The following is a 69,159-nucleotide window of genomic DNA, read 5'->3' as shown; positions in this document are numbered from 1 at the left end:
ACGTGGCGAACGTCACAACTGAGTGATGTTGGATCCACGGTCTACTTTGCGAGCTCCACATCACCATTGACAAAGCCATGGTAGTGTATTGCGACAATATTTCTGTCATTTACATGATGAATAATCCAATTCATCATTGGCACACAAAACATGTAGCCATTGGCCATCTCAAAGTTTTATATGTGCCAAAAGAACATCAATTCACTGACATCATGACAAAGGGGCTTCCAACGTCAGTGTTTGAAGTTTTGAGAACCAGTCTTTGCATTTATGCAGCCGATAAATTGATTTGGTCTACATGACTGTTTCTACATGAGGGGGTGTAAGATAGATTGATTTGGTTTGCATGATTGTTTCTATTTTTTGATGTACTGAGTCCTGTTCTCACGGCACTTACCCACGCTCCCCTCTCGTAGACTTTAGCTATTCTGTAGGAGTTTCGGGTGCTCTCTCTGGGCCTCTATTGATGTCCCACAAGTGCATGAGATCGATGTAGCACTTTTCCCCAGGAGTATTCTTAGGTTTATATCGAATCCATAGGGAGCTTGCTACATGGCAAATTGCGCTTTAAATCGTAGCGTAGGTGTGATTGTTATAAAATAACTAATTACAGAAAAGTAAATAAAAGCAATAAAGTAAAATAAATAATATATGTAGTGAAATTAAGATAAAAACTCAATGCAAACAATGATATGAAATAAGAGCAAAGAGATGGATCCCAGGCTTAGGTATCACTAGACTAATAAAGGAAAAAATGGCTGCTACTTTACTATCATCTAGGTGGTCTCCCTAATCCCATTGCTAGCTCCTTTCCAGTATATAGTAACACTATTATCCACCTTTCCATTCCCTTTCCGAGTAATGGTATGGGCATTAAGGCACTCCACCATATCTATGCCCACTACGTAGTAACACCAAAGGGTCTCGCACCAGACTGACACATTAGGTTCTGTGGATTAACCGTTTCCTCTTAGGTAAACATGGATTGTCTTATCCGTTGGGCTGTCACTTCTGGTGTGTCCGATTCATATGCATTGATCTATCTATTATCATGCTAGTGGAAAGACTACACAAGATCATAATGTAGAGACGTCTCCCTATACAAGCATTAAGATCACACAACAATAGACCGAAAGATAAAGAAATTATGCAACCAAACCCTATATCATACTAGATCACCATATGCCCAAGACCATGATCAATCACTCATGGATAATCTGGACAACCATGTAAAAGGGAAATAAAATGCAACACATGAACATATAGATCACAAAAAGAGTTATACAATATATATATCGACACAAGACATAAATGTATGAGTAAACAAAAGATGCAAACACAAATGGCCTTATCCAGGACTCCCTAGTTACAATGGAAGACTTGCTCGCAGTGGAAATGGTGATGGAGAACGACGTCGAGGTGGAGATATGGTGGAGATGGTGACCGGAGGAGGCGGCGACACCTAAGGCATAGCCCTAGAGCATGGAGATGGTGTGGAGCAATGACGGCGATGTAGAGATGGATAGTGTCGGAGGGTGAACTCCTCAAGCGGGGATCCGGAGGGACCCCTTTGAGATTCGGCCGGGGGATGATTCTGAATCTGTTTTGTGAGTGAAATAAATATGCGTAAATGCGGTGCAAGTGGAGTGGAAGGATCGGATGCAGGAAGTAGTAAATGCTCAGGGGATTTTTAGACAGGTTCGGGCCGCACTGAGCGTAACACCCTACTCCAGTGTGTATGCTATAAATGCTCTGAGAATGCCTCTCTGAGTGTTTGCTGGGTTACAAGAATATTTGTCTAGCCTAGAGCTTCGTGCTCCTAGTTCTTCGGTGCTCGTCGTCTATTGTCTTGATCTTCGGTTGGTCCGAACTGGTCTCTGGTTGAACTGAACTTGACTCCATCCCTTTCTCCGGAGAGCCCGCCCCGTCTTTATACCCGCCGGGGCGGTAGCGTGCCCGGAAAGGATGGCGCGAGTTCCGAGGCACCATAAATGGAAAGCAACCATCATGGGCTGCTGCGCGAGGTGACGGGGCGGGTTGAAAATGCTCCCCGTCCGATCTTGTTCGTCATCATGCCGTTTTTCAACGGACGTCGTAGGGAGGGCCCACCGGGCAGCGACCCCGCAGCCCGGCGTGCCCGTCCGGTCAGAGCGGGCCTGACACAGCAGGGCGGCAGGCGGGGCACCTCGGGTTCTGAGATGTTATCCCGAGGCGCGCCGGATGTCCCACAATGGGACCCGTGCATTAAATGTTCCCACGCCTCCCTGCCAGACCGTGGCAGGGACCGGTAACGAGCGTGGGGGGAGCAGTTGGAGATGACAGGCCACGCACCCTCTTAAATACAGCATCGGGCCTCTCACCAGTTGACACCTCACCGCTGGGCCTCTGTGGGGACCACCGGCGAAGGACTTCTCGGGCCCTCGGGGAACCGAGTGCTCGGGGGCCACTGTTCATAGCCCTTAGCACTCTCTCATGGACACGCCCTTTCTTGGTCCTTGGGGAGCCGGGTGCTCGCGGGCCACTGTTCACGGCCCCGAGAACTCTCTCCCGGAACTGGCTGTTCAGGTCCTCAGGGAACCGAGTACTCAGGGGCTACTGTTCACGGCCCCGAGCACTCTCTCCCGGAACTAACTTCCCTTGGGTCCTCGGGGGACTCGGGTGCTTGGGGGCCACTGTTCGCAGCCCCGAGCACCCTCTTCCCGGTACTTGGCTTTTCTTGTCGTCGGAGGACTTGAGTGCTCGGGGGCTACTGTTCATGGCCCCGAGCACTCTCTTCCCGGTATTTGGTCTTCCCGGGCCCATTGGTAGGCGATGGCCCAAAGACTGCGAATGGGGCCCTCGTCTTCATCGAGGCCGATCCCAGCACCGATACCATGTGGCCTACTTTTAGACATTGGTCTCTGGCCCAGGCCTTTGGTATGGCCCAGCAGGGAGCCGAACGGACGCACGTCCTTCCGACTTCTGAGGAGCGTGATAACGAGGTGGGCGGCGCGTGTGGCAACCGCGCAGATCGAGGATAGTGCGCCTGGCAATCGCACGGATTCGAGGGAGATTCGCCTGGCGCCCGCGCCGAACGAGGAAACTGCGCCTCGCCGAATGCGCCTCACCAAATCCTAGCCTCAGGACTCGAGGACCCCCGGTTCCTGTGTCACCGACAGATAGGGGAGGACCTTGGAGTGTCATCCCCTTGTGTGGCACGATCTAGCACCAATCGTGGCCTTTGGAGGTATTATACAGACATGATGACAACCTGTCAACCTTCCAATGTGATGCTGGTTGATCCAAGGTTTGATTGGTGGCTTCCTTCTTCCAAATACTTTCTAGATATGTTCCTTAGATTATAAAGAAGCTCTCAAAATAAGTCTCGATCGATTCAGTGAAGAAACGTGAAAGTTAAGGCTTTTTGTTCTTCACTTGACTAGTTGTATCACTGTCCGAATTTGATGCTAGTGGTGCTTCGTATTCAGCTCCATGACGAACCTCTTGGGTTTGAACCACAATATCCCTCACCTCATAGTCCACCACATCCATAAAAAAAACTTAGCCACCTTCACAATGAATTAGACTCAACTAACTCAGCTAGCTCAACATCTATGTTCAAATTTATAAATTGACCTGAACCATAAAGATGACACATATTTGCTTTATGATGTGTTCCTCATTGATAAAACAAGTCAATCTCTTTTAACAAACAACTGAGTATAAATGTTCTGCTATTAATTACCGTGTCCCATTTTTTTCCCGTTGCAATATGCCTTCAAATCCTTCCTCATATACGACTCCATCTAAATAAACACTCGATAATATGTTGCAGGATCGACCCAGTAACAACAAAATTATTTAACTATCAACCACACATATACAAGAAGGAAATGATTAGAACGTCTGACCACTTACACATCACAAGTTTCCTCCAGATCAACCATTCTTCAATTTCCTTGCGGCCTAATTGTGCATCCCCTTGATCCCACGCAAAAACCATCAAAATCCCAACCTAAGGTTTGCAGCATATTAGAAAATGAAGGGAAAGAGGGGAAGTGGCATGAAAAGGAATTTCTAGTACACTAGTTGAGTGCCCGTGCGTTGCAACGGAAGACAAATTGCACAAGGTAACATCAAGTATTACAGGTTTTACGGTAACCTATTACAATTATAGATAACCAAAGTTATGAGCAAAAACTTAGTTAAAGAGAAAAATTAAACGGTACAATAGTCATAAGCAAAAATAATAGCACAACTAATCTCCTCTCATTCCGAAATGATGCACTATCTTATGCGTTTAACAAATTCTTGTATAACTTCAGGGATGTTGTCTTTTGATTCATTCCCATTGTATTTCAGCAGGTCAACCAAGAACTTCTTTCTTAGTTCGCGCACATCCTGTAATCGCATTATATTTCATTGCAATTGTCAAAAAAAGTGCATAACCAGATGTCCAATTGCTTAATGTAAACAACAATTCCGTTGAGAACACTCACAGTGCAAATCGGTGGTTGTAGTTGTTTACCGTTCCACGCGCGCATGAAGTTAATAACAAAAAACCCCGAGTCGAACCTGCAGAAGAATAAATTGTTACATATACGTTGATAGTCTAATTGATATAACCGATGTTGTAAGAAATTTACCAATCCTTTGTCTTTGGAACACAATTTGGTAGTATACGACGCCAATCACATATGTTGTCAATTCACGGGGGGTTTGCTACTTCTAAAGCTAGATTCAATTTATTGGAAATTTTGAGAGTTCTCAATAGATAGAAGCATATGGGTTCATGTCCTTTAAAAAAATCCGGTATAGGCAGTGGGTCCAATACCGATACACTTCTAGCCTCCATGTCAAATGCAAATAGTATGAAATACCCGTGTTGACATATCGGTAATAGAATCTGTAAACAACAGTCACTATTTTTAGGAGAAACTAAACCACGACACAAATAAACAACGAAACAAAACATACCAACTTGCACTGTGAAATATTGTACATCATCCCAGGCCACGTATCAAATGTTTTTGCCAACAACTGGACATCAAGCTTCCTTTTATATTTTGGATGTCGTCCGAAGTCACACAACAACTATGATAAATAAGAGAGCTCGTAACATTATGTGATTACATGAATATATTATATCGTACCCAGAACTGAAGGTCCATGTAGTGATATTGGGTGTTCATTAACAAGTTGATCTCGTCGCAAGCGAACATCCTCACACCCATGTTGAAACAATCCTCGTCCATAGGCTTTTGCACTTCCATTATTTCCTGTATCTTTTTTAGGCTTAAGCTAATTGGTTGAGGCTCATAGCTCCGAATCCATTCTTTCCTACAAAATAATGTATTGCATTAGGCGCAATAACAAATAAAAATAATGTATATAAACAATACATATTATATGGAATTAGATAGACGTACTCCAAAGTTTCAGCATGGTCTATAGACATGATAAATTTGCAAAGCTCGCCTACTAACTTAGATGCATTTGTCAGCATGGTGAAAATGGGAAGAGCACATAGTAACGAGTGATCTTCCGTTTGATGTGATGTCTTCAAAAATTTGCCACACTTGGCAGGATTAGTTTTGCAATACTTATGCCGGTAGTGTTGGTTATGTTTCTGAGTGGTGTGCGGCCCCCGGACTTGTTCGAAGACGAAATCTGGGAGACAAACTACCAGTGATTATACACTCAGTCAACAAAGTTTCTGAAACCAAGATGCTTTGTTAAGGATAATAGACCAATATCATAAAACTAACATTGAAGCAATAAGTCAGAAATAAAGCAATAAACAAAAGAACATTCTACTCATATGTAGTGTGGTCAAGCATAGAAACAGTTTTGAGGTATCTGACGGATTACTTTTCTTCTCGTTAAGCTTTCACTAACAGGTTACTTGACAGAATTAGTACTAAGACTCAACATGTTCTATTTGTTCAGATGCACAAAAACTAAAGAGTGATGACATATTATGTACATATTACTGTTCTCTCAATACATTTTCAAATTTGAAATCATGAGGTCAGAGCATTACGGAACTCAACATTAAAACATGTGGACTTTTGAAATGATGGAATAACATGGCATCCCAGTAAGTTAGGCCAGCCTGGAACCACTAAAATCCCATGAACTAAGGTAATGAGCACTTCTTCTTTTTTCAAAGAACAAATTGCTATGACAAGGACTCTTGTAACATTGCATCCCTATTAGTCTTAGATTCGCTTTTGCTGCAAGTGGAGCTATGCTGGTTATCACTCATCTGAATGACCATCCTAGGCACAGAACCACCAACAAAGAATGATCGCATAGGCTCCAAGAGAGAAGGATCATGTCAAATTTGAAACCCACAGTTGCCTCGATTGCTCAAAGGCATGTCCTTCAGAAAATTTAGTCGTGTCCTAACACAAGCACACCTCCATTTGAGATTGATAAAGTTTACCCAACCATGTCTTTAGTTAAACAACCAGAGAGCGATCTATTGCAAGCAAATGCAATAGGCATCAATTCGGCAAGAGGAATTAATGCCAATGGACTAAATAACATTAAGGATCATCAGAAGTAAACAACACAAATAAATAAATAAAACTGTATAATGACTGGACAAGATTTAATGAAAAACTATAAACAAAATACTGGTCAACAAATAGATCTTCGGACTGCAATACAGCTGGTTTCTCGTACTGAAAATGCATTGATTTAAATCAATCTTTGGAGTGCAATACAGCTATTTATTATACCAAAAATGCATTGAGATAATGTCAACAGAGAATAAAGTAGCTGCAAAACATATCGAAACTGCAAATGCCACCAAGGCCAAGTTACAGGACTCTAATTCATTATAATAAGACAGTCTACAAAAAGTTTTCAAGATGTGAAGAAAAAAATATGAGAACGAAAAAGTTTATTGAGCAGCAAGAAAAGGTTCAAAGGTCCTCATTCGGAGCAAATGTCTTTCACAAAAGCAGGTTTTAACCATGGACCTAATGTCAGTCATCACCTAATAGTCAACACTGAACCTAATAGTCATTGTTTTAAGTTAATCATATGATCTTGGACACGTAGTCCAGGCACCATAGGGCGGATGTCAGATGGTAGATCAAGGCAAGGTAATAGTAAGTTAATTCTTGAGTTCGTTGGAACATCAATACAACAATGTGAAGACAGTCCCCTACTGTTCCTCTTTCAAATAAAATAATGTGAAGACAGATCTAGATTACCACTATTCAAATGGTAGCAGGGAAGACTGCTTTTGGTGTCATCTCACAATTTCAGCAATGACAGCACCACTAAAGGTGAAATAGCATAAAGTGGGCTTAGATTCGCTTTTGCTGCAAGTGGAGCTGTGCTGGTTATCACTCATCCGAATGACCATCCTAGGCACAGAACTACCAACAAGGAATGATCGCATAGGCTCCAAGAGAGAAGGATCATGTCAAATTTGAAACCCACAGTTGCCTCAATTGCTCAAAGGCATGCCCTTCAGAAAATTTAGCCGTGTCCTAACACAAGCACACCTCCATTTGAGATTGATAAAGTTTACCCAACCATGTCTTTAGTTAAACAACCAAAGAGCAATCTATTGCAAGCAAATGCAACAGGCATCAATTCGGCAAGAGGAATTAATGCCAATGGACTAAATAACATTAAGGATCATCAGAAGTAAATAACTCAAACAAATAAAAAAATTGTATAATGACTAGACAAGATTTAATGAAAAACTATAAACAAAAGACTGGTCAATAAATAGATCTTCGGACTGCAATACAGCTGGTTTCTCGTACTGAAAATGCATTGATTTAAATCAATCTTTGGAGTGCAATACAGCTATTTATTATACCAAAAATGCATTGAGATAATGTCAACAGAGAAGAAAGCAGCTGCAAAACATATCCAAACTGCAAATGCCACCAAGGCCAAGTTACAGGACTCTAATTCATTAAATAAGTGCACTTTGTGTATAGAAGGTCCTGGACATACATGTTTGAAGTGATGTCCCCTTCTAATTCTTGAGTTCTTTATCCTTTTTTTTCCCTAAAATTTCTTCATAACAAAAAATAATTAAGTGAAATTGTTGCAAGATAGTATATTCAGAAGCATGTCACCAATACGAGCGAAAACAAACAAAAATCTAGAAAAGAAATTAGCTACTGAAAATATAAATTGAAATTGTTAAGGTAGAAATGCAAGAAGCAGGTAGCATGCTCGATTTCATTCTTTTAAGATCTTTAACATAGTAATAATTCAAACACATATGCTTCAAAAGTACCAAGCATTTTCAAATCTGAAATCATGAGGTCAGAACATTACGAAACTCAACATTAAAACATGTGAACTTTTGAAATGATGGAATAACATGGCATCCCAGTAAGTTAGGCCAACCTGGACCCGCTAAAATTCCATGAACTAAGGTAATGAGCACTTCTTCTTTTTTCAAAGAACAAATTACTATGACAAGGTCTCTTGTAACATTGCATCCCTATTAGGCTAATATAGCAACCTTATATTTAGAGAACAGCACACTTCAGTCCTCTAATTTAAGAGAAATGGCTGTTCTATAGATCTTGAGTTATTGACACCAAAATAGACTGATGTTGCAAAAACAAATTTCATCAGACCAATGAAACTCAAAAAGGCTACAAAAATAAAATGGAAATTGAAAGCTGACAACGCATTAGATTCAGTGCATTAGGTACTCGAAAGGAGTAAGTTCAAAACAACTGAGCTGTGATGAAATCGGAGCACAAAAAATGTGGCAAGCCTCTTCTTAACATCAAATTTGGTTTCTATAGCAGCCACTAAAATGTTATGACTGTATGAGTACAACATATGACCATTTACAATACTCTTAATGCATGCAAATAAGATTAGCTTGATTGGGATCTGATTAGGTAATTTGAAAACTAAAGATCATGAAACGGAGGAAAAGGCATCAAAACCACAGAATGATAACATAGTGCATCTATCACTACAAAACATAGTAAGGATGCTGAAGATGGACCGAAAGTCCTAAACAGAATAGCTTTTAAGATCAGGCAAAGGCAAAGGTGGATCATTTTACAAAATGCGACCTAACGAAACCAACAACCTTCGCAGCGATCACCTGTGTCACGGCCCAGAGTTTCTAAAACATGTAGTTAAGTGCTAATGGGCGTCATTAGCATCATTTGTTTGGTTTTGAGCAATTTTAGGCATTTCAATTTTCAATTAAACAAATTGTAAAAATCAATATTAGTTGATGCGTTGTCAAGCAACTCACCATATTGCTATACAACATAGGGCTGGAAACAATTTTAGAAATTAATAGATGTCAGGAAGAGAATATAAATGAATTTTCCCAAATTTTTGGGATTTGTTTTAAAGGCATAAAAATCAAAACAAGTTAGAAAAGCTTGCCTCTTTAGAGAATTTTCATTTGAATTTGGTGCAAGCTTTTTGGGTCAAACAAGGTAAAATGGATTGTTCATGATTTATAGAAGCCAACAAAATTTGTTCCACAATTTTTAGACCACAGTAAGACCTCCACTTGATAACCAAAGTAGTGAAGGTATTTTTGCCTGGCGGTCACTGTTCGTCGGCCCCACCTGTCATCCCCTTCGCTCAGACAGCCTCTGCTCCCCCTTCTCCCGCTCTCACAAAGCAAGGCGGTGCCGCAATCCTTGACTTCGGTGGCCGTCTCCACGTTGCCGGCCAAAAGATCGGCCCAGGCCTTATCTCCTCCTTCGCCTCTGCTTTATATCTCTCTCTCCCTCGCTTGCTCTTCCTGTCGCCCAGCACACCACAGCGCCGAGCTGCATTGCGTCGCGCCGCTGGCCAAGTCCGACGCGCCACCGGCAAGCTCCCTCGAGCCCGAGCCCAGTGGAGCCGCAGGGAAGAGCGCCCCGAGCTCCTCCGCCGTTTCCCCTCCTTCCCCGGCCGTTTCCCGCAAGGATTGGAGCCATCTACGCCTTCTTCCCCAACGGCGACAGCCGAACTCCGCCGCCCTTCGTCGAACCGCCGTGCCCTCGCTTCTCCGGCCCAACCTGCTGCACGGTGAGCTTCCCCGTGTTCCTGTACACCTTATGCGCGCGCCGTTTTCCTCCCGTCCCGTCATCGGCGCGTGTGTCCGCGATGACCGAGCCGCCGCCGCCTCCCCGCGCGTGCCGCCAGCCGTGCCGTCGTCGAGCTCGTCGGCTGGCAAACGCGCCGTTAGGTCCACGTGCTTGCGTAGAACGCGTAGGGTGCTCGGTTAGGATTATTGCACCGCCGTTCGCCGACGGCGAGGCAAAGCCGTGCCGCCGCCATGAAGTCCCGCTGTCCGCCACCGCTGACCATCCTCCGGCCGTCGCCAGCGACCGCGTAGGCCTCAAATGGATCCGCGCGCTCGTGCTGGTGCCGCAGCTGTCCCTCCCGGCCGCCTGACCTGCGCCACTCACCGCCGGCGGGCACGAACCGAGCCCCGGCCGGCCGCACTGCGCAGTGTCCAGGGCGCGAGTCGATTTTGACTCGGGTCAAAATACGCCGGCCCCACTGTCAGTCGCAGCAGCTGGCCGAACCCGAGTGGAAAAAGGTTTAGGGTATTTAAGTATTAAAAAAATCGAAAATTGCGAAATGAATATTTATTTAGTTGATAAATCGGCTGAAAACTTGAAAAGTGCAGAGGAAATTGTGTAGAGCTCCAAATTTCCTAAAACCAATTTTGTTGGTTTTGTTGTATCATGATCTGTCCACTAAAAATACCAGTGGCCATGAAATGTGTGCTATGAATTATTGAATTAATAAAATATGTCTAAGCTTTGATAATTTATAATTAAAGTTTGGTATTTCCAAAATTGATGAATCTAATTTTGTTGGCCTTGTATCATCATACTCTGCACATGAAAAATACTAGGTGTTGTGAAATGTATAATTAAATTTGTTCAATTAATTAAATGTGTTTAATCTTCAATAATTCATAAACAATTTTTGATGAGTCCAAAATTTGTAAGTCCAACTTTGTTAATCTTGTTAAATTATGCCATGTTCAGTAAAAGTGCTAGGGTTTATGAAATGCTTACTGAGGATTGGTGAGTTGTCAAAATGGTTTCAATCTTTCAACATTTCATGTTTTGTTGGTCCATAAATAGAGTTGTGTAAATTATATTAGTGGGTTCCCTGTTTCCTTAAAAGGGTCACCCTCATGTTAAGTATAGTTAGTTTTCTTTTTAGATTTAAACTGAGAGTTAAGCTTAATCAATTTAGGAAGTTATTAAATGCTGAATAATAATTCAGATCAGGAAATCCTTAAGGCTTTTAACTCATGGCATAAGTGCATTGCATCTCCACTGTTGTCTTACAGTGAAGCATCTTTCGTTGCATGTCATTCATATTCATTACATTGCATGCGTGATTCTTTTAGGGAACTTCGACCCGGCGAGCGAGGCGAACGAGGCTGTCCCCGGAGGTTCCCGCAGTGGTGATCGTGACTCGGGTAGCTGTGAGCAGCAGCTAGGGCAGCAAGGCAAGCATCTATCATATTGCACCGTGTCTACTTGAAAATCTAATATGTTATCTACGCTTATGTATACATTGCATGTGTCGGGTTTCGAGTTGGGTAGAACCTATGCCTATGCATTCTTCTATTTCGGTCACGTGTCATGTGTTATTCCATTGGAGCCTAGTGGTGTCGTCGCGGTCTGATTTTAGTTCGCTATGCTTAGTGGTACTTAGGCTTTCCGGTAGAAGTCGACGACGGCGTCCACCGTTGTCGCGAGCCTAGGGCTTTTTACCTGTTCACATTTGTGGTTATGTTAATGATGTGTCAGTTGTTGAGTGGTGAGTTGAGACGAGGTGTGGGCGGTGTTAGGGGTGTCATCTGCTCACGAGGAGTCCTCAGGCAGTTCGGAAAGGGAACCCGGACACCGTAGACCGCTTTCACCGGTTAAGCACCGATCATCGGTGTAGTCGGCTTTAGCACTTACCTTACTCACCACATGCTGATATAATGGTAGGCGAGCCGATTACCTTCGCAGACGTGGTCATGTGGGCCTCGTCATAGACGGTGTGAGTCCGGTTTGAGTCCGGGCTTTTAGCGGTATTAGTTTGCTCGGGGAGTAGTTCTAATACCGTCGTGCCGAGCTATGGTTGATCCACATGGTTGGGCCTGGTTGGGAAAGGTTGTCACGGGTACCCCCTTGTGTGCATCTTAGTGGGTGGCACAAGCCGTATGGTCCCTGTGTCGTGTGGGTCCAGGAGTATCCCCCTGCAGGGTGTATAATCAGTTCGAACTGCCGCGCTCTCGGTGATGAGCATCGCTATCGCTTATCTCCACTGAGCGACCATGTTTGGTCGTAGAGTTTCGATGTGGGTTGTGGCATGGTTGGATTGGGGTGGTTTGGTCGGTATGTGGTCGGTGGTTTGGTGGTATTGGCTTACTTTTATACACTTGTTGTTTACATGTCTGATATGGTCAGTTGGTTGGCAAGGTTTGAGTTGGTGGTTGGTTAACTCAGTTGCTTACACCTAGAGTCTAGGTTGCTTACCGCTTAATGAATTTAAACATGTCTTAATCCTTGCTACATCTTTAAATGCATGATCCTTGGAGTCGAGAATATATATATATATACTCATACTGTGTAAGACTTGCTAGTACTTTCGTACTAAGGGTGCTGCCCTTAAGTTGCTTTCAGGTTCGCAGGTTGGCGAGGAAGAGGCTGTGTTCGGCTACTTTGTGCCTGCCGATCAGGGTGACGGGCAGGAGTAGCACCTTCTACTCCGAACTCCGGCGCTTTTGGTATGGAGACTAAGGGCATACGGCTCCATACTCTTTTGTTGTATAGGTTTATCTTCCGCTGCGTAGTTGTGGTTGTTCCTCTTTTGTTGTAAATTATGGAAGCAGTTGCTTGTTTAAGAATTGTAATCCAGTTTAATTACTTGCTCTCTATTAAACTGTGTTGTGATATTTGAGTTGGAAGGCATGTGTTCCGATCCTGGGCACAAAACACGTGCCGGGACTACCGGAATAGTATTCTGTTTAATCGTCGAGGTTGTGATTATGAATAATGATCCTCCTGATGATTAATTAGAATACTATTTGGATGGTTCCTCACAACCTGCGCATCCACTGTTGGATCAGTTGTATCAACTACAATCCTTGGCACATCTCCAAATTCATAATCTGTGCAACATTGGTACCCTTCTACAAGCCATTGTTCTTCAAGTTCATAGTGCCATATATTTGCTTGGTACCATAATAAAGCTCTAAAATGGCTAACGGAAAGAACTGTATAGTTTACATCTGAGCCAGCAGGAAAAGAAGCATACCTATATATCCTGGCAGCTTTCCAAAAGGAACTACGGATATTAGAAAATCAGGAAAAGAAGCATACCTACAAAAGGAAGAATATCAGAAAATCTGGTAATATTTTGCAATCAACATAGTAGGCATAGTATTGATCCCTTCAAAGTCCTTATCAAGGTTCATATGTTTTTCAAATATAATGAACCACAAGAGCTAATAATGTATACATACAACACTAAAGATTAAATGTGTATGATGTCAGGTATGCGTGGATTTTGCTGGTGCTGTTTCAGTTTCTTGCAAGCAACGTTTCATTTGCATGTTTGTCCCTTGTATCCTTCTTTTCCTTGTAAAGTCTCTATTGAGGGCTTGTCAATGCTAGTAAGTTGCGGCTAAATGATTTAAAGTGTCCTGGTAATACCATTCTCAATCTTCCATAGGAAAATGCTTCAATTACCGATATTTATTGTCTGAAATACTGGATGCTATTCTATTTGTGTTTGGTGGTCCTGGATTTATTCTTTGTACTGGAGGGATACATATGGACAATTGATTTCCACAAATTGACAGCATGTAATGCTAAAGCTATTTTAGTTTCAAAAAAATTCTAAAGCTACATCCAAAGAAGAGAATCGTATGTTGCCTATTTCCTTGATTGATATTGCAGTATATGGTCTTATGTAGGTTTAGAGAAACTGAATTGCATATCAACATTTAACGCACTGACTCAAATTGCATATCAACATTTCACCAGAGTAAAGGAGAGTAAGATCACCTCAAGGAGAATCAAAAGATAGAGCACCTAAGAGGAATCAAAAATGCACCTAAGTAAATTAGAAGGAAAAGAATAAGAGAGGGAAAGTCAGAATCGCATTAAAAAAATGCACGGGAATGAACCAGAAAACTTTGTAGCTCCAAAGCAGATATTGCTTGAATCAAAGTACCAAAAATGGAACGACCTTATCGACCTGACAACTCACCGATTCCCCAGACCCATGGCAGCACCGACACGCACACGAACTGCGGGAACGCGGAGGGGACAGGAGAATGAGGGCGGGGCTGCTTACTCCTTAAAGATGACGTTGACGTTGCCGACGAACTCCTTCAGCATTACCGCGGCGACCCGCAGATTAGGCCGCGCGGAGGGGAGGAGGTGGAGGCGTTGCTGTGGAGGCGGACCGGCGGGCGACGGACTGGCGACCGGTGTCACGGAGGGGAGGAGGTGCAGGCGACACCGCGGAGGGGACAAGAGAATGAGGGCGGGGCTGCTTACTCCTTAATGACAGTGTTGACGTTGCCGACGAACTCCTTCAGCATTACCGTGGCGACCCGCGATTAGGCCGCACGTATGGGAGGAGGTGGAGGTGGCGTGGTGGCGGCGGACCAGGGGCGGCGGTCGGCGTCATAGAGGGGAGGAGGTGGAGGCGACGCGTTGGAAGGTTGGCGGTGGCGGCGGGGATTGGGGGAGGAGATGGTAGAGGACGACCAACAGATTAGGCCGCGCAGAGGGGAGGAGGTGGAGGCGGCGCGGTGGCGGCGGACCAGCGGGGAGGAGGTAGAGGCGGCGCGGTGGGTGGCAGACCAGCGGTCAGCGTCACGGAGGGGAGGAGGTGGAGGCGACGCTTTGGAACGTTGGAGATGGTGGCGGGGATTGAGGGAGGAGAGATGTGGGGAAGCCGAAAACACGTAATGCGTAGACGGGGAGGGGAGGGGGACAGAGGAATCTTTCACATGGCAGAGGAATATTCTTGGCAAACCATATATGTATTACTCATTTTTTAAGTATGGGAGATATCTACAGTGAATAAGCTCTGTTTCAGCCACCAAGAGCCATCCTCAGCGTTGAGCACTGTTATCTTGTTGAAGAAGATGATTTTGTTCGTAGCGGTTTGGGTTGATGTCCAAGGGTATTTCAGGCAATACAAGAAAATAAAACGGAAAGTTACAATTGGTGGTATGAATGAAAGAATTTTGAATTCGTGATGGTATGAATGGAAGGAGAGATTTTTTATAGTATTATTGGGAGATAAATTTTATGAGACCGGGTCTCACCGTGAGACCCGGTCTGTGTTTTGACACATGTCCCTATATGTGCAGGTATGTACACGCACGTGTTGTAGGATTATATGTGAACGGCGTGGATGAGGATCTCACTGGAGTCTCACGCGTGCGGGTCGCGTAAAATTTATCTCCGTATTATTGGGTACTTAGGCCTAGTTTGATGGTGAAGATGAAATTTAAAACCAAATTCGAAATCCGCCCGCAGCTGTTGTTCCGTTAGGAGGCTCCCCCTCACCCTGCTCTGCTCTGCTTCGACTTGCCGTGCCCTCCCGTGCTTTCTTCCCTGACTCCGGCGACCGGCGGCGGCGGCGGCGGCTATGGGGGTCAAGAACCTCTGGGATATCCTCGACTCCTGCAAGAAGAAGCTCCCGCTCCAGCACCTCCAGTGAGTCTCCCCCCCCCCCCCCCCCTCTCTCCCCTTCCCAAACCCTCGCTCCCGCTTCTACCTCCGCCTCCTCCGATTCGTCCGTTGATTCCTTGCTCCTATCTGTGTTATGTACGGTACGGCGGAATCAGGAACAAGAAGGTGTGCGTGGACCTGTCCTGCTGGCTCGTGCAGCTCTGCAGCGCCCACCGCTCCCCGGCCTTCCTCAAGGACAAGGTCTACCTCAAGAACCTTTTCCACCGCATCCGCGCCCTCCTCGCCCTAAACTGCAGCCTCATCTTCGTCACAGGTCACCTGCCTCACGCTCTCTCCCCCATTGCATCCGTTTCTTTTGTGTTTTCAGGGCCTAAAGTTTGTTCTTTCTTGCTCATTATTTTCAGACGGGGCGATTCCTTCAGTCAAATTGGCTACTTACAGGCGTCGGCTGGGATCAACTGCTGAGGTCACTGCTGCTTTGTCTGATCTGACCTCCGGGCTGTCTCAAACCCAGACATCTAAATTTCAGTTTTTCAATTTACTCCAGGCTGCTCGAGAGGATGCGAACTCACAACCATTGACTTCACTGCGTCGGAACAAGAGCTCGGAATTCTCACGCATGATTAAAGAGGCGAAGCATCTCGGGATGGCCCTGGGCATCCCTTGCTTGGATGGGTACTTCTCTCTGCTCCAATCAATTTCTGTTAACTGGTTAAATGTTTACGATCAATTTGTCTTATACTGATAATGGCATGACCACATCATTGTGTATAAGGAATATAACGATAGTGACCAGTAAGAGTTACAATTGTCGATGATGGACCCTGTGTCTTTTTTTAACGGTTGTGTTCCTTAACAGAGTGGAAGAAGCGGAAGCACAGTGCGCGTTGCTAGATTTGGCCTCCTTGTGTGTAAGTACAATGTTGTGTCATGGTTCTAACAAGACGAACATTATATAATGTTTCTTATGTACCCATTGTGCTATCTCAGGATGGTTGTTTTACATCAGATTCAGATTCATTCCTTTTTGGTGCACGGACGGTTTATAGAGATGTTTTCATAGGTACAGCTGTTTGGTGAGACTTATTGCTCCATTTAATTTTAATCATGCTAACCAAGTCTTGTATTGCACTATCTGCCCCCTCTCTGTACTGGGTGATCTTATTTATGTAGCCTAAAACCCTAGTGATCTGCTTATGTTCTCTCTCAAATCAGGAGACAGTGGTTATATCATTTGCTACGAAATGGAAGACATAGAGAAAAAGCTTGGTTTCGGCAGGAACTCACTGGTATGTTGCATGATTTTTCCTGCTTGAGCTAAACTTATTGAGTCTCTTCTAAAGCATCATTGGAAAGTTACAGCCAATTTGTATCTCACAGAAGTAGAAGAAACTTAAGTAAATGTTCTCCGTAAGTTGCCAGAATTTTTGTTTGCCTTTTCTAATTACACTGTCAAAGGCACAGTACCAGTTAAGTTGTGATATCTGATAGTTAAAGAATTTCTCAGTGAACCAGCAGCTGTTGTTTCTAGTACAATCTTGCATTTGTTGATTGGTTTTAGCTGGAGGTTACTGGAAATTGCGCATCTAATGAAGATGACTCATCTCCCAATGTGCTGATCCTATTGTGCTTGACTTTACCTATTCTTTGAAAATATTCTTACTTCTGATTAATAAAGTTTTTTATTCAATGCGTCCTAATTTCTTGTACAAGAATGCATAAAGTTTGATCTGTTTCTTTGAACTGGCCCCGATCTTTTCAGATATCACTTGCAGTGCTTCTTGGTAGTGACTATTCCAATGGAGTTCATGGTTTTGGCCCGGTAAGTACTAAAAGGCACAGTATCATCCATGGCTACTCATAACTTAGTATTGTATAGTGACTGTATTGCAATTATTCTTGTTTCGTGTACTGTCCACAACTCCATTTTTTATCGCAAAATGGAAGTAATGAAGCCTATCGTTGTTTGTTACAGGAAGCAGCATGCCGGCTTGTTAAGTCTGTAGGGGATGATGCCATTCTTGATCAAATTCTGTCTGATGGAGTTAAAGCTACAAGAAAATGTAAAGGAAAAAATAGTGGCATTAATGCAGGAAAGGCAGGTGGCATATGCCCAAAAGCAAGTACCTGCGGTAAGCAATCTTTTGATGTGGTTTTCTCTAGCTAGTTAGCTACATCGTACTTCTTTCTTAACACATCATGAGCATAAAGTAGGAAAATTGCTGTTCATGTACCATCTTTTTTGTTACAGAGGTTGGAACAAGCCAGGGCTCTGGTGGTCAATTTCGTGATGTAATAAATGCATATCTGGAGCCAAAATGTCATTCACCAGATTCAGAAGCTGTGCAGAGGTAAGGAAATTGTGGATAAATCCACATTGGTCTGACAGTCTATTTGTGGATAAATCTGGTTTCTTTGGCCCAGGTTCACATCAAATGTAGAAATGATACATTGATTTCAAGTTTGGCTCCCATTTTTCCTATTCTTTTGGATGACCGGGAGGAATGCCCCCAGGTTGTCAAAATTTGGTGTGTTGGTTTACGCTTTGGCGTTGATTTTCTTGTCCAGGGCATGTAGCCAGCGTCCATTTCTTCGGTCACAGCTGCAACAAATATGTGAGCAATACTTTGAGTGGAGCCCTGAGAAGACTGGTACCCTCAAACTCCTTAATTATCATTCTTGTTTTTATCAGATATATGCAATATAAAGGTAGCATCATGTTTTAGTGCATATGAAAACTTCCTGGCTTATTTCCTTGAATATGTCTGCAGATGAATATATCCTTCCTAAGATAGCTGAGAGAGAACTTCGAAGGTTTTCCAATCTTCGCTCGACGGCTTCAGCTCTAGGAACGAAACCTTTGCTGAGTGAGGTATAAGCTTTGCTTGCTGAGTGCATTTCTGAACTAACTTCTTTTTGTTTTCAAGTCTAAGTATCTAATTCACAGATTCCAGTACCATGCCCCGTACTGGCAATTGTGAAGCAGCGAAAAGTTCATGGAAGCGAATATTATGAGGTTTCATGGAGAAGCATAGATGGGCTCCAAGTTTCAGTTGTTCCAGGGGATCTCGTTAGAAGGTAGCTATGATTTCCTTCTCCCATTGTTGGCAATAGTCATTCACCTGTTTATCTACTTATCCTGTGAGCAATCATGTTTCACTCACTGGACTCACCTTCGAAATAAAATCAGTAAAAAGTAGACACGCCACAAGTGTCTAGTGCATAGCATTATTTGTGGGCATGACATATACATATTCTAACTATGGACAGAAAGCATGGACAAGAACTATATTTTAGGTAGAGTTTAGGGACAAAAAGACATGAACAGGATCCATTGTGGCTGATTTTAGTACAGAAGTTATATGGTGATACTTACTTTAGTGCAGGAACTGTAGCGAGAGGAGAGGCAAGGGGGATGCATTTACATGATTGAAGTAGGGTTTAATTTGCTAGTTGAGATCCATGTTTCTTTTCATAATGGACATTGAGTTGCTTGATGTGATGCTTTAGCAGTCATAAACTTTTTCATTTTGATTTATATTTATTCTATGGGAAACCTTTACCCGTCTGACATATGCTCTACTTGTGCAACTGCAGTGCATGCCCAGAAAGAATTACTGAATTTTTGGAAAAGAAGGATGAGCATAAGAAGCAAAAGAGGAGAGCTAGGCCAAAGAAATCAGCTCAAGCTGCAGTAAAAGATGTCGATGCGCAGCTCCAAGAATTGCTGCTTGGCATTGAATCTGAAAGCAGTACATTTCCATCTACAACCAGTGGCCCTCAGACAGCAGATCTACGCACTGTGGCACCAATCATGGATATTGTAGATCTGTCTTCTCCATCTCCGCCTCTACGAGCTTGTAAGATTGCAAGATCCAGAAAATTTAGTGAATCGGCCACAGTAACCATGGATGGGATTAATCTGCAGTGCCAAAGTCTGGTACCTGGAACAATGGAGTCACAGGACAGTGCCCGTTTGTGTGTGGAGGCACAGAATTCGACACAGGATAACGACCTGGTCGATTTATCTTCACCCTTGCCTTGTGCTGCTCATAAACCCCAGGCGGCTCAAGGCTTGCCACACTGTGTGGATGCAGAAAGAAGAGCCCTCCCTGATATAAGCAATTTTCCCGAGAAAGGCAGCATACTGGGCGCTTCATGTTACAAGCACGAAGCTGGAGCAAGCAGCAGTGATGTGCTGCTGGAAGCATCACCCTTGTCCGGCCATGGAACCAGGACGGCAGCTACAGCTGATTGTTCATGGAGAAGCGATGCAGAGAATAATGCAGTAGCAGAAGCTGCCGCGATAGATCTGTCGTCTCCTTCACCAGTTATAGGTGTTGGGAAACTTGCGAGTTGGGATAAATGTAGAAGTAATAATGCTAAGAATGACACGGATGTTATAGAGATTTGTGAAGCTGATGCTGGCAGTGACCAGTCTCCTGAACATGAGAGGAAAGCAAGAGAGCTGAGATTGTTTCTACGCAGTATAAGAGACGAATTGTATTGAACAATGTGCGTTGAAAATGAAGGAACAAGTATTATTTCCACTGTAAATTGTTGGTCCAGTCACCGATTGGTGACAAGGGAGCATGCACAATGTGGTATGTATGTAATCCCAATTCCCAACCATAACCAAGCTGAGCAGAATCAGTCAGTGTCAAACACAACTGAGCATGGAACGGAATGGACTTGCCATGCCCTGCTGCTGATCAAGCTGATGTCCCCATCAGATCAGGCGGCCGCTCGGCCTCACCCCCATGATGCATGCCCTGAGCATCAGCAGGCCGTGCGCGATCATGCCGCAGAGGAAGCCCAGCGCGGCGCTGGACCCCACGAGCGACACGGCGGTGCACAGCAGCATGACGAACGCCTCCGCCTTGGAGGATATGTCCCTAGCCGCGATGGCCAGCTCGACGCCGGCGAAGAGCAGCAGCACGCCCAGCAGTCCCACGGGGAACTGGACGAGCACGCGCAGCATGGAGCCACCCAGCCCGAGCCCGAGCGCTAGCTTGAGCGCGCCCAGCGCAGCCACGCACCCGCCGCTGCGGCCGCCGAACTTGTACTGCCCCGCCAGCCCGCCCGCGCCGTGGCAGCAGGGCATGGCGCCGAACCAGCAGCCGACGAGGTTCATCGCGCCCATTGTCACCGACACCGACGTGGCCGACGCCGCCTTCTCCGGGAAGAGGTCGCGCGTGAGCTTGCACACCGCCACCACGGAGTTGAGCACGGACAGCGGGATCTGCGGCACGGCGCCCTTGAGGAAGCCCTGCTTCCACGCCTCCCGCGAGATGTGCACCACGAGCATCCGCGACGGCCCCGCGCGCAGCTCCCGCACCGCCGCCGGGTGCCGCGCCACGGCGAACGCCACGCCCAGCACGAACACGATCACCGCCGAAGGTATCGCCGGCCCCGCGCGCCTGATAAAGGTCCGAACTTTATTCTCTTGTCGAACGCGATCGTGTCCATCTTCTTGGCTTTCGGTTAGTTGGGTGTCTCCTCCTTGACCTTGGCTTTCGCCGGCGCCGTTGACGAGGAGGATGAAGCAGATGGCCGCGATGGCCAGTACGAGTCCGTCGAGGCCGGTCCAAGGGCGGTGTCCCATGGACTTGCCCTTGGCGAGGTCCTGCTCGTAACGGATGTACTTGACGGCGGCCATGGCGAAGTTGAGTCCCTGGGCGAGCTGGATGCCACGCACGACGGGGAGCGGGACGATCCAGTAGACGAGCTGCATGAGTCGCGTGACGCCGAGGAAGAGGACGAAGGCGGCGCTGAGGATGCCGGCGGCCATGATCTCGGGGATGGCGAAGGAGGGATCTGAGAGCGCAGTGGCGGCGATGGCCTTCATGGGCTGGACGGGCATGGGCACGCCGTAGATGAGTCCGGTGACGACGTTGTAGATGCCGGTGAAGATGAGGGTGGTGCCGAGGTCGAGGTGGCGGGAGAGCGCGAGCGAGAGCACGATGGGGATGTAGGTGCCCAGGTCGCCCATGGCGCCGTTGAGCTCCGACCACACCGACCGGAACACCAGGTTGTCGCACGCGCGCCCAAGCAGGGACCTCATAGGTGGCTTGGCGTGGGTGTCGCTGGCGAGCGACTCCAGGTCGGCTTCGGCGGGGTTGACGGTGGTGGCCATGGCTGGTAACTAATCTCTCCTGTGGGGGTCGGCGGGGTTTAGTAGTGGCAATGGAATGGAATGAAACAGCAGTGCAGTACATCGCAGTGCAGTACAGCACAGTTGACCATTGGATTTCTGCCGTCGCCGTATAAGCAATCGCTTGGAGGTCACATGTTTTGCTTTTGTTTTCTGTGCAGCTAGGCAACGGCAGCCATAAATCCCATTTAGATGAAATTAAGTAATCATGCACCGCAGACAAGTCCTTGTCTAGCTAGGATTGTGTATTCAGTCCCGTGCTATATTTTATTTTTTTGACTTTGATCTGAGCTGATTAACAGTACATATTTATTTATTTTATGCAGGCACGGCAAGGACAGATAAAGAAGAGAAGAGAAGGCCTGTAGTGCAGTGCAGTGCAGGGGAGGTGCATTCACAACAGTTGAGGCCGATTTGGTGTCTCTGCTGCTGGCCCTGTCTGTCACTCATGCCTCTCCTTCCTTCCCCACTTGCCAACACATTGAACCCTAAAGGGTTTAGGGTCATGGCTGCCAACGTCAATCGGACCCGATTTATTCATCCACCACCAACGGGGAAACATTCGATTCGATGCGAAAGCCCAACTCAACTCAACACCAGCCGTCCATCTGTTTCTTCAGACAAATGCTTTTCTGGGTGTCCTGGCCTGGCCTGACCTGACCTGACCTAACCAACTATGGGCTATTGCTATTGGTAGGTAGCCAAGGAGGAGGCATCACACATCTCAACGACCAAACTACATAATCAAAGGGGGGTTGTCCTGGACTGGAGTACCAAACAACGAAAACAACTGCCTCATCATCATTCATCCATTACATTCCTCTGCATCCACTGAGAAACACCAAGTGCTAACACTCGTCTGGATCATGGATGTGCGCACCAGCCGGCGCTCTTTCCGATTTTATCCACTTTATTTCATGACAATTTCCACAACTAGTTTCCTTTTTGTCGACAAAATGGAGGTACAGAAACATGCCATCTCCATTCAATCCATTGAAACACAAGGCACATCCTTGGCGTGCCATAGTTAAGTTAGGAGTTCCATCTGGCAGGGAAAGTGAATATAAATCCAACTAAAAGAGCAACCAGCAGTGCAAATATAGCAGCTAGTATGTTGAGATTGGTGCCTTGTCTTCTCCTTGAATCATCCGTCTGTCCACAGCGACTATCCTTCAGGCTTGATCCAGCAGGCGCACGCGACGAGGCTCCAGTCACCACATCCCAGAAAGATTCTAGCGTGGCAGAAACCGCTACACTCTCTGGCTCGATGATTGAAGACTTATCTACATCTGTTTCCAGTGATATCACTTCCTTGCAACGCTCCATTGCATCCTACAGTCACGTAAGACAAACTTGTCAATTGTCAAGGCAATCATGTTTCATATCGTGTGTTCTAGTAGAATCTAGGATGTGTGAGACAAACAAGAGATGTAGTTTATAAGTACGGTACTGCATGTGCTCTGTAAAAAATGAAATGTTGCAGACTTGAGATTCCTAGTGCGGCCCACCATATTATATCAAGGAGAAAGTATACAAACCTCTGTTGTCTCTGACTGTTGCAAGTAATCACAAACATAGGAGCCAGCCAACCAAGGTATCAGAACTCTTGTTGGGAACGAGAAACTGTAAGGTTCCCTGTTTGGGAAAAAAAAAGGGGGGGGATGCAATCAGTTGCATAGAAAAACGTACAGTGCAGAGAATCCATGAAGAAATAACAACTATGTTTCGTATGATTCTGGATCTGTTAAATTTCAATGCTCGATATGTGACACCAAAGAACAGATCTGACTTCTTCAAAAAATTAAAACAGAGTTGCTTCAGTATTAATTCTCTTCAGAGCATAAAAGTTCTGTGAACTATATGTACCTCAACTCATGAAATATAACTTGAGTGGCCTCCTGAGATGGTGAACTCTCCAAATCGTTAGTGGTAGAGTCATCATCTGCCTCATCAAGGATGATATCCAATCTGCTTCTTAAACTTGTAATGATGTCCGCCTTAGTAGGGAGTAGGGCAATTAGAGGACCAGCACCCAAAAAAAGTTATCAGGTATTTTAACCAATAATAAGTATTCCACTCTAGCAACTAAGGCACTAAGTAAAATGACGGCCGAAACTAGAAATCAACTAACTGGATGTTCAGTTATAACAATACAACACTGCCAAGTAAATTCCAGTCTCCATCAGAATCCCCCATCACCCAGAACAAATATATACATAATAAGATATATATATATATATATAACCAAATAAAAATATCATTTTTCTTGAACCCCAATAAACTCATGTAGAATAAGATTCTTGATTCCAAATCCAATGCCAAAATAACAACAAAAACACCTAGTCATGTTTTTTTACCACTAAAGCATTATCACTTCCTAACTCTTGAAACTCAATCATAGAATTGGCTGTGTAAAACAAATCAACCTAGCACCACTGCATGTGAAGAACTTGTAACAAACAAAGTGGGAACTTCATACACAATATAGCCTCATAATGAAAAACAATGTTAGGCGGTGATAAAGATAAAACAAAATTGATATTTCATAACTACCTTCAGATCAGATATAGCTTCTGCAATAGATTCTTTTGGACCTAAGTATGCCAAGGCACTGACAGATCCAGCAAAGCGAAGGAGCCCAGCAACTCCCTCTAAACTGCATTCTTTAGTGCAAGCACACAATATTAGGCGCTCATAATGATATCAAGAAAAATGTGACATCAAACAGAAACAGGAAACAACATTAGCTGAGGCACCTTCAACAGGCACATCATTCTTGAATGGTACAAGAAAATCAACTTGGTGTAGGCCCTCTGTACTGATGTTTATGACCTCTGAAAACTAGTTGGAAAATATTTGAGAAATAGGAGATATAAGTACGTGTGAAATGGAACAAGATTAGCAAGCTGATATAAAAGGGCAGCATTCTCTTCTCCAACTGCCCTTGATATAAGGACAGATATTCGATCAGCACATTTCTAATTACTGAAGTGTTGAATTAATGAACATGATCCAGTGGCTCTCAGAAGCTGGAAGTCATAGAAGCATGTTACCTATGAATGAAATTCAAATAGTAGATCGGTAACCTGTTTGTGACTTGTATTATCGTCCATTCAGTAAAAGATCTTAATCTTATTATTTTTTAATGAAGATGTTAGATGTTCTTGCATAAAATGACGAATTCCCGTGATGAGGTAAAACTGTAAAAGGAATGAAATAACTTATACGGACTATTAATTCATGCAATGAACAGTCCACTTCATGAAGATGCAAATTGAAATTGGGTTTAGATTAGTATTGTTGATTGTCATGTGAGGTCAATCTGTGTCACCTTAGTGTATCTGAAACCAAGTCTACGAGAGTTGGCACAACTTTAAACTACTTGAATTAAGCACCAATATTCTTCTAGGTAATGACCATTCCCAACTTTGTGGCATTTCTGCACTTCTTCAACTGCAACAAAGGCCAAGAATTGTAACTTACCAGATCTCCATCAATTAAAGATTTGGCATTCTGCACTTCCTCGGTGAGATGATTGATAGCCTTCAAGATAACTGTCTTAAAAGGCTCAGCTTGAACAACTGTCAATCTATGCCAACATGCATTGTAAGTAATCAGCAAAGATGTGGTAGAAGAAATTTCATTACAAGGAAAAGCAACATTGACAAATACACAGATTTGTTACAGGACACTTAACCCATATAGACTGATATGCAGAGTTGATTGTGTCTGTATGATAATGAGACAAGAAATGTTAAATTTAGCTACTAGACAGCATGAGGAAGCAGTACCTTATCTCAAAATTATATGTGCATCTGAAAGTTTGAAGAGAAGCTAATAGCTTGCTGTATTTGAAATCACAAGGCCGCAGACTTCCTGATGCAACCTCGCATATACGACAGGCCCATCTGTAACATATCAAAATTTATATGTTATAAATAACATATCCGTTAACAGTAGCTGATATTTCTGTACCAAAATTGAGATCAAAATGGAGCTGAAGAAACAAGATTTCCAAAGATTCTCGAAAAGAGCGCCAAGGTTAATGTGTAGGAAAATAATACATCACCTCCGTGGACTGTAAGAAATATGAATGAGCAGCCTCTCATCAAAGCCACTGCCATACCAAGCATGAGAAACCACTCTAATAACCTGGAAAATGACACGAGTAAATTATGTATATAAGCCCAAATCCTTGCGCAAGGAACCATCCAAACCTCAAAAGCATCACATGCCTAAACGAAACGATCGTAAATGCAGCCACTGGTGAAACAAAGTAAAGACGCACCAGCAGAAGGTACACCCATCCCGAAGCGGCGAAGCCCGTAAGATAAATGAAGCTGATACTAACCTGAGATAAAACAGCAGGGGATGTCGCCTTGAAGGAGGCCTCAGAAGCCCATATGTAAATACCTATGACACTCATTCCTCCGAGCAGCATCCTCGACACCTGAAGGTAGAGAAAATAAAAAAAGATTCAGTCTGGTTGTCAAGAATCTTGCAGACCAAAACGACTAAAACAGAACTAAAGAACTAATATTGGGAATGTGACTAAAGGACTGGAATTTGGTCAAAACTACTTCCGTTTGGCAAAACCTCTCTAATTGCAATTTGCAACACCTTATGCCTCTGAAACTTAGAGGATTGCAGTGATGCGGATAAGCCTAACCTTGTGTCAACCTGAGCGTACATCTAAGGGATGTAGATGCGGGTTGCGAGGGTACCTGTCGCGCGTGCTCGGCGATCCAGTCGACATCGAACTCGAGAGAGGGCGCGGAGGCCGAGGGGCCCTTGGAGGTCTTGGGCTTGGCGCCCGAGGAGGAGGAGGAGGAGGCGCGGAGGGAGCAAGGTGGGGCTCCGGCGTCGGTGGGCGGCGTGGGGAGGAGGGAGTAGACGAGGGCGCGGTCAGAGGAGGCGCTGAGCTTTCCGACGACGAGACCCACCTGACGAGAGTGAGGATTCATGAGATGGAATCGATGAAGGGAAGTGGGAGCTGGCTGAGGCTGACCTACCTGAGCTTGCGGAGAGGACGAGGAGAGGGTCTCCTCGAAGGCCTTGAGGTGCGGCTCGTCGCCGACCACCGCCTTGACCATCCTCCGATCGAATTCGCGGCGGCGGCGGGCGATCTGCTGCCCTTCTCTTCCCAGGTCGATACGAATAGTACGATGGGGGCAGACCCGCGTAAAACACGTAAACTAAGTTTTCCGCTTTCCCCCTTAGCCTGCGTAAAGCGCGGCAGGCCCGCTTCCGATGCAAACCTTGAAGCTTTCTTGTAAACCCTCCTCCCTCTGCTTCCTTTGAACCAAAGGAGTGACCACGCACCTGCAAAATAAAAGTGTGCTTGTTGTACATAGAATCCAGATGGTTATTAGAATAAGTAATAAATTTCTCACAATATGTAATATTAAGCATTAGAAAATCACTTTAAGCGATGAAAATCCACGTCAAAGGATGCATTTGCATATTGCAATAATTGGAGTTCTAAATGCATATACCGATTCTAACATATCATGCTTTAAAGGTCATCATCATTTTTACGATAGTTGCGACAATCGATAACATGTTAAAATTTTTGTAGTGAAGCACAATTGCTCTCAGTCTAAACCTTGATAATCAAAATATGATACCATTCTCGAAGCCTTAAAAAATAAAGAAATTAGAGCTAAAAAATGTGTTTCACACACCTAAAATTAATCTAGGATATAGCAATCCAAACAATAAAATAAAAATAGCATAACAAAAGAGAAATTTGCATACATAAAATTCATAATATGATCATGTAATTTCAGGAGAGAGGAGAATAGCGAGTACCTGGATAGGAGGATGGAGTGGACCGTATTATCCAGAGCTAACCGTATGTAAAAATGTTGTGAGGAGAATTAAGATGGTAACCGATTTGTGAGGGATTAAAATAATTCTTGCATCATGTAATTGCTTCCTTGATTGTCTCCAATCCATCTGGTAGGATATGTGCATGAGTTACAAGATATTTCAAATGATCCCAAAAATGTATAGATTGTGGTAGGATATGTGCATGAGTTATAAGATATTTCAAATAATCCCAAAAATATATAGATTGTAGTTCTCAATCAGAGAGATTTCATAATGGAAATATTGGACGGCAAGAGTTTGGTTGATATTACTTCAGAGGAGTTCCGTGGATTCTGGATTGCGGGCAGATTTGGAACATCCAACCAATGTAGTGTTGCCGTACTATTTTGCTGGAAGACATGCTGAAGGGATTTTTCTGCAAGCAAACTATCCAATAACACATATCTTAACATCAAGATAATGAACAGTTATACAATGACAAAACCACCATGCCATTTCTTCATCACTCAAAACCGTTCGGACAAGTTGGCCAGCGGTTTGCATTCACTATATTTCAACCTAAAGCATCACATAACTTCAAAAAAAATACTATTCAGAACCAAACCATCCAAACCAGAAAGTTCACTCAATTCCTGCTGAACTGTCAACCTGATGTGGTACTCAGTAACCACTTTAAAGTCACACAAATGTTCCCAGGTGTGCGTTTAAGCTTTATAATCACAAACAAGTGTACCAATGAAACTTGAGGCAGGTTGGTGTGCCCTTGTAACAAGAAGAAGCCACCAAACAAGAATGAACTTTATGCTCTCACATAGCTAGGTAGCCATGACTACTGACAAGTCAACCTATCATTCCAACCAGGTGTCAAATGTGCAGACTAAGGGTGTTTTGCAGGAAAAGAAAAGAAAAGAAAATCAAGCTAATAATCGCACTGAACCAAATGAACACAATATTGGAGCAACACAACGTAGAGATCACGGAAAGCTTCAAACACAAATCACAGAAAAGCAAAGGGAGAAATAACTACAGAAAATAAAACACCCATTTTTATTTAGCAAAAGAAGTTGTGTGAAATGGAACGGGGAATTTAGCGTCAACCCACAAACCAACGGACAAATTTCCTTTGAAGAATATAAAAATAAAAAAGGGGAATATCACGCCTTAGCAATGTGCAGATCACCAAAACCCCAACGAATCTGGTGCAGGAAATCCACACGCGAAATTAGAGACGAAGCAAAACACAAGCATGAACACCCCCAAATTTTTTAGAAAATCTCCACCCCGCTATCCCAAGTTACTTGGGGTCCGTTTGGTTTGGTGGATAGAGCCGTCTGGGAGAGGGTAATCTAATTTTCTCGGTATTTGGTTCGCTGCACAGGATGGATGGGGTGGTTAGCATGCACGAATATTCCCTCACGATGTTGGATGGAGCGATCCAGCGAAAACAACTGGACCGGATGATCCAGCTTCGTGTGTTTGCGCTTTTTTTTCGAAATGGACGGCAAGAGGGTTGCCGCAAATATATTAGAAGGAATAAAAAGGGGTTTATAACTCAGATAGGCATCGCCCAAACAACAGCTAGGGGCGCACGCCTGAAGCACAGACTCTGAAAGAAAGCAGAGGGAACATAGCAGGGAACGACAACCGGCAGCTTAAGAGGAAAACACAAAAGCTAAGCGATATTGGTCTATTTCCTCTTTTATCCGGAACGCCACTTCAGAGACCAGGAGGATTTTATTTTCAAAAGTTCTCTGGTTTCTTTCTTTTCAGATATTCCACCAAAAGAATATGACGAAGCTGTCGAAAGAACATCGTTGGTTACGAGCCACCTTCCTACGCGTTTGCAACCACCATCTTTTAATAGTTTGCTGCTCTTGCATGTCTGATAGGTTCTGAAGGTTGAACCAACTGGTGACCACCATCCACACCTCTTTTGCAAATGAGCAGTCTTTGCCTAAGTGTTGTGGTGTTTCGTTTTCAGCTTGGCACAATTTGCAAATTGGATCATTGGGCTAGCCCCTTTTCGCAAGATTGTTTGCCGTTAAGATTTTCTGATGTAGCAGGAGCCTAGCGAAAAACTTGCATTTGGGTTCCGTTTGTGCCTTCCAAATATGCATTAGCGCAAGTTTCCTACGGCTTCCTTCAAACTGGATTGCGTAGGCACTTTGTGTGATGTATACTCCATCGTTTGTCCACCTCCAAACAATCTCATCCTGGACCTCGTGATCAAGAGTGATGTTGTGAAGGCCCTCCCACAGGATCACAAACTGATGAAGTTGTTCCTGAGTTGTGAGGTGGCCCAGATTCGCAATCCAGTGCTGGTTTGTTATAGCTTTTTGCACTGTAATATTCTTCCTCCTCTCAATTTCAAATAATGCCGGAGCAATATTTTTCGGGGTTAGTGTTTGCGCTCGTTGTTTGGATACGTGTGTTAGTGTTTTTCATTTAATTCTCCAATTTTATCTAGAAGTATAAAAATGGTCCAAAAATTATAAATGTTTTCATGAGCCAATTAGAGCTCACTAGCAACCCATTTTAAGGTCTATTTCTTTTCAGCTGCTTTTGGTTTCTGTTTCTATCAAAAGCCTAAAAGTCAGAACAAACAGTTTTGCTGAAAAGTGGTTTCTGGAGAAGTCAGAAGTATGCTTCTAAGAAAATGAATTAGAAGTTAAGAATCTAGCTGAGAGTAGCTTTTTTAAGAAGTTATGTGCAGAGAAATCAAAAATTATTGTAGAAACTAATAGTCTACTTTCAAAAGTAGCTTTTCAGAAAAGCCAAAAACACATCTTTTCAGAAAAACCAAAAACAGAAGTTCAAACAAATAGATCCTTAATTGATTTGATAAAAAAACATGAGCCAATATTTAATTAAAAATCTCTAAAGCAGCCTACTTTTATAACTTATAGTAATTTTTAATACCTCAAATAAATTCACAAAATTTAGAAAATCACTAATATTCTTCTCGTATGATATATTAATTTATAAAAATATTTTCAAACATAGGTTATTAGATAAAAAAGTGAATTCATTTGTAATGCTCTATTTATATGTATTTTTATCATTTCATGTGATATTCTCTTTTTAATTCAAACATGCTCAAATTCATCCAAATAATTATGAAATACATATAAATATGAATGGATCATCTTGTCTACTTTAATTCCACCAACCAAACAGAAAAATAATTTATCTTATCATCCTAACTGAATAGAAAATTAAATCATCCCATCATAAAAAATATAGATGCTCTATCGCATCTAATCTCGCTCTATAACCAACGGCCCGCTGAACGGACCCATCGCACGCAAGGCCCACGCTCCTCTTCGGCCGAAGAAGTTTGTCATGTTTTCCTCTATGTTCTTCATCTAATCTTCACCACATCCCAACCGAGATAGCATGCACCAATAAGACAAGCAACCAAAGCAGATGATAACAGATTGGACAATTTGGCTCTCAAACGGAAGAAAAGTTGGCTTCTTATTGCACTGTATCACAATCTCAGTGCATAGATTAGTCTGATGCAAAATATGGATTGAATCTGTTAGATTATGTGCATGTATGCACACGTCCATGCCCAGCACTAACCAATTGCAGTTAGGATTACTCTTATTCTATCTACTATTATCTTATCTACCTAACCAAACAGAAAACTGACACATCCTATCTATCTAACTAAATAGATAACTTAGATAAACATATAAAAAATAAAAATAGCCATATTCCAACCATTCTTATCCACCAACCAAACACACACTTAAAAAAAAAAGAGCACGATCGTCTTAAGCTGCTTTTCTAATCCATGCTTGCTCCCTCAGTGGCGTACACCACTAATCTGACTTTGTGTGTTCCAGTCCTAGCTAATCAATGGTCATGTTTGGTACAATTCGCTTTGTAGAGAATTAGCTGATTCTACTTCTCCGAATTATACAGTTTATTATTAGAATCTGTTTACTAAAAATTTACTGTAGAATACTGCCATTTGGCACAGCTTTTGCATAATTCTCTAAAATCTACAAGTAGAGTAAAGTGGAGTGGAGTAGGTCTATTAGAATATATAGGCTTAGCCCATTATATTTGTATAATTTCAAATAAATCTCAAAGGTCTAACCATATGAAGTAGGTGTGTTTCTTTAGTTCTACCTTGCTAGTTGATGTGGATGGAGACCAACTTAAAATGATTTCTCATTTCCACCTACTTAGCATGTGTGGAGAAGAGGACTAGAAGAACACGCGCGCACTCGCTCGCCAGGCCAGGTCAGGTCGGGGAGGGGTGGAGGGCACAGGTGCACGGCACCTGCGTGAATGGTTCGTTGAAATCGGATCTAGTTGCTTACACAGTTTCGGCTTCCTTTTACGGTTTTATTCTTTTTAAAATGCATCTAGCCCTAAGTGTGATTTTGATAATTAATTACAATACATATGGACTAACAATTGTATTAAGAATTGTTAGTAGGTTGTTCCATAAGTGATGCATGTAGAAGAGATATGTATCTAGATAGATTAGCTCTAAGTAATGCTCGAATAACTCAATGACAATACCTATAGACTAACAATGATATTAATAATTGTTATTAGGTTATTTCATAGGAAATGTATAAATAATGAAGCATGAATTAGTTGAGAAATATGATGAGTTTAAAGAATTTGCATCAAAGTCATTAGGATCTTAGTGATGCTCATAAGAAGAAGAATAAGCTTGAAGTATAAAGGCTAAATTATTTGTGGGGATCAAGTAACTTAAGGTATAAAGTTGTGAATTAAATTTTATGGACTAACCCATGTGCTTTATGCTTGAGAGTGAGTTGGGATTAGGATCCATAAGAAGTCATCAGTTGAATTGAAATCACATATGCCAAAAGTGAAGAACAAGATTGAACTTCATCTATGATAAAGTGAATTTATTGAATATGTCAGATATAAAATAGTTTTCTATGACAAGACAGTGAAGGGCAAGCAATATTCGTTGGACCATCCAGCGGTGAAGGGCAAGCAAATAGCTTGGCGCCGAATGACCAATTTAGTGGTGAAGGATGAGTGAAGGCTTTGTGTCAATGGATTGTGCGAGGCTATATGAAGCTATGGGTTATTCGTATCAATCACATGAAGAATTAAGAAGAGATTGAGTGGGATTTATATGAGAGTTGGCAACCCTCAGTGTTTGAAAACAAGAAGCGATACTTGAAAGTATTCTAAGGCTCAAAGTGGTTCAAACCAGTTTTACATTTGAATTTGAGTATAAGTATAACACACTATTAAGAGGGATGCAACGTAGAGCTAATCATCGTGTCTCAGTGCTCAAGAGTTTCTAACCAACCCAAAGTGAGAGTTTACTTTGGTAGTCTGATGCGAAAAGTATGGAAGTGTCTGAATCGTGTTTCGGAGTGTTCCTGGTTTTTTTTCTAATATATCTGAGATCATGAATTCAGTTGGGATGTGTAACCCTCTGAATAAGTTTTCTGTAGAGTCCAAAATCGTTGAAATCGGATATCGGGATCAAAATTTATCTTTTTTTCAGATGACATGTTATGCTGAACTTAGAAGTTCCGGGTTTAGGCACTCTAGAGTAGATTCTCACATGTTTATGTCATGAGTTTGCTTTTGCTTATGTAGTTACTTAACCATGTAGTTACTTAACCATGTAGTCGTTTTCTTGCTATCAATCAAATGCATAATACTTGGAGTCAGTCTATGTATATGTGACCTATATGGATTAAGTCTTGCGAGTACCTTCATTCTCATGCCTGCGCTTTCAGGTTCTGCTGGTGAGGTAGAGATGGTGTTTGACTACTTCGTGCCTGGCGAAGCCGGTGGTGGGCAAGAGTAGTGCATCCTACTCTTGGAGGTCGAGCTTTTAGAAATGGGGTCTAAGGGCATACGACTCTATTTCCTCTTTTGTTGTATAGGTTTAATCTTCCGCTGCGTAGTTGTCTCTTTTGTTGTAAATTGTTGAAAATGCTTGAATGCTTAAGAACTTGTAATATAATGTTAATTATGTACTCTCTCTTAAGCTTTGTTGTGATGTGTATGTTGGAAAGGCATGTGTTTCGATCTTGGGCACAAAACATGTGCTGGGATTACCGGATGATATTTTGGTTAATGTCGAGGTTGTGATTATGTTTAATGATCATTCTGATGATTAATTAGAATATTGTTTGGACAATTCCTCACAAATAGAGTTCTACTGAGAATAAGGAGAAAGCTCCATATGAATAATAGGAAGGGAGAAAATCATCACTTTCTTATTTGCACACTTAGTGATGCTCGACGAAAGTCGGTGTACCAATAACTAAAAAGCGCAAGTTGGGACCTAAGAAAATGGATTGTGTTTCTGGGATATGCTCATCGGAGCACGACTTGTAGGTTTTTAGTAGTTAAATCTGAGGTATCTGACATACTAGCCGATACAATTATAGAGTCTAGAGCCACTTTTTTTGAGAGCATATTTCCTATGAAGCATATACATAACGCTTCTAGTCAAACCTCTCAGATAATTCCTGAACCTATCACACTACTCGAGTATTCTTAACAACCACTCAAGCAAGTTCTTGAGGAGGATGACAGTAAAGCTCTGAGAAGGAGTAAGAGACAAAGGATAATAAAACCATTTGGCGATAATTTCACTGTGTACCTTGTGGATGTCACTCCCAACTCGATTTCAAAAATGCATCTCCAGATGCAGACTACTAGAAGGAGGCTATTCGGAGCGAGATGTATTCCATTCTCGTCAACGGGACTTGGGAAGTCACAGATCGAGCTTATGGTTGTAAACCTGTAGGTTATAAGTGGGTGTTCAAGAAGAAGCTTATGCCTTATGGTACTATCGAAAAGTACGGCATGTGACCAAGGGTTATACCAAAAAGAAGGCGAAGATTTTTTTGATACTTATACACCTGTCGCTCGACTGACAACAATAAGAGTACTACTTTTCTTAGCTGCCTCACATGATCTTATCGTTGATCAGATGGACATTAAGACAACTTTACTTAATGGAGAGTTGGATAAGGAAATATATATGGATCAATCTGATAGGTTTGTAGTAGAAGGTCGGGAAGACAAGGTATGTAAGTTGCTTAAATCTTTATATGACCTCAAACAAGCTTCTAAGTAATAGCACAAGAAGTTCGATAGAATGTTAACATCTGCGGGCTTTGTTGTTAATGAAGCTGATAGATATGTGTATTATTGTCATGATGGGGGTGAGGGAGTTATTATGTGCTTGTATGTTAATGGAATCTTGATTTTTGGAATAAATTTTGATGTGATTAATGAGGTCAAATCATATCTATCTAGAAATTTTGATATAAAAGATATAGGAGAGGCTGATGTGATGTTAAACATTAAGTTGATTAAAGATGAGAATGGAATTACACTCTCGCATCACATTATATGGAAAAGATCTTGAGCCGCTTTGGCTACATGAACAACAAGATCGCTCCAACACCTTATGATACTAGCTTAATACTTAGAAAGAATAAAAGAATTGTTAGGGATCAACTGAGATACTCTTAGATAATCGGATCACTCATATACCTAGCTAGTGCTACAAGGCCTGACATCTTATTTGCTGTGAGCAAATTGAGCCGGTTTACTTCTAAACTGGATGATGATCATTGGCATGCGTTTGATCGAGTCATGCGTTACTTGCTTGGTACTATGAATTTTGGACTTCACTACACTAGGTACCTATATGTACTGGAGGGTTATAAGGATTCAAATTAGATATCTGATATTGATGAGATCAATGCCATAAGTGGATATATATTTACTCTTAGCGGTGCTGCTGTTTCATGAAGGTCTTGCAAATAGACCATATTGACGAGGTCAACCATGGAAGCAGAACTCACAGCGTTAGACACAGCCACTATTGAGTCAGAATAGCTGCGTGAGCTCTTGATGGATTTGCCAGTGGTCGATAAACCGATATCAGCTATCCTTATGAACTGTGATAACCAAACGGTTATTGTCAAAGTGAACAATTCTAAGGACAATATGAAGTTCTCAAGACATGTAAAGAGAAAATTGAAATCTGTCAGGAAATTGAGAAAACTCCAGAGTAATAGTGTTGCATTATATCCAAACGACTAAAAACCTGGCAAATCAATTTACAAAAGGACTATCACGAAATGTGATAGATAATACATCGAAGGAAATGCGTATGGGACATATGTGAGTTAAACAATAGTGGTAACCCAACCTATGTGATCGAAGATTATGTGAATTAGGATCTGGGAAGAACAATATATTAGTTAACTGAAGGAGAGTACCACACAACACACTCGAGTAAAGATGCAAGACTCTCGAAATCTGTAAGGCAGGTTGACTATTGACTTAATGTATTTTGTTGGCTTTAATTAGTGAAGATACTAACCTACATGGCATTCTTGAAAGAACACACCTATATGAGCCTGATTATTGATCGCAATCTATGAGACTTGGATGATCTCTAATAAACTCATGAAGAGACCATGTAATACGACTTATATGCTCCACCAGCGGGATAACCTACTGGCAGCTAAGTATCAGTTATGAATTCAAGTGAAACTTGTTTGCACAAGACTTGCAATTCAAGACTTAGTCCATTATCCAAGTTGTGAATAAGTGGTGGATGTTCAACTTAACAATCTCCACTGAAACACTGGTATATCAAAGAGTATTAAGAAAAGACAAATCTTTGTGGGACTTTGAGATCTGGTGAGGGATCGTTAGAATATATAGGCTTAGCCCATTATATTTGTATAATTCCAAATAAATCTCGAAGGTCCAACCATGTGAGGGAGTTGTGTTTCTTTAGGCCCACCTTTCTAGTGGGTGTGGATGGAGACCAACTAAAAAGGATTTCTCTCCTTCACCCACTTAGTATGTGTGGATGAGATGATTAGAAGAACGCACGCGAGAGCTCACTCGCCGGGCCAGGCTGAGCCATGACCGGGGTGGGTGCGGAGGGCACGTGCGTATGACATCTGCGTGAATGGTTCGTTGAAATCGAGTCCAGTTGCTTGTGCATGTCAAGCTTGCTTTTGCAGTTTTACTCCTTTTTGTTGCATGGGCAAACAGATAAATATATGAAAATCATGTCGGTCAAGATTCCCATCGTGGCTGTCGGTGAATCAGGAACCAGGGGTCCCCGAATCCCGAGGCCAGGCCAGCAATCCACCACGTGGCGCCATCCCGCGGGGTCACCTCCGCGAGGTAAAAAAGACTAAGTCCCGGGAGAGGGCGCTCGGGGCCACAGTCAGTGGTCCCCGAGTACCCAGGTTCCCCGATGATCTGTGAAGACCAAGTACCGGGAGGGGTGTGCCCGGGGCTGTGAGCAGTAGCCCCCCGGGCACCCGAGTACCCCGAGGGCCTACTGAAGGAAGTTCTGGGAGAGAATGCTCGGGGCTGCGCGCAGCGGCCCCCGAGCACTCGGTCCCCCGAGGATCAGTACAAGCATGCCCGGGAGAGAGTGCTCGGGGAGGTGAACAGTAGCCCCCGAGCACTCGGTTCCCTGAGGACCAAGGAAGGGCACTCTCGGGAGAGAGTGCTCGGGGACGTAAACAGTGACCCCCGAGTACTCGGTTCCCCGACGACCCAGGAAGCCCCCTGACAGTGGCCCCCACAGGGGTCCAGCGATGAGGTGTCAGCCAGTCAAAGACCCGAGGCCGCATTTAAGAGCGCGCGTGGCTTGTCACCTCCAACTGCTCCCACCACGCTAGGTGTCAGTTCCTGCCACATTTTGGCAGAAGGACGTGGGGACATTAATTGCACGGGTCCCATCCCGTGCCATCCGGCACGTCTCGGGATAACGTCGCAAGGGCCGAGGCGTTCCGTCTGCCGCGCTGCTGTGGCAGGAGAACAAGACAGGACGGGCACGCTAGGCCGCTCTGCGGCTGCCCGGTGGGCCCGCTCCACGGCGCCCGTTGCCAGTGCCATTATAGCGACTGATGACCGAGCGGGGGGCGCGTTTTCAACCCTCAGTCACTTCGCACAGAGGCTATGATGACGCCCTTTCTATTTATGGTGCCTTGAAACTCGTGCCCACCCATTCGGGGCACGCTACTGCCGGCGGGTATTTAAAGCAGCCGGCAGCGCAGACAAGTTAGACAATCTCTCGGAAGTTAGAAAATCCCTGAAGAAGTGAATATCTCTCGGCAAGCTCTGCACGATTGAAGCAGTTAAGGAAGTAGAGAAGATCGAGAAAGCCAAGGGCACCCAAAGCTAACAGATACACACAAACCAAAGAACAAGGAGCCCCAGGCTCTAGGATAGACAAACATTCTTGTAATCAGCAATATCCTTGAGGGACATTCTCAGTGCATTTATAGTATCCATACAGGAGTATGGTGTTACGCCTCGTGCGGCTCGAACCTGTCTAAACCCTCAATGCATTTACTTCATTCCGCACTAGATCATTCCACCCCGCCAGCCATTGCATTCATATCCATTTATTTCTCCGGCAAACATATTCATAATCATCCCCCGGCCGAATCTCTAAAAAGGGGTTCCTCAGGATCCCTGCGACAGGAGTTAACCCTCCGACAGTGGCAGTGTAATCGACTCCGATCGTGGTGCGTCTCAACCGCGCGACTCTCCCTTTATATATATCTAACAGCCGTCGCACAAAGGTGAGGCGCGAGTTGCATATTCGCAATTAGGGTTTTGCCAATTTCTCTCTACTGCGACGTCGCACGTAGACTACTCCATCCCGCTACGTCGGCGTGCACCGACGAACGGGAGAGCATGTCTCCGAAACCCGTTGCTCTTGAGATTTTGCATTAGGAGAGGACGAATAAGGTTTTTGGGAATCGTTCATTGCGACTGCTCACGATATGCTTTCTCTACATCATCGTGTGCTGCTTCATTTACATTGTCACTGTCGTCGCTGTCTGCTACATTAAGATCAACTTCGACTACTTCATCTTTATCGTCACCTACTGCATCGACATCACGAGGGATTCTGCATCTCATGTCACCATCGGGTATGTATACTGTAATCCTACTCGAATGTTTAATCGAGTGGACTAGTCGATATACTATTTGAGTGTTTTAACCGATATATTGCTCGAGTGAGTTAGTCAAGATCTTTTTCAAGTATCTAGTTAAAATTAAATTTAAAAGTGTTATTATTTTCAACAGGATCGTCTGCGTCGCCACCCAATCGGAAACGGCATCACCTCACCTCCCTCATTCCCTCTAAGGAGGTGAGAGTTACCTTTGCTTGCCATCTATCGCCTTCCTCCAAGAACCTCTCTACAGGAACAGTGTAGTAGTGACGTCAACCGACCCCCAAACCCCGCCCGTCGTCCCTTTCCCCCTTCCCCTCGCCACCACCAGAGGAACAAGCAGCAGAGGAGCTGTGCAGTGCTATCTGCGGCTGGGGACCCTATCCGACCGCCGTATCGCACAATGGCGTTGGGAGGCTCCCTTAGCGCCATCATTGGTCGCTACCCCTCCGCCGCCGCCGCCGGTGAACAAGACCCCGGAGGAGGCATCATTTGCCATGACCGCAAGTGCCGGGACGTACCCTTACTCGTCCTCTTCGCCGCCTTCTGGGTCGCCATGATTGTCAACTCCAGCTTCGGCTTCAACCAGGGCAACCCGCTCAGGTCTGTCCCCTCCCCCATTCTGCTTTAGCAGCTAGCAGGAGCACCCACCACCCAGCAAAGTTTGGGATTTTTCTTCCTCGTTGCAGAAAATTTCGGAATTTTCTTCCTCGTTGCAATTTTTTGGGGAATCTTTCGTCCTCCTTGCGGCCATGGGCGCTGTCGGCGGGTTGTCCCCAAATTAGTTTCGCTTGCTTATGATGCCTTGTTTTTGTTTTGTAAAGAGAGAATGGGCCTCTGTAAATACAGTGTCTTGTTTACTAACTGTAGAAGTGTAGATCTATCCTCTCTTTTCTATTAGTACCAAGCTCAACAATGTTTCCATGGTTTTTTTTTTCTTTTATTCCCCCGGGGGTGTTTCGTCTGACGAATATCCAGCACATTTGCTATTTTTTACGCCTCTTCTTGCTAAACATCTTTCAAGTTTCTACGGAGCCCGGCACATATCATTCTGCATTTCATTTTCACCCCACAAATTTTGTTCCCTTTAGCTGCTGTCTGGTACTTCAGTCGAGGGAAAGGAAATGCTGCAACTCCTTGCTGCTATTGTTGGTTGCTGCACCCAAGTCTCACCAACTGTACAATTACCCCTCTATATAAGACCATCGAAAGGGAGTTTTCCCTTCACGATTCCCGTACGGGATTCTCTTTCATTTCCCTACCAGAATCCCTTCTGGTGCTTAACTCATAAGGATGGACAGCTCTTCTTGGATTTAGTAAAAAATGACCCTTCTGGTGCTTAGAAACCAAATCTTTGCTGTGGTCGTTCAAATGCTCTCTTCCTCACGTTACCCTCCCTACTTTTGCTCACTCTATACGATTCGCAACTCATGTGAATATTTGTTGTCGTGGTTGGGTGCTCTTGCAATGTACAAACATCAAGTCCCTATGATAAGGAAGACAGGATTTTTCGTGGTGAGAGTTCAATGTCATGGGTTTCATATTTTTGCAAACCTTTTTTTCACTTATTGCACTCCTTTGCTGCAAATCAGCAGCTACCAACTAACCACCAACAACGAAATAAATACCATTCAGGATTTCAGGTCCAGGTATTGGGCTTGTCCTTTATGCTCTCCAAGATTTCAGTGCTCCACCTTATCAGTGTTACTCCCCGCGTCCACTTTGATCCCCACGGGAGCATGTGACTGGTTGTGATTTGATGTTATGATGTGTGCTGTATATCTCTGGTTTGTCGTTGAGGTCCCCATTCACGCTAGTAAAGATTAATACCCTCTGGCGCAAAAGCTGGAGTCCTTGCCGCCCCCTAATCATGCCTCTTAAATAAGTTCCTCACTGATAGGAATTGCTCAGTTTATTCTTCACATCCGGATGATAACTAGATATGATTTCTTCTTATTTGATCATGCAGGCTGACATATGGACTGGACTACAAAGGGAACATATGTGGCAGCAGGCATGGCGATCCAGATTTGCGTGAGCTGGATGTTCGTTATTGGATGAACCCCAACCAGGTCTACCAAAGTGGGCTAAAAAGCAATCAAATCAACCTACCTGACGCTAAGGCCATCTGCCTAATGGAATGCCCACTTCCTGCGGAAGATGGTTTGAATTTTGTTTGTGATTATCCAGAAGGTGACATACACCTCTCTGTCGATGATTGGATTGACAGGGACTATGATTACTTCGAGTATCTCACACCAGACATGAGGAATAGTTCTCTTCAGTTGCAGGGTCCATGTTACCCTGTCATATTTCCAAGTGTAAATGGTAAATCTGACATGAATATCAAATTATCAATGTTTAGCAGCATCCTACCAATTTTTGAGAAAGTGAGGTATGGTCACTAACTTGATCTCTTTCTGTCACTTCAGTCTACTGGAGCTGCCAGTTTATTGCACGGGCATCCAATGTTTCTTTGAAGCATTGGCAGCAGATGGGCGGTGTCAGCATCGATGAAAACATGCTAATAGACAAAACAATTCACAATGCAATCAACAGCAAATCTGCCGTCTTGAAGGTTTGTTGTGCTCTTGGAACTACTTGCACACTGTCCATTCCATTGTTTCACAAAGAAATTTTGGCAAAAATTACATTATGATATCTCACATCTGTGCCAAATGCCAGCAAATTTAACGGAAATCACAATTTTGTTCCTTTTTTTTTGGGGGGGGGGGGGGGGGTATATATATTTTTGTGTAAGTTACATGGCACTACATGTCCCTTAAATTCTGATCATCCGGAGAAGATGCTAGCATCTGCCTGTGATGTATAGCTTATTTGTTAGGTCAGATTTGTATTGATGCACAAGCCAGGTTGTCTACATGTAGATTATCAGAACTATGGACTGATTGTTTCTCTTTCAAAAAGTGATATATTTCACATTTTTGTAGAGATAAGTTGGTTGTCTACATGTAGATTATCAGAACTATGAACTGATTGTTTCTTTTCCAAAAAGTGATATATATTTCACATTTTTGCAGAGATATGTTGCAGATATTGGGAAGTCCTGGCCTGTGCTAATCGTTTGTGGGGGATTACTCCCACTGTTTCTATCGGTGATCTGGTTACTAATGATTCGCTATTTTGTTGCTGGGATGCCATGGATAACGGTGATTGTCTTCAATGCCCTTGTAATATCTGTTACAATGTTCTTCTATATAAAAGGTAGGATGCTTCTAATTATAGAGACTGTTGTAGACACTAAGTAGCGTCATTTGATCATTATCGTTTAACACACATCATCTTACAAATGATGCCACGTCTTCTAACTATTTTGTGTACTCAGCTGGTTGGATTGGCCATGACCCTTTAACTGTTGTAATCGGTGAAAGTGATCCGTATGTCAGCATAGGCGGACGGGTATGTTCTCTACCTCATGTTGGTACCATTTTTAGCAATATCCTCAGTTTTAGCAATATCCTGCTAAGCTGCTCGTTATCTCATCATTCACCTTTTTCATCAGGAAATATACCACCTTCATGCTGCTGCCGTGTTGATGACCGCGGTAATGGTGATTGCTTTCTTGACTTCAGTAGCTATTGCTCGGCGCATACTGAGAGCGACATCCGTCCTGAAGGTGTGTTTCGTGCTAAATCCATTGACTTCACGTCTACACCATTTTCTTTGGTTAGATTTTGCTGGGGTCACAGCTAACATATGTGATAGCTGATAGCATGGCGTGCTAAACTGTTAGTACCAGATCCAGTAGAAATTTGTTTTTTTGGATTATGGAATAGCATTATCCCATCATCTACATTAATAGATGCACAACAGCTAACATCAGTAGAAGTTTTTTTTTTGCTTATTTCATTGTATTTTCAGAGCACTCCATGCTCCATGATGTCTCCATGCTCCCATAGCCGGTAGTCCATATGGAATGAATGCTTTGGTTTTGCGGGGGGCATCCATCCAAAAACAAAAACAAAAACAAAACCCAAGCAAGCGGGCGGGAGCGAGGGAACCAACCGGCGCCAATCCAATCCAATCCAATCCAATCCAGTCCGTCCTTTCCCCGGGATCAACGCACGAGCTGCCTTCCCGCCAAATCATTTTCATTTGGTTTTCGTTCCCGCCACAGAAAACAGGCGCGCACTCTCAACCTCATTTGCCGCCGCCTCCTCCTCCTCCTTCTTTATAATCTCAACCCTCCCGTCGGTCGAATCGCCATAGAAAATCTCCTCCCTTTCTCCTCCCGACGCCATCCCATCCATCACGCACGCAGCAGCAGCTGCATCAATGGCTGGAGCCAAAGCCGCCGCGCGCGGCAGTAAGCGCGTCGAGGCCACCGTCCTCAAGCGCTCCAGGGACGGCAGCGCATTCACCAGATGGTCAGTTGCTACCTTCCCTTTCTCTTCCTATCCATTTGCCCTCCTCTCTCGCTCGCTCGCTCAGCCTCACCCGCAAGGTGTTTGCTCTTTTGACCCAACCAACCGATGCCAATCCGATCCGCAGCGAGGCCTGCAACAAGGACGTCCCCGTCGTCCTCATCGACATGCACAGCTGCAGCCTCGACTCCAAGATCAGGATGACACTCGGTGACTCACTTGTCTTGCACTGCTTCGCTTCCATTCCCTTACCCAACATCACGGATGACTCGCTGACGCTCTCCTGTCCTCACCTCAGAGGCGCAGGTGGTGGAGAAGACCGTCGAGATCAACAAGACCGAGCGCAAGAGGCCAGCGTCCTCGGCTGCCAAGGGGCACAAGAGCGCTAAGAAAGGCAAAGATGAACCCAAGCGCAAGCGCTCGCCCAGTGCCTTCTTCCTCTTCATGTGCGTAACAATCCTTCCCTCCGTTTCTATCTAACCACTCTTCTTTACTAGATGCTATTAGTATCTGGCAGGAGTCCCTTCTAATGTTTAGTCTTGCATTGCAGGGACGACTTCAGGAAGGAGTACAAGGCCGCCCACCCTGACAACAAGAGTGTCGCCACCGTATGTGCTCCATCTCTTCTAGTACATCCGAATCTCTTGCCTGTGTTGGAAGCTAACCATATGTATTTGTACACCAATGTGTCCAAGGTCGGAAAGGAAGGAGGGGAGAAATGGAGGTCCATGACCGAGGAAGTCAGTACCACTGCCTGTCGCTTGTTATTTTTCTTTTCTCTTCCGATTTCCTTCATTGCCTTGCGTTCGCCATACAAATACAATATAATACTTGCTCATCAATCACTATCTATGTGGATCAGGAGAAGAAGCCATACTTCGACAAGGTTGCGGAGCTCAAGGCTCAAGTTGACAATGGCGAGGGCAGTGATGTAAGTCTCTGCTTATCTCCTCCTAGACATCTGCCATTGTGCTGCAATGTTTTGCTTGCTAATTCAGCTACCTACAATATATGTTGATGGTCTTGCCTATGTCAATTTGTGACGTAGGAGAACGCTGTTGCTGTGGAAAAAAGCAAGGCAGATGACGAGGAGGAGCAGGAGGTGGATCAGCCAGCAAAGCCACTTCGATACGAAAGCGATGGCGATGAGGATGAGGTTGGCGACCAGAAAGATGAGGAGAAGAACGAGTTGGATGATGACATGTAGATGGACGAGCAACTCTTGCCCATTTTTTGTAAATGGCAGATGTATGCGTCTAGCTAGATTGTCACTGGTTTCAAGAGGGATGGGGCTGTAGTGGTAGCAGCAGTAGTAGTGAAGATCTCATGTACTCCGAGGCTGTTGATTGGGTGTCTTGCAGTCGGTGATTCTGGGAATGAAAAGCACAGTGCTAGCTCATGTGGTTGTGGTGGTGATACATGAACGAATTATGAATTCTAGTTCATCTTGAGCGTCACTAGAATAGTAGATTGGTTTCTCTCCCTCCTACAATTCCATATTGAACTTGCTGTCGATGCTTGAATTCTGGACTGGATGTATAAGTTCCATTCATGGGTTGGCTTGAGATTGAATCCCTGAGGAATAACAGTGATTGTAACTTGCTCTTGCTGCTAGGAGCAGATATTGTAGGTGTTGGTGCTTGTTGCTTTGGTTATCAATGAAAGAAAAAAAAAGAGGTGATCTGCAGATCTGTGGTTGAGCAATCTTTGCTTTCAATTCGAGATGAGGTGGTTCAAGGTGTATTTGCAATTGGCTATAGTCTTAACTGATCGATTTTTTTCTGAAGATGTTAACTAATCGATTAGGACTGCAATTGGGTGTTTTTTTCCCCTTGTGGCAACTAGTGTTTGGGTGGCTGTTGAGAACTAACCATCAGATACTTTGGTGCAATATTTCAGAACTACATTTGCTCTATTCAGTAACATTAGCAACAATTAGCGAATACATTAACATTAAATCTGATTATCTGAACAAGAGAGTATGCATAATTGCAGAGAATATGTTACAGCAACCAAAGCTAACAAATGCCAGCGTTGGCTGATAATGCACACAACATTTTAGGATAACATTGCATCTCGATAATTTTGCAATATTTTAAGAAATATTCTCACAACATTTCGATTTACCTAATTAAGCATCCATTGCTCCCCAAAAGGTATTTCCATATCCAAATTATGATTCAACTCTCCTTCCCCAAAATTTCCATCTCCAACTTCTTCCTCATGTTCATACCCTACTACCTTTTCAATGGTGATTTCTTATGCCAAGGACTAAGATGGTGGTGTTATGTAGTTGAAGTTGATGAATGTGGATGGCAGAGAAGAAGCTATTACTCAGGAAGTAGGAGATAAGGTAGGTGAAGGAGAACAAGGGTGCTCGACAAGAGGCTTAGGCTCACTCATGATCAAGCCCACTGAGTATGACGACTCTGTTACTATTGATCGGGTTGTGAGGGGGGATTACTCGTGTTGGGGACTTCTGTGCGGAGGAAATGAGAATAGTGGATTAGTTGGTAAATTGAAATGAGACACGGCTTTCAAGCATTAAATCATGAACATACAATGGACAAGCATCGGTAAGGTGTCTAGAACAGTAGTTTTGGATGTATGTTCGTTATCATCAACATCCTTTCTTTGCATTAAAATTGGGCACACATAACATGTTTGTCAAGGGATGAACTTGCGCAACATTGTTCCTCTTTCGGCTCTAAATTAAGCATGCCAGTGGCTTGGTCACTCGGTTCTGTGTCTTTTGGGTAGTTGTTTCTCATGCATGCTTTTCTTAATTGTCTCTAAGTGTCTGTTTGTTTTAGTTGAAGATTATGAAAAATAATTTGTAAATTTTGGATTGTAAGAAGCTAAATTATACAATCTGCAGTAGTTGATGGAACCCAGATTGCTAGATTGTTATAATCTGAGAGCTGAATTGTGATATGTAGTGTTTGTTTCAACTTGCAGGTTACGAATCACAATCTAGTAATTGCAAGCTGAAACAAAATGGCTCCTAATGCTCAGGGTTCCAACTGCCAAATATGACAATTGTACTAGAGTTTCATCGCGTTGCTTGTGTTTTGGTCGAAGATGGAGAGAGATATATATAGATACTCATGGAGAGAGAGAGCATGTGGGGTTTAGGCTGGAGTTTGCGGAGGAGGTAGTTAGTTTAGAGTTTTGTTAAAGATTGGGTGGTCGTTCTTGCCACTGACCATTAGATTCAGGCTTTTAGCTGCTGTCGTTGCCAAATCAGTAATTAAGTGGAGTACTATAAGATGTGGGGTTTTCTATGTAAATTTTCGTGTCTCACATTCAAGACTCAAATTCAAGTGAGAGATATAAAATTGAATGTGTGGTATTATACTATTAAGGCACGTACCTTGATACAAATTGAATGGTGTCGATAGGGTGCAAATTCCATATTTGCTTTGGCCTAGAGGGACCAGGAGGACCGCCCCTTGTTTGGTTCGAGGGACTGCGCTGCGCTGCAGGTAGGTGGAGAGAGAGAGGGGAACAGGTCACCTCCCATCCCCTCTTTCTCTCCCTTCCCCACCCCCCCTCTCTGACTAGACAGAGAGAGAGAGAGAGAGAGAGGAGCGCCGCGCAGGTGGTGGTAGATGAGCTCGTGAGTGGGTTGCGGGCGACCACATCCATTTCCCCACTGCCCTGCTGCCTCCTCTCCTCCCCTCTCCTCTCCTCTCGTTTGGTTCGGACTTGAAGAATCAAGAGGCGGCGGCGGAAGAATGGGACAGATGGGAGGAGACGACGGCGACGGCGGCCACCCGCACTCCAACCCCAACCAGTACCACTACCAAGCGCTCCTCGCCGCCGTGCAGAACCCCAACCAAAACCTCCACCCCTTTCCCCTCCCCTACCCCTTCCCCGCGGGTCAGTCACTCCCTCCCCCTTCCTACTCTCTTTTATTACTTTATTTATTATCATTGCCTGCCTGCCTGCCATGCCGCATTCTCGCTCGCGCTCCCCCCCCCCCCCTTCATTTCATCTGTTCCATACTCGATGGTTTAGGGCACCGTGTGTGATCCCATCCAAGATTGATCCTTCAGTCGTATCTGCCAATGTGAAAGGGGTCATTTTCTTTAGTATTTCCGGCTAGGCTCACTCAACTCCGCTGGTGTTTAATTTTGCTGTGCTCCACCACCACCAACGATTTATAATTTACTTGGGAGATGACTGTTTATTCTGTGGTATTGCTCGGTTCTAAGGATTCCTAGACTGAAACATACATCTTATAATTTACTAAGGAACATACATCTTAGCCCCAAAACGAGCCTCTGTTTGTTAGATATGATCACCAATTGCACATCAAAATCCAAAGCTAATAGACTGAATGAATACAGATTTGTTCAGATGGTTTAATCGATTGCAAACCATTACTTCATGAGTAATTAAAAAATACGATGACTCGCAAGCTGAGGGTTGGCGGGACAGATCAAGAGCACAGAAATCAATCGGTTACCATGTGCAGTACAACATAAGGGCAAATGAAGACTCATGAATAGATTTTTTGGTGGGCTAACAATGCCTTGAAAACAAGCAGACCCACCGAAAAACAAGCAACTGAGTTATAAAAATCAGGCGGTCAGGCCAAAACTGCATTTTTTTAGGGTTGGCTGACCAATGTGCTTGAATGTCGGTCAGTGCAGTTCGGAGCTTCGGTTTCTAATTTTTCTTGTTCACTCCTATGCAGGACCAGGAGCTGATGCCTCAACACACAATGATGCTCCCCGCTCTCAAACTCCAAGAGGTTTTGCCGATTGGAGTGCATCCAACAGTGCCTTCTCGTCCCTTGCTGCGCAGCCCACTCCTGCCACCGGCAATGCAGCCTTCCATCACAACCTCTCCCAGTCTTATGCTCTATGGACCCATTACATGCTTAACAGGAATGTATCTTACTCTTATCCTGCACCACATGAGGAGCATGCCCCCCCTTTGCGCCATACTCTCAGCCAGGATAAGGATCTAGGTACATCTCCAGTTTATCATTCTGACCATGCAAAGCTACTTTCTTTCCTTCCTCTGTTATTGAGAGACAACATTGCAATCCTGCCTGGTATGCTTGATTTTGATCTAAAGAAAAACTGAGATGGGACCATTTAGTCCTTTCAGAAAGTTAGATATGCTTTCTTTCATTCCTTTCAGGCCATAAATATAGCATTTATATATCAGTATATTATTATCTGTGGTTGGATGATACATGTATTAGGATCCATAGAGGCATTAACTGATAACTAGGGCTTCCCTACATTCCTGTAAATGTGGGACAACTAATGGTGTGTTGCTATAGTGAGCCTATCTGATTTATTACCCTCTAATGCAGAACCAACATGATGTTCTTTCACAATGTCACCTCAATTAGTTTCTTCACATATCCTATGTAAACAACAGGTTCTGCATCCAGCCTCGGGGTTGAGTCTTTCACTACAATGTCCCTAGGACCAAATATTTGCACTCACATGCCTTCCATGGAAGGATCTATATCTGCCAAGGAAGCTGAGAATTCAGAGGTATAGATATGAACCTTCAGGGTTATGATAAATTTTAATGCTTTCATGACCCTACCTAATTCGTACTACTGCTATGATGAATAATACCCAGGATTTGCCTACAGTAGTTAGAAACAGTGATGAAATGGAAACCAGAAACAGTGGTGAAGACCACCGTGAGACAGTTGGCACTCTTCCGGATTCGAAGCAAGGTCGTGAAAGCTGCACCACTGTGAGTAATGTGATACATTTAACTTGTGCTTTCCATGCCTGATTTTTACTGCACTCACTTTCTCGTGTTGAATCTACACCGACAAGTACATCAGAAAAGAAGAAATTGCTCAAATATTGATTGATATATTTCTAGTTACTCGATGATGCTTTATTCACTGAACAATTAGGCAAATAAGGGATGCCAAATCCCTAGTAGTTCAGGAATCAAGACCAAGTAGCTTGTGATGGTGCATAGATCAGAACACTAATACAGTAAACGGACAGAAACTTCTCTCGTAATTAACAAGTTTCTTTGCTTCCTGTGCGCGTGGGGACGTGCATGTCTTTCAGAAGTTCAACTCTGGAGAATACCAAGTCATTTTGCGCAAGGAGTTGACAAAGAGTGATGTTGCAAATGTTGGAAGAATTGTGCTTCCCAAGGTATATTATATCACTTGAAATTTTTCATCCTATTATTCTGAGAGAACTATAGTGCTGTTTGAACTATGCTTCATAATAACTGTCTGTTTTTTTTTTCTGCAGAAGGATGCTGAGGCTAGTCTTCCGCCATTGGTGCAAGGGGATCCTCTGATACTGCAGATGGATGACATGGTGCTCCCAATTACGTGGAAATTTAAGTACAGGTATGCCCTCAGTTATCTCATGACATATTTCACATGCAATATCTGAAAAATGAAAATGAAGAACAAAATATGGTTGATTGATAATGGCTCACCAAGAGGTCATATCTTCTTTCTCGAGGAAAGCTGGGAAGTTGAAGGCATTGTATAAAATGATTTATCTTAAAATGCCAGTCTCACACCATGTTCTTAAATTTGAAGGTTATGAAAAGCAGTTGACACAGGATGCGCCTGATTTCTAGTTCTGGGTTCATTACATCATAAATAGGCACAGCATGCTATAAGCCTATAACTAATGCATTTATCCTGTCTCTAAACTCAAATGCTTACTCTAGCGCGCTCATACTGATGCTATGCTATTTCAGATTCTGGCCAAACAACAAAAGCAGAATGTACATTCTGGAAGCTGCAGGTATGCTTCAATATGGAATTGGATGCCGTTCAAAATATTTCCCAAGTATCTGGACACTGATAGTTTGAACCGTCTCATTCTCTTCATCAGGAGAATTTGTGAAGACACATGGCCTTCAGGCAGGGGACACCCTCGTTATCTACAAAAACTCCGTGCCTGGCAAATTCGTAAGCAAAATTCCTTAGTTCTTCCATTCTATTATTATATACTAATAATATTCTATATCTGAGTCAGTCAACCATTACTTTAATATTCATTTATCATGTTTGACGTAGCTCGTTAAAATACCTAGAGCTAGAACAAAACATTCTGATTGCACCTGTGGTACTTAAACCAAATTGCATTTTTCTTTCCTGAAGATTATGTTGATATCCTTTAATTTTACCTTTGTGTCGTATAAAGATTATCCGTGGGGAGAAGGCCATTCAGCAGGCAACAAACCCCTAGATGCATTTCTACATGATTGCAACAGCGTCAAAGAAGGCGTTGGAGGATGTGAATTCACCAAAAGCTCACAATCCAACATAAGTTAATGGAGTTGTCGACTTTCATTGCTGGGTAACCATGACATGAGAATGAGATAAAAAAAGGAGAGAAAATCATGAGTCTCTGACTTCTTGACTCCGAGTGGATGGAGAAAAGAAAGAAGAGAAATTTTGGGAGAACATCGCCAAGTGCCACGAAAGAGATTCTGCAAGCCTACATCTGAGTTGAGAACGATTAATTTACGCTTTTTGTTTTTAATTCAGCTGTATTTGGAAGCTCGAGTTCTGCATTGCATTCTGAACAACATTCGCAGTTTTTGTAAATATTTTGGATCTATAATATAAAGGAAGTGGCCTGGACCTTATGCAGATTGATATTCTAGGGGCGCCACCTCGTTTCTTTTCTTTTCATTTCGTTTTACCAAAGACATGGCAATGCTGGCAGCAAAATGAAGACGATCTGTGGTAGTAAAATTGAAACTGTACCGTAGCATGCCTGGTAAAACTCTTCTGAGACGAAGTAATATATATAGATGGCATTGGCTACCTTGAACATGGAATTAACAACTCAAGTGTGACAAATATGGATCCACACGTCCAAACTAGCATTGGCGTGTCAACAACGGTCTAGAGACCGGAGCCAAATACAGTCAGTATTCCCAAAAGCTCAAGGTTGGGAACAAATTGACTGCTTATTAATCAAATTTAATCTCGCAACATGTTTAATTTGTAAACATGGAATTACATCTTAGTATTTGCTGATGATCTTAACGGTGGAGCCGCCCTACGGTCTAAAGGAGAAACTCGGGAAGTTGTCGCCTTGTCGGTTTACGACGGAGCCTAGACTTTAAAAAGAAAAAAAAGAGAGTAGGGTAGAGGTTTTTTTTGTGTGAGTTTATATTAGTCTTTTACGCCGAAAAAGGAAGATACTTTGTTTTAGGTATTCCTAACCATGACTTCCAGCTTTAGCATCTTATAGTTTTTTTGGGTCGGTTGAAACAATTCATTTGATGGCTGATGAATTGTACATTCTCTGTCTCTTTCTGATGTGGGAACAAAGGGGAAGAAAAGAAGAAGGAACCAACTCAATACCGGATGAATGAATGAAAAAGAAAAGAAATAATTCCCCGTGGCACTGAATATTAATGAATTTTTCAATTTGCTATTAAAAAAATCACGATCATTTCTATAGCATCATTTAATTTTTTTATCCTCTATGTGTCATTCTCGTCACCTCTGTTATGTAATTAAGGGATGAAAAAACTAAATTATCGTTATAGAAGGAAATATGACTTTTTAGTAGCAAATCAAGAATTTGATTAACATTCGGTGTGGACACACAGGGATTATCTCAATAGGAAAAGGAACCAGAAAAAAAAAAGCACGAAGAATCCGCCGTTACCGGTGGACGGGTGGTGGTGGTCAGGGGAGGGGGCCCACACCGCAGTGGCACAGCCGTCGTCTTCTCTTCCTCGTGAGGCAGAGGCACAGACAGCAGCTAAGGAAGGGAGAGCCCTAACCCCAATTGGAGTTCCCAATGGATCCCTAGCACGCAGGCAGGAGGAAGACGGCAGCAGCAAGAGGAGGAAGAAGAAGAGGATCCCCAGAACAGGCGAGGAATCGCAATCAGGCCCTGGATTGCAACCTGTATCGCAAGCAAGGAACCGTCGCAATCCGCCGATTCCACCCCCGCCGCCGCCTCCACCCCGTCCCTAGGGTTGAGTGGGCTTCCAACTCGCCCCGCCGAGGAGAGAGATAGAGGCCTCCTCGTTCCACCCTCGCTTCATACAGCCTTCTGCTAGGGTTAGTTTCGACGTGGGGGGAGGGGGCTCCTCCTCCGCCGCCGCCGCCGATGCCTCCCGGCGGTAGGCGCGGCGCCAAGCCGGCCCGCAAGTGGACCAGGGAACCGCAGCTCGGCGACCTCGTCCTCGCCAAGGTCAAGGGTTACCCGCCCTGGCCCGCCAAGGTCCCCTCTCCCTCCCTCCCTCCCTCCCTCCTCTGCTTGCGATTGCTATTCCTAGGGTCCCCTCTCACTCTACGCCTCCAATCCGACCCAATCCAGCCCCTTTCTTCTTGCTCCTCTCTCTGCCTCATTCATACCTGTGCCATGCATGATGCTTCCCTGCTCGGATCCCTTTTGGGGCTGGGGTTAATGCTCTCCATTCTTGTCTCCGCAGGTCAGCAGGCCGGAGGACTGGGGCCAAACGCCAATGCCACGCAAGTTCTTCGTCTTCTTCTTCGGAACAAGAGAGATGTAAGTTCGTTGCCCCCAACTTCTTCCTCACCCTTGTTTCCTGCTATTGCAACTACCATTCTTGCAACCGATGAATCAATGCCTGATCCGATCACATGCCTAACACACTTGATATATGACTCGCCTTAGGCACGTCAAAAGCCTACTTGATTTCGGGGATTCTTGTCGGGTATGCATGGAAATTGTAACGGTTATAGTCATGCAACGCATTTACGCATCACGTTGACCATGCAGTTCCTCAATTGTCGTTTAGCTGAGAGAACTGGACAGTTCGGGTCACGACGCTCCCCAGAAATTAGTGCTTTCTCCCTTCTAGAGGTTGATGTCCGCAATTTATTGTCCCACTTGTCAAATTTACAGTTGTGCTGCACCCAAACTTTATCCGACTAGTTCTCTTTGGTTGGTTACATATCTTTTTGTATGTCTGTACCATATCAAACCCATTATTGTAGAGTGTAAAAAAGTCATGCGATTTGCTGGCTCCACCGTGGGTCTAAGGTTGCTTGTTGCTGTGCAAGGTCAGTCCATGAGGTATAATTTTTTTAATGGGTTGAGATGAAAACAATACTTACCACTAGAAACTGCTTCCTGAAATATCCTCACTGTGTCTCTTTAAGCATTTTATTTCAGTTAGTCCATCTTATAATACTCTCAACCACTCCTAAGGCCCTTATTATCTTGTAAATATAGCAAAAATAAGAATGGTTTTAATTCCTTTGTAGCTTGACCCTGTTGAAGCTTGACAGAGCTTGCCTAAACTCTCTACCGTAGTGCCTTGTTATTCTTTTAAATGTTTGGTAGGTAATAATTTGTAGATATCTTCTGATAATGTTGATACTAATAGAGGAGTTAATTACTCAATTTGATTGATCCAGTATGTTGCTTTAACTCGTAGAATGATCGCAACACAAAGCATTTGTTTTTATCGTTGTTAAATCCTCTCATCATTCCCTGTAGATTTGGTGTGTTTTTGTTGCCTTTGCTGTCTTGCATATCTGCCTTTTCTTTGCTATGATTGCTAATGAACAAATACCATCCTGCAGTGGTTTTGTAGCTCTGGCAGATCTTCAGGAATTTACTGAAGAGGCAAAGAATGGGCTGTTAGATCGAGCTCCGAACACTAAATTGCCAAAAAAATATGCACAATCTTTTAATGATGCTGTGGAGCAGATCTGTAAGGCCCATGATGAGCTGCCAAAATCATCTGAAATTGCAAGCGGTGCTTTGCCTGATCAGAGTGAAAAGCCTACAGAGCACCCTGTGAAGTCGCCTGATAATGGTGAGACTCCAGGATTGGGACAAATGGAAGGTGATAGTCCTATCGACGACTCGAATACTTTAGGGCAAGGGTCAGGGACTGAGGATGTGAAAGATGTTAGCCATGAAAGAGGGGATCCTTCTTTAGCAGTTTCTCAAAAGAAAAGACCTTTACAAAAGGATCCTGATCACCCCAAGACAAAGAAGTCTGTTGCATCCAAGTCTGCTCTTGACATGTACCATGAACAGGAGTATTCACCAACCTCTGTGTCTGCAGAAAGGGACACTGAAGAACTAAAAGTTGAAAAAGAGAGCCATCCACCTGAAGGTTTTGTTTTGGACCCCAACTTGGAGGTAGTTTGCGCCCTTGAAGTACCAAAGAAATCTAAAGCCGAGAAGCAGTTGAAGAATGCGGAAAGGAAGGAAAACAAGCGTGCTGGCATTGGTGGTTCTACTGGAAGGACTGCTACTGAGGCTGCATCAGATGTTGTATTAAACATGAGTGCTGACAAAGAGAGCAGAGGATTTAAGAAGTCAAAAATCATGACGAAACAATCACTGGCCAATGATTCAGAGAAAAGGGACTATAACAAAATTGTGCATGGCAAGCCTGACAATCAGTCGACTGGAAAATCATCTGCAGGATTTTCTTCCAATAAGAAGTCTCTGCCTGGTAGCGTGCAGCGCAAGCCGGACAGTAGTACTTATACACATCAGGCAAAGAGGGCAAGACTTACGGATAGGGGCGGAGAAACAGTTAAGACAATTGCCAAGAGTGAGACGAAGTTAACTGTTAATAATGAAAAGGATAATGCTATGAAGCATGAGAGATCTACCTCTGTAGAGACAAGAAACAACACAGTTCCTAAGACTGGTATCAGTGATGATAGGGCACAGAGATCAGGGAATATTCTATCACCTGTATCAAGGCTTCATTCTGAGGGATTGGAACCAGCATCTGGTTCTGCAACTCAGTCAGTTGTTGCTGATTCTGCTAAAAAGGGCTCCAGCATGAAGGAGGATGCCTCACGTGTTGATAGGCAATTGGTGAAACCCAAGAGAAGAGCGTGTCGCTTTGATGATGATGAGAACGAAGGACAACGGACACCACTTCATAGAACATCTGCCAAATCTTTCTCCACACATGTAGTCCCAGCTGAGAATACAGGGACTCGGGGGAATTTTTCATCTCAAGTTGGCAATGCTTCTGTAAAAAATTCTGGTGCTGCAAGAGAAGAGAAGCCAAGATGTGTTGGGATGTCACCTGTGAAGTATGAGCCGGTTTGTTCTTCACCAAGTCAAGATAAAATGCTTGCTAGACAACAGATGATGGGGAGAAGATCAATCACAGGCTTGATCAATACTTCTGCTGGTTTGGGTAACAAAATTAACCTGGCAGATCGGAAATCTTCTGGACAGTTAAAAATGCCAGCATCCTCTGAAGCGAAGAAACTTCATACTAGTTCTTCTAAACTATTACACCAAACATCTGAAAACTCCCATTCTCGAAACCATGCTTCCTCAGAAAAGAACGCCTTGCTGTCCAAATCAGAAAACACGAAGGCTAAACCTAAGCCTGGGGCGCAGATAGCTACTGCTGTTGAGAATAAGGTAAGCACCACTTTGTCAGCTGAACGAACTGGGAAGCGGGATCACTCGAGAGATGAAAGGTATACTGCTTTGAAGTTTGAACCAACCAATTTTCTTTCCAATGCTCATCTTTTTTGTGTCCAAACAGGTTTAGCTGTGCACTTTGTTGATAGTTTGCAGTTTTCTCTTGCAGATCAAATTTTGTTGATAAAGCAGCTTCTTCTGAACCCAACCCCGATTCCGTCAGGTCAATGAAACATCTTATTGCAGCTGCCCAAGCCAGGAGGAATCTTATTGCGTCTTCTCACGGAAAGTTTGATGAGTCTTTGGCTGATAATGCTGGTCTTACCTCCACACCATATGGTTTGCCTGGATTGAGCCCTAGTCCTGTTTTTCGCATTCCATCCGCATCTAGAATTGCTTTTCCAGAGAGCCCTGGTCAACATATTGTTCTGAAAAACCCAATGGAGCTTGACCATGAACATGGAAAAAGTCCCAAACCTAGGCAGACCAGCGGTTCACCGAATGGTGGCACAGATGCAGCGATTGCTCGTGATGCTCTGGAGGGAATGATAGAGACACTCTCGAGGACAAAGGATAGTATAGGACGTGCGACACGTCATGCAATTGAGTGCTCCAAATATGGCATTGCTGGCGAGGTTCTCTCTCTCACTCTCACACACACATTTTTGGATTTTGCATGTTAATGAACCCACACCATCTGTATGACTGTTTCATCATTAGTTAAGTATCCTTATTAATTTGTTTTTCATCCAGATTGTTGAGCTTCTCATACAGAAATTGGAAAACGAGCCTAATTTGCATCGTAGAATTGATCTCCTTTTTCTTGTGGACTCCATAACGCAGTGTTCTCATTCTCAGAAAGGTTAGTTTGTTTTTTTGAGTCTTACATAAATCCTAGTCTCAGAGCTATCATGTGCCCAATATTTATTCTTTGTATCTGAATTCTGATATGTTCAGGCATTGCCGGGGCTTCATATGTTCCCACTGTTCAAGCTGCATTACCTCGTCTTTTGGGTGCTGCTGCTCCACCTGGAGTTGGTGCTCGTGAAAACCGGCGCCAGTGCCTCAAAGTATCGACGTTACTAGTGATTCTTATTATATTTCGTAAACAGTTGATCACTTTTCTGCTGCCTGGCTTTGTAGGTTTTAAGATTGTGGCTTGAGAGAAAGATTATGCCAGAAGACATACTCCGAAGGTACATGGGTGACATTGAGGTGCCAAATGATGATACTAGCACAAGTTTTCTGTTGAAGCGACCATCCCGCGCTGAACGCTCTGTAGATGATCCTATTAGGGAGATGGATGACATGCTTGTTGATGAGTATGGAAGGTATTGTGTGACCTGATATGCCATTTTACTGGTTCTATAAATTTTATTTTTCCAGTTGGACTAAGTTCTATTGGATTCTTCTACCCAATATTATAAATCTATAATGAGTTTGTTTAAAAGATGAGTATACGACGACTGGATAAACCACTTAACATTGACATATATCCATATCCTTGGATTGCATTTTAGGTTGCCTTGATATCTTTGCTGGGCAGTAATAATCATGTCTGGCACATATTGGACATGTCACATGCGACACAGCTTCAAATGACATGAACTAGAGGTTGGCTATGTTTTTCAATTCAAAAAGCCAAGAAACACAGCAGCACCACTACCTTGCTCACCTATGCATGGCTTTATTTGTTTCATATCATATAGTGCAGTTGTTATGTTGTAGTATTGTGGAACCTAGAGTATGCTATGGTAATGTCACATGCTTTGACCACACTAAGCGTGCTAGCAAGATTTTCAAAACATGCATTATGTTAAGAGAGCATCACAAGGACCGGTTCTTGATATTGCAAAAGTTTGTTGAATTTAATATGAATCTCAGCGAATGTGCTGGTTGGAAGTAAGGGTTCATGTGTCGAAGAAATGAAGAAACTCCCACATCAGAAATGTTCTGCTTTCCTAATGATCTTTTGGATTCCCTGATATTTTAGTCGGTATATGTGTGGTATCCTCTTTATTCAAGTCATCATTGACATTGTTGACATATGCTCTGGTTTGTTATGTTTTTCTCAGCAATGCAGCATTTGAGCTTTCTGGAATTTTATCAGCAAAAGTCTTTGAAAATGATGAAGATTTTCCTCAAAATAATGGATCATCACCATTTATTTCGCGGCCAGTTGAAAGTGATGGCATACAAGAAAATGAAGATACTATTGCTCCAACATCTGTTACGGAACACATTATTTTACCAGAGACTGAAACTACTGATGCTGCTATGGAAGATGCTTCGGAGTTACTAAGATACAAGCAACATACTGATGGAGCTATCCTCATTGAGCATGACTCAAGGCAAGAACTTGGTTCAGAGCAGGCGTTGATTGATCAGAATGAGCTTCCCCCTCTACCCGAGGGACCTCCACCGCTTCCATCGGATTCACCTCCCCCTCCCCCTCCTTTGCCTCCTTCACCACCACCTGCTACACCGTCACCGCCACCGCCACCTCCCCTTTCGCCAGCTTCACCACCTCCGCCGCCACCTCCGCCTCTTCCATCTGGACCACCTCCTCAGCCTGCTCCACCACCTCTGCCAACCCAGCCCCCACCTCTTCCTTCTATTCCGCTGCCCGTTCCTTCATCTCCATCATCATTGGGTTATCAGCCTCCAGCGCCAGAGTACTTCAGGACCCCCAATGTAATACTTTTTCTCTAACTTACTTGCGTATCAATGTGTTATTGGTTAGATAATTAAGACTTGTGCTGCAGGGCAACCAACTAACACAGATAACAGGAAATGCATCGATTCAAGCTATTGGAAATACAACAAACTTTATTCCTGGCGGATCAGTCAATGGACAAGCTGCAGTTAATTTCGTACCTTCAATGCCAACGGAGTACGGAAACAATAATGTGTTTTTAGCACCACAAGCTTCTAATGGTAATTACCAGTTTCGACCCACTGGTGTACCTTTTCAGCAAGGGAATTTCAGCGCCTTTCCATCTGCACAAACACCACCAGTTCATTCCCACTCTCGTCTTGCACACATGAATTCCATGGGCCAACAAGCTGTACCACCTCCAAGCAATCCTTATGTTGTGCAGTCCTTTCCAAATAGTCAAAGCCATTATCCATCTGACGAACATTGGCGAATGGCATCTGGTAACTTTAGTCCAGATGACCAGCATAATAATTGGTTAGCAGGTAGCAGAGCATTATCTTGCGCAGAAGGGTCATTCATGCAGGATGGTATGTTGTTCTGTAAGCTGTTTAAATGTTATTTTGCACCAGCTTTCAGACTGATAATAATAACTTCTCATGTAGGATATTCAAGGTCTAACATTGGCAGATCTTCAATGAATCCTATGAGTCATCAACATCCTGTTCTAAATCATTTGCCATCTGGAGCACCGATACCAGGTTTTTGGCTTCATAAGAGTTTACTGTTGCCTCTTGGAGGGCTGTGCATTCATATGAATCTTTTTTTTTTATGAAATTTCTATAAGATCCACTGACAAGCATAGCCCCCCTGAGCTCCACTGTGCTGTAATGGGAACTTGTCAATTAATCTTGTGAAATTTCAGGGAAAAAACAGTCCTCTGGTGTATGGCATCTCTGAATTTCTTTTGATTGTTAAAACCTTTCCTTTCTATTTTTGTTTTGACAGGCCATGTTGTTCCTCAGATGCTACCAGCCAGATCTGATGTTCACACACTTAATTGCTGGAGGCCTTCTTGACGAAGTTGTGCATTGAACTCCTTGCTTTAGGTTTGTCTAAGATCCTTTAGAGTTCATTTGAAGGTTTGTCTAAGATCCTTTCATCTATCCACTCGCTCCAAATTGTTGCTCTTCTGCAGGTTTTTGGCTTAGGAAGTTCGGGGCATTGGAGGCCATTTGAATTCGCTATGCAACAAGTTGTGCTTCTGTTAGTCTGTTTTGTGATGAAGATGAAGATACACTTGCCTGCGGTGTAACGATGAGATCTGCCACAGTATTTGGAATGGACATTTTACAATGTAATTAGTCTTGAGTCTTGACAGCAGCATCCAGCAGACTAATCTCTCTTAGTGTAAGCGCATGTTTCACATGACAAATGTTCTCTGTTTCTTTAGATGTTGCTTCTAGCATGGCTCAGGATTGCAAACTGTTTTTGCTGTATCTTGCTGAGACTTGCGTTAGTCATAAGCAGAGGGTCTGGTAGTAAAATATTGGAAGCTTATTTAAACCGTGTCGTTTTATTGATGGTGTCTATGGTATGTTCTGCAGTTCATTTTCCTTGGACTGCTGTGCTCACTGTGCAACACTGTTTCAAGTTTCAATTAGATAACACATCTAACCTCTTCAAGAAAACCTGAATCACCTTTTTATTCTTAATAATTAAGTGCTGTATATTTGCTGTTTAGACAAGAATTGTGCTCAGCGAATATAGGGTAGCATTTAGATAAGTTCCCCCTAAATATGCTGAGTTTAGTAAGAGAGAAAATGGTGTTGGGGTTTGTTTGGACAATGGAATATACAAGAATATTTAAGAGCTCTAGTTTATTTGGGTTTCCAAAGATTTGCTGATAGTGTTGTGTCCTGATATTATTTCCCATGTAAATTACCTGTTGTCATTACAGACAATTTTTTGACTTTGATATTTTGCATGTATGTTACTACATCGATTATTTTTGGGGATTTTTCTTGTGGAACAGTGCATCACACACTTTTCAGAATGGTGCACATAGGAACACGAATTTGTGTTCCTTTTTCCAAAATAAATTTCCCATCTAACTGGAGGGCAGAATAATAGTTGTATGGAGGGAAGTTGGTATTTTGGTTTTTCTTATCTGGGTATTTTGGTTTTTCTTATCTGGGTATTTTGGTTTTTCTTATTAGGGTATTTTGGTTTTTCAAATGCTCAGTTGTATTGCCTGTATATCTTATAGCATTGCTCCTTTCAGTTTCAAAGAAGAAAAATAGAGCATTAGTTTCTTGCCAAATTGCACGTCAAGTATCAGAGTATTTGTTGAGCTCTAAGACTATTTTCACTGTCTATTAATGAATTTTATAGATTTATCTAGTGTGGAGAATGCTGGCTGGTTACAGCTATTGAGCAATAGATTTTTTCGACTTGAAATGAAGTTCTGTAGTTTAACATCGCTTATTCATATCATTAATGCTGCAAAGTTGCCAGTTGAGCTTTGCATGTGTTTTTGACTGAGGCACGTTATTTGTTGCTTGCTTATAGTTGAACTGCTTTGCTATAATGCTATGTCATATTCTCTTTGTTCTTTTTCCTTTGTGTTTTTCTTGCATTGATTGTGCTACGAGTTTTCATGTATGGTCTCGTATCGTCCAAAGAATATCTTGTTTGATTAATCTTTTTGTCAATATGACAGGTCTGAAGAATGTTATTCAAGTGGCGGTAATTTTGATTTGTTGATATGGACATTGGTGACTTTGATAAACTTGAGGGGAGCTTCTGTAGCGAGTTAAATGCTTGATTTGAAGAGGTAAAATGTAGAATTGTACAAAAAGATATGTACAGTTGGTTGCATAATGTGTTGTTGCCCCTTGGCACAAGCTAGGGATGGCTAATGGATTTCTGGAACCCTTATTGGACAATTGCAAGAAAGTCTTACAGGTCGGTTAGTTAGGCATGCAATGCAATGGTGGAATATTGGTAACCCTTTGTACTTTTGAAAACAAGTCGGTTAGTTAGGCATGCAATGCAATTGAATGAGTAGAGGCACTCCATTTGAGTCGTGATATTGGGTTTGTGTGCGGTTTGCATCGCATGGTCGAATCCCGTTCCGTATGAAGGTCAGGTCAGTGAGCACAAGGTTGCTGGTGGATGCCGTGGCTGTTATGTGCTACTATTATATCTGGCGCGTGGGAATGATTTGTAGTGAGACTGCACGGTTGGGATTGATGATGCCTTTGGTTATACAGTAATGGTTGAGTGAGGTCAAGGGGAATATCGGTAGGCTGGCTGGGGGTGCAATTTGCAATTTGCAAGGCCAAGGCCGGGGGTTGAGATGCTACATTACATGCTCCCTTTCCATTAGTTGCCGTTAGTTGGAGGAGGCATTATGGATGGATGGATGGATGGATGGATGGATATACAAATGAAAAATGAAAATGAAATGGTGTCCTCAATCTTGCTTCCTTGCCTGGTTGGTTCTTGGTTGGTTGAGCCCAGTTCAGTCCAGTGCAGATGACGCACGGGCACGGCACGGCACGGCATCGGCCGTGTGTGTGTGTGTGTGTGTGTTTCATGCTGTGCTGCTCCTGTCCGTGTCTCAAGGGTTGCTTTGCTTTGGAATGGAATTTGGCTTCCTTGCTAGAACATTATTATTGTTGTACTGCCTGCCATTGGAGCTTTGCTTTTGTCGTTGGTACGATGGGATCAATCACCAATCATCATCCCATCCCTGTTCCTTCCTTGGTTGATATGGAGAAGGTGATAGATGCATGCTACGTGGAATAAGATGGACGGTACGGGTTGAAAACAAAACAAAACAAAACAAAACAAACAGTATGAAGATGTGTCGGTGTGAAGATGAAGATGTATGTACTCCTGGTAAATACGTATCGGAGTACGTACTAGTGCAAAAGAAAAGCTTGGAATGTACTGTACTACAGTATAAAGAAAACTACGGGTCGGGTCGGGCATATAAGCATATTCTTCCTCCGCTGCTGGCTGCTGCCGCTGTGCCTGTGAATAAATACAGATTTCTTTTCTGATTAATTATTTAATTAAATCAAATCAAATCAGCTCAGCGCAACAACGCTGTCGTTGTGCCTCCTCCCCATAACCTCTCTCTCACCTACCACCACCACGCCGCTCTGATTTTGGTTTGATCCAGAGAGATAAGATTTCCTCCACAAGCTTTCGCCTTCCAATTCCGTCGCCAGATCGATCGGGATCCAGATTATCGGGATTGATCACGCACCGCAGCGGAGCATCATCAGATCCTTCAATTGCCTGCCTCCTCCTCGTCCGTCGTCATCCAGGCGAGCGTGAGTACCCAATTTCCTCTGATCCCGCTTTCCTTTCCTTTCGTCTCGTCTAGGAGATTATCTTATCTTCTTTTGGCACAAACCAAATACCCTAGGTTAGATGACATTAGGTTTGATCTACTGCCTCGATGAGGAAGGAAGGGAGGATGGATGGTTGAGGCAGGCACGCCTAGTCTGGGATCGATCCATCCATCCATTTCGATGGATTTCATCCACAACACCCAAATCCATCCGCCAACTGTTTGGATTCCCCCAACTGTTCCTTCAGCTGTTTAGACTCCCCCAACTAGTCTAGTAATGATAATCTCTTCCCCTCCCTTGCAATGCTTACACCGCCAAGCCAAATTTACACTTGGAATTGGAATGGATTATTAGTTTTATTTCTGTCCTCTTTTTTTTTTTCCTGCCTTAAAAAATTCTCCTGTGTCGTGTCCTAGCAATTCTTCTTCTAGTTGCTGTGCCAAGGGAAGGAGGGGTTTTATCATTTTCATTTCTGCAGCTCAAGTTCAAGTTGTTCTTGGTGTCCTCATTCCAAAGTCTGTTCGGCCTGCTTAATATATCCTATTCCTCATTTAGGGTTTAACTATTGGGAGTCCAAATCAAAATACGACTCACAACGATTCTTGTGCTGCAAGTTGTTCAACATGGCTGTGCCATACGTATAGGACCTGTGGGATCATTCTGCTGTTTGGTTTGGTCAACGTGCTACTGCCACTGGGACTACCCAATGACTCTCAACCTCCTTACTCTGAGATCACGGCTAATGCCTAAATGTAACATCAGCGACCTTCTGCACTGCCATTTCTTCCATGAGCTAATGCACCGTTCGTTATATAATTTGACCATAGATGACCTGTGAGATTTATCTCCAAAACACGCTGTTGACTTCTGTATCGCTGTGGGTGGATGCTTAGTTTGTGCTTTTTGCACATGCTTGCAAAGTTCTGATGTTTTTTCTCGCCCCACCACTCTTGCAGGATTGGATTGATGCAAAATGCTACCTGGACATGTAATGGCTAGTGGAACTGCTGATGGTGGTGTAAATAGGAGGGCTTGTCGTCTGTTTGGGAGATCGTCAGAGAGGAAGAACCCACTCAATGTTCAGTTTGTATGTGCCACCCCCCCCCCCCCCCTCCTCTTTCCTCAGAAGAATAACATCTTTTTGCTCACCGTACTCTGTGTAATTCTTTCCTTCCTACCGTTTTCCAGGAGCGTCAAGTAGCTCGCCTTGAATCAAGACAGCAGCAACAGAGGTATAGAGATGCTCTTTGCTAACTCGGCCTGTTTATGCATGTTGAACAATGCCATAGTACAAAGTAATTCATGATTTTTCTATCCTTCTTTCTCCTCCATTTACCATTTACAAGATTAATTACAGAAACATCTTTTTGCAAGAATTTTATCTTCCAGCTGGAAGTTGTATGTGGCATGCTGCTCTTTATCAGAATTTCTTTTCATGTTTTCCTCTGCCTATTCTTTAGATCTGTTTTCTGTTGAGTAAGAACTTTGGTCCCGGCTTTTGCTTCCTTGTCAGGTGTATTATCTTCACAGTTATTCCCTTCAATTTCTGTTGCGATTTCAAATCGCCCTCGCTTGCGGTAGATGGAAATAATCATCCCTCATCTGAGCCTACATATCCAGAAGAGAGCCTTGAGCCGTCATCGTCATTACCATCATCGCCACCAATTATTCTCCTTCATGTAAACGTTCCAGATGAATCTCACAGAAGATGGGCAGATAATCCATCAAGGCTACTGGAGGAGAAATCCACAACATCCAATAGTATGTCCAATTCAGATTTCTTAGTTGGCAGCTTTACCAAGCCAAGTGTGAATGCAAGACATACCGCAAGACGGAAGAGCAAAAAGAAAAACAAGAAGCACAGGCAACGTTGTCGAAAACTAACGAATGGATCTGAAGCTAAATGCAGAGAGAGCAACAATTCTGCCCCTGTAATAGGTGTGGGTGATTGTGAAGATTTGACACTTTCGCCTAAGCATGTTGGCGACATACCCTTTGAGGAAACTTTTTCTCCCAGTTCTTCTGTTAAAGAAGCTTCTGAAGAGGCTCCTGAGAGTGAAAATGATAATGAGTACCATTGCGGTTCAGATGCTTCAGTTTCTAGTGCGTCCTACTGTGATGAGATAGAACTCGCCAGGTCAACATCTTCATGCCCTGGATTGTTTGGACTATATGACAGCAGCAACTTAAGGTATTTGGATAGAACTCCAAATTCCGTATTCACGGGTTCATCTCAGGATACTTGTTATGCTGGCAGTAGTGTGAACTTTAGCCATGATACCAAGCCTCTGTTAAACTTCAGGAATGAATGTGGATCTGGTTCGTGTGCAACAAAAGAATGTTGCGGCTCTTGTAGTGGAGTTGATGAGAATTGGCTAGAAAAGTCCAATTACTCTACTGGCATTTGCTCCCAAAATCGTGTTGGTACGTGTGACGGAGTCAAAGCAGTCCATTTGTGCAGTTACACAAGCAGCGACAGCGATTTCCATTTAGTAATATCTAGAAAGAGAGCTAGAAAAGAGAAGAAAATGTCACTGTGGAAGAGTTATGGAGAGCTTGCATCCACTGTCATACATGGTCGATATGAAAAATATGTTGGTCGCTCTTCTAGGCAGACGATCAAGGAACTCAACACTGAGGATTGGTCCAATAGAAAAAATCATGTTCGCAGCATACAGCCTGAGCATGGAGTTGCATTAAAACATTCCACCAAGAATTTCATACAGAAACCAAGTAATGTTTGCACAGAGACCCAAAATGGAGTTCCATCGAAAGATTCCAAGTTAAGAGCAAGTCTCAATCATTTTACAAGTGTGAAAGAAAATAGTTGCGGAAAATCAACCAGTGCTATTAACAAAGTGCAGCATGATTATTCAAACGGAAGGGTATCCAATGCTGTCCACAACAGAGAATCAAGCCATTGTGAGATGAGATCAATTCCTTCTTCTGAACCGACCACTCCGAAGTCTTCAAAGGGCATTTGTACTTCAGAATCTGGTGAATCAGCAAATCATACTCTAGGAGCTCTTCCCATGCAGAAAAGATTGCTACAAGATTCAGTTCGAGTCAATGATGCCAGTGACACCATTCCTGGACTATCATCACCTGGTATGACTTCATCTTTAGGTCCTTTGCATCACTTTTTTTTTCTTTTCTTAATATAGAAACTTTATGATAAGATAGTGAATAATGCTTGGGGCAGGCTTTCTAACACGGAAAATGATTTATACTCGAATATTGCAGTTTCCATGTCAGCTCCAACAGACTTAGCGGCTGGGTGTGGTACAGTTGAAGGGAACCACAGCTGTCAAGAGTTCTGTGATTCTGGATTGCATCTAGCTGAGATGATCAAGGTTGTTAATGATGCCTATAAAGTGCAGGTTGCTGCAGATGTTCACCTTGCTGCTGGTTATCCAATTACTGATCTTGAAACATTTATATATTCTGCAACTCCAGTCATTAGTATTGTACCTTGCATGAGGAGCAGCAATTGTTCATGTGACCATAACTCAGTTTGTCAGCATGACATCTCTAATGTTTCCCTAAGGAACATATGGGAGTGGTACGAAGAGCCAGGGTGCTATGGGTTGGAAGTAAGAGCTCTTAGTGGTCTCTGCTCTAAAACATCATGCGGCAACAGTTCAGATTTCTTTGCATATTTTGTACCTTACCTATCTGCTATTCAGTTGTTTGGGTGGTCTAGGAAGAATATGGATCACAGGTTTGGTGTAGAAGGGGGAAATACTGCAAGCTCTTTGAGGTCTCATCCCGTACATGCGCAGTTGCATAAACCGTTTGAGGAAAGTAATGCATGCTTGTCAGAATCATCTTACTCTGTAGAAGATCATGGAGAACTCATGTTTGAGTACTTTGAAACAGAGCAGCCCTCTTTTCGACCTCCATTATTTGAAAAGTAAGTTGTCCACAGTTCTTTTGTGTATACAGATTCTAAGCATGATATATCAAATAGTGTGAGTTTGACCACTATTTCCACTTTTTCCTTATGTTCCTGGCACTGGTAGTTCTTTGTAAAATATTTCATGTCTCTTAAATCTGTTGTTCCATCTCAAAAATGCTTTTCTGGGTTCACAACTGCAAGGGATCCCAAATTGTTACTTTCTTAGAAACAAGCAAGGAATTTAAGAGTTCTAGTTATGAACAGTGCAATACAGGTGAGGGAATTTAAAAGTTCTGTTATGAACAATATATTGTATAAATCATTAATGAGTTTGTGAACAATGGCACTTTTCACAACCATGTGACGTTGAGGCAGTTTTTTTTGGTGATGTTAATTGATTCAACTGATCGGGATCTTTATGACTTAAAGCACAAGAACTTATTTCGCGCCCAAGTGAGTAGCTTAGAGCTGGGCTTTATAAGCTTCTAATGAATCATTCATAAATGTGGCATCATGATATGACTGGAATTTAGCAGGGTTAGATGACTCACTCGCTCTCCAATGGAGGCTCTGAGTAATAATTAGGTCTAACTTCCTCCCCTTTATTCATTAATCACGGCTCATTATATAGAGCCGGCTCCCTAACAATCCCATCTAATAATCTCTTGAACTAACTTATCTCTAATTGATCTCAATCTGAACTAACTCTGAATTTACCTGAACTTATCTCTAAGCATCCTTTGTTGAAGTTGTGGGTGCTGGCCTAGCCTTGCCACGGTGCTTGCGCTGGTAGGTGCGGCCCACGAAGGCGTCCTCAACACTGCCTCCCTCTTGATGAAACAACCCGTTCTCGAGCTGGAACTCCGGGTACTGCTCAGTTAACTCCGTCAGACGCTCCCACGTTGCATCAGAGGCACTGCGGCCCACCCACTGTACCAGAATTTCCCAAGCTCCCCGGTTAAGGTGGGAACGCACCACCGCTGACGGCTTGGGCAAGACACGACCGTGCTTGATGTGAGGTAGGCGGACGGTCTCGGACAGCGGTGTGCCCTGAAACTTCTTGAGGAAGACGACGTGGAAGACATCATGGATGCGGGCGTTCTACGGCAATGTCAGACGGTAAGCCATAGGCCTGACACGTTGTGCCACCTAGAACGGTCCATAGTACCGTGGTGCGAGCTTGGTCGCGGTCTTGTCTGTGATCGCTGTCGCCATGCGGTGCTGTAGGCGCAGCCAAACCCAATCACCCACCTCGAACTGGACGTTGCGGTGGTGGTCGTCGTACTGGTGCTTCATGATGTCCTGTGCTTGAAGGAGGCGACCACAAACATCTTCCAGGGACGCGTCCTGGTCTTGGAGTTGCTTGTTGACCGCGGCCACCTTGGACACGCCCAGCTGGTAGGACAGCAAAGTCGGGGGCTCACATCCATAGACCACCTGGAACAGCGTTGCCTTGAGCGCGGACTGAAATGAGGTGTTGTAACAGTAATCGGCCCACGGCAACCAACGAAGCCAGCTGCGGGGACGGTCACCTGCCAGGCAACGCAGGTAAACCCCAAGGATCCGATTGGTGACCTCGGACTGGTCGTCCGTTTGAGGATGGTAGGCGGAGCTTAGCTACAATTTGACACCAGCCATCTTGAACAATTCTACCCAAAACACGCTCGTGAAGACTGGATCACGGTCTCTCACAATGGAACAAGGGATGCTGTGCAAGCGCACAATCTGGTCGAAGAACACCTGGGCCATTGACACCGCTGTGTAAGGGTGACCGATCGCAATGAAGTGCGCATATTTTGAGAATCAGTCGATGATTGTCAAAACCACCGACTTGTCGTTGACCTTGGGAAATCCTTCCACGAAGTCGATAGCGATGCCAGACCACACAGGGCGGGTAGCATCCAGCGGCTGCAGCAAGCCCACTGGATGGAGATGCTCTGTTTTGTTGCGTTTGCAGACAGAGTAGCCCTGGATGTGGTCACGCACCAATCGCGTCGCGTGAGGGTTGAAGAAGGATGCTCGGAGGTGGTGAAGTGTCTTCTGGATGCCCTTGTGGCCCTGCCCGTGCACCACCTCCAGGATTTGGGGCCACAAGGAGGACGACGCGGGTACAAAGATGCGCCCGTTGTAGAGGACGAACCCATCAACCACGGCCCAGCCGGCAGGGGCTGTACCGGCGATGATCTCCTTGGCCACCATCTCTGGCAACGAGGCGACCTCATCTCGGAATGCGTCGAGGAGGGCGAAGTCCGGTACCGAGAGAGTGCGCGCCGAGAGCGTGTACTCATCCCGCCGAGAGAGCGCGTCCGCCGCCGCGTTCTGGCGACCCGGTCGGAACTCCATGGAGAAATTGTAGCCGAACAACTTGCTTACCCATGTGTGATGTGGGATCGTCGAGAGTCGTTGGCCGAGGAGATATTTCAAGCTGAAGTGATCAGTGCGCACCGTGAAGGGGTGCGCCCAGAGGTGAGGGCACCAGTGGCACACCGCCTTGACGAGGCCGATGAGCTCGTGACACGTGGTATGCCATCGTCGTCCACAGGAAGGCCTCTTTTTTCAACAGCAGCATCAGAGGCCTTGCCGCCGTGCCGTACTACTTGATGAACTTGCGATAGTACCCGATCAAGCTGAGGAACCCGCGGAGCCCGCACACGGTTGTCGACTTAGGCCATGCCTGGACCACCTCCACCTTAGCTAGGTCCATGGCCACATCGTCGCTGGAGACAACGTGCCCCAAGTAAGACACAGACTGCATGCCAAAGAGACTTGAAACGCTTGACGGGGAGGTGATGCTCCCGTAGAACACGGAACACCGAGCGCATGTGTTGCAGATGCTCAGACCGAGA

General features: G+C 43.8%; 7 protein-coding genes across 9 annotated transcripts; 5 read left to right on the top strand and 2 right to left on the bottom strand.

The window, feature by feature from the left end:
* The first annotated feature begins 15,212 nt into the window (after positions 1-15,212).
* LOC133899440 (single-strand DNA endonuclease 1-like) lies at positions 15,213-20,222 on the top strand. Of its 2 annotated transcripts, XM_062340430.1 has the most exons (15): positions 15,213-15,228; positions 15,510-15,689; positions 15,821-15,978; positions 16,070-16,131; positions 16,213-16,340; positions 16,525-16,576; positions 16,656-16,728; positions 16,881-16,954; positions 17,428-17,487; positions 17,641-17,797; positions 17,917-18,016; positions 18,234-18,316; positions 18,437-18,537; positions 18,613-18,743; positions 19,263-20,222. In XM_062340430.1, exons 2-15 carry the CDS (start codon positions 15,622-15,624, stop codon positions 20,173-20,175), a joined length of 2,160 nt encoding a protein of 719 aa, XP_062196414.1. In that variant the 5' UTR covers positions 15,213-15,228; positions 15,510-15,621; the 3' UTR covers positions 20,176-20,222. The 2 variants fall into 2 exon arrangements, with proteins under 2 accessions (XP_062196414.1, XP_062196413.1); XM_062340429.1 differs by lacking the exon at positions 15,213-15,228 and having other exon boundaries at positions 15,475-15,689.
* Positions 20,186-22,442, bottom strand: LOC133899442 (molybdate transporter 1-like). The gene has a single exon (XM_062340433.1). It carries the CDS (start codon positions 21,799-21,801, stop codon positions 20,395-20,397), a length of 1,407 nt encoding a protein of 468 aa, XP_062196417.1. The 5' UTR covers positions 21,802-22,442; the 3' UTR covers positions 20,186-20,394.
* Positions 22,443-22,782: 340 nt separating this feature from the next.
* On the bottom strand, positions 22,783-27,044 carry LOC133899441 (uncharacterized). Its single transcript, XM_062340431.1, has 11 exons — positions 26,832-27,044; positions 26,544-26,762; positions 26,171-26,269; positions 25,889-25,971; positions 25,611-25,727; positions 25,303-25,408; positions 24,576-24,660; positions 24,373-24,482; positions 23,686-23,816; positions 23,358-23,454; positions 22,783-23,151 (listed from the first exon to the last, which is right to left on the bottom strand). The coding sequence occupies exons 1-11, from the start codon at positions 26,910-26,912 to the stop codon at positions 22,852-22,854; spliced, it is 1,428 nt and encodes a 475-aa protein (XP_062196415.1). The 5' UTR covers positions 26,913-27,044; the 3' UTR covers positions 22,783-22,851.
* Positions 27,045-38,786: 11,742 nt separating this feature from the next.
* LOC133899443 (choline transporter protein 1-like) lies at positions 38,787-42,378 on the top strand. Its single transcript, XM_062340434.1, has 6 exons — positions 38,787-39,236; positions 40,603-40,961; positions 41,066-41,211; positions 41,675-41,858; positions 41,980-42,053; positions 42,157-42,378. The coding sequence occupies exons 1-6, from the start codon at positions 39,037-39,039 to the stop codon at positions 42,361-42,363; spliced, it is 1,170 nt and encodes a 389-aa protein (XP_062196418.1). The 5' UTR covers positions 38,787-39,036; the 3' UTR covers positions 42,364-42,378.
* Positions 42,379-42,847: 469 nt separating this feature from the next.
* Positions 42,848-44,475, top strand: LOC133898375 (high mobility group B protein 7-like). Its single transcript, XM_062339048.1, has 7 exons — positions 42,848-43,021; positions 43,146-43,228; positions 43,317-43,464; positions 43,569-43,626; positions 43,714-43,758; positions 43,881-43,949; positions 44,067-44,475. Exons 1-7 carry the CDS (start codon positions 42,930-42,932, stop codon positions 44,223-44,225), a joined length of 654 nt encoding a protein of 217 aa, XP_062195032.1. The 5' UTR covers positions 42,848-42,929; the 3' UTR covers positions 44,226-44,475.
* A 2,037-nt stretch (positions 44,476-46,512) lies between these two features.
* Positions 46,513-50,636, top strand: LOC133899291 (B3 domain-containing protein IDEF1-like). Its single transcript, XM_062340268.1, has 9 exons — positions 46,513-46,900; positions 47,721-47,996; positions 48,419-48,537; positions 48,629-48,748; positions 49,081-49,170; positions 49,273-49,373; positions 49,736-49,782; positions 49,873-49,949; positions 50,185-50,636. Exons 1-9 carry the CDS (start codon positions 46,756-46,758, stop codon positions 50,227-50,229), a joined length of 1,020 nt encoding a protein of 339 aa, XP_062196252.1. The 5' UTR covers positions 46,513-46,755; the 3' UTR covers positions 50,230-50,636.
* A 1,061-nt stretch (positions 50,637-51,697) lies between these two features.
* LOC133898247 (ENHANCER OF AG-4 protein 2-like) lies at positions 51,698-61,140 on the top strand. Of its 2 annotated transcripts, none has more exons than XM_062338859.1 (13): positions 51,698-52,233; positions 52,445-52,521; positions 53,565-55,448; positions 55,562-56,027; positions 56,146-56,254; positions 56,350-56,462; positions 56,536-56,723; positions 57,468-58,086; positions 58,158-58,638; positions 58,714-58,809; positions 59,057-59,157; positions 59,247-59,405; positions 60,771-61,140. In XM_062338859.1, the coding sequence occupies exons 1-11, from the start codon at positions 52,120-52,122 to the stop codon at positions 59,125-59,127; spliced, it is 4,218 nt and encodes a 1,405-aa protein (XP_062194843.1). In that variant the 5' UTR covers positions 51,698-52,119; the 3' UTR covers positions 59,128-59,157; positions 59,247-59,405; positions 60,771-61,140. The 2 variants fall into 2 exon arrangements, with proteins under 2 accessions (XP_062194843.1, XP_062194842.1); XM_062338858.1 differs by having other exon boundaries at positions 59,247-59,458.
* The last annotated feature ends 8,019 nt before the right edge of the window (positions 61,141-69,159 follow it).

Source organism: Phragmites australis, chromosome 18, assembly GCF_958298935.1.
Source record: "Phragmites australis chromosome 18, lpPhrAust1.1, whole genome shotgun sequence".
NCBI lineage: Eukaryota > Viridiplantae > Streptophyta > Magnoliopsida > Poales > Poaceae > Phragmites > Phragmites australis.
This window is presented reverse-complemented; position numbering and strand designations above follow the sequence as displayed.

Excerpts from the sequence above, each read along its gene's own strand:
- LOC133899442 (XM_062340433.1), bottom strand. The coding sequence starts at position 21,801 with ATGGCCACCACCGTCAACCCCGCCGAAGCCGACCTGGAGTCGCTCGCC.
- LOC133899441 (XM_062340431.1), bottom strand. The coding sequence starts at position 26,912 with ATGGTCAAGGCGGTGGTCGGCGACGAGCCGCACCTCAAGGCCTTCGAG. Across the intron at positions 25,728-25,888 it reads ATTTCTTACAGTCCACGGAG|ATGGGCCTGTCGTATATGCG; the intron begins GTGATGTATTAT and ends GATATGTTACAG. Across the intron at positions 23,152-23,357 it reads AACAGTCAGAGACAACAGAG|GATGCAATGGAGCGTTGCAA; the intron begins GTTTGTATACTT and ends ACGTGACTGTAG.
- LOC133899443 (XM_062340434.1), top strand. The coding sequence starts at position 39,037 with ATGGCGTTGGGAGGCTCCCTTAGCGCCATCATTGGTCGCTACCCCTCC. Across the intron at positions 39,237-40,602 it reads AACCAGGGCAACCCGCTCAG|GCTGACATATGGACTGGACT; the intron begins GTCTGTCCCCTC and ends TTGATCATGCAG. Across the intron at positions 41,212-41,674 it reads GCAAATCTGCCGTCTTGAAG|AGATATGTTGCAGATATTGG; the intron begins GTTTGTTGTGCT and ends ACATTTTTGCAG.
- LOC133898375 (XM_062339048.1), top strand. The coding sequence starts at position 42,930 with ATGGCTGGAGCCAAAGCCGCCGCGCGCGGCAGTAAGCGCGTCGAGGCC. Across the intron at positions 43,022-43,145 it reads GGCAGCGCATTCACCAGATG|CGAGGCCTGCAACAAGGACG; the intron begins GTCAGTTGCTAC and ends TCCGATCCGCAG. Across the intron at positions 43,759-43,880 it reads GGAGGTCCATGACCGAGGAA|GAGAAGAAGCCATACTTCGA; the intron begins GTCAGTACCACT and ends TATGTGGATCAG.
- LOC133899440 (XM_062340430.1), top strand. The coding sequence starts at position 15,622 with ATGGGGGTCAAGAACCTCTGGGATATCCTCGACTCCTGCAAGAAGAAG. Across the intron at positions 15,979-16,069 it reads CAGCCTCATCTTCGTCACAG|ACGGGGCGATTCCTTCAGTC; the intron begins GTCACCTGCCTC and ends CATTATTTTCAG. Across the intron at positions 17,488-17,640 it reads GAGTTCATGGTTTTGGCCCG|GAAGCAGCATGCCGGCTTGT; the intron begins GTAAGTACTAAA and ends TGTTTGTTACAG.
- LOC133898247 (XM_062338859.1), top strand. The coding sequence starts at position 52,120 with ATGCCTCCCGGCGGTAGGCGCGGCGCCAAGCCGGCCCGCAAGTGGACC. Across the intron at positions 55,449-55,561 it reads GATCACTCGAGAGATGAAAG|ATCAAATTTTGTTGATAAAG; the intron begins GTATACTGCTTT and ends TTTCTCTTGCAG. Across the intron at positions 56,028-56,145 it reads AATATGGCATTGCTGGCGAG|ATTGTTGAGCTTCTCATACA; the intron begins GTTCTCTCTCTC and ends TTTTTCATCCAG.
- LOC133899291 (XM_062340268.1), top strand. The coding sequence starts at position 46,756 with ATGGGACAGATGGGAGGAGACGACGGCGACGGCGGCCACCCGCACTCC. Across the intron at positions 46,901-47,720 it reads CCCCTACCCCTTCCCCGCGG|GACCAGGAGCTGATGCCTCA; the intron begins GTCAGTCACTCC and ends ACTCCTATGCAG. Across the intron at positions 48,749-49,080 it reads GTCGTGAAAGCTGCACCACT|AAGTTCAACTCTGGAGAATA; the intron begins GTGAGTAATGTG and ends CATGTCTTTCAG.